Below are 72089 nucleotides of genomic sequence, written 5' to 3' on the forward strand. Positions count from 1 at the left end.
CAAGGAAAGGTGGTGTAACTTGGTCAGTGCCCTATGAGCTTAAGATGCAATGTATCCATGAGCACTTGCTATTGACTTTGGGTGGTGATCAAGAGGCGCCCCCACTATTCTTTCTATTCCACATATGGAGGTGCCATTTGGACCAAAGATTTTAGGTGAATACCAACTTAGTGGTATGTCTAAGGATTACCAGGCTAAGCACAATGTCCTTACTTTTTTTTTTTTGGAGGACCTTTATTTGAAGGCAAATACCTTCAATGTGTCTGTTGAGATTGGGTAAAGTGGTGGTGTTGCATTAAGAGAACATAGCCTTACTGTAATAAGTTTGCTTATCAGCAAACCGAGTAGTAGGAACAACATCAATAGCTTTTTGCCTCCCAAGCTATGTATTTATATTTTGTGGATTCCATCCGATAATAGCTACATTGATGGCTATTGCTCTACACTTGCAGTTGGTTGGAGTGGAGGATGACAATGATTTGGTGTCTATCTCTCCAAACTCTTCGGAGAATCTATAATAGCAGTCCTTCCAATAGAAAATTTGGGATGATTAGGATGAGGCAATGTGGCAATCTTGTGTTGGTTATAGGATCCTTGTTTTGCACTCCCTCTTATATCCCTTGGATGATGACCAAGTTGTTGACGTGCAATCTTAGCACTAAAATCTTGTTTAGACAAGTCTCTTGGCTTCACAAGTACCTACTTGACTGCAACACCCTTGACCTTGACTCCTACCAATGTTCCTTCTATCAGGTCCATAGCATAGGTCTCAGACAACTTTGGGCTTTGGATCCCATTCCAACACTATTCTAATCTAGCCCATTTTGGCAATTCTGACCCTTGCTCTAATTTCTCGAGCCACTCCTAGGGCCATTATGGTTAATTGTAAAATGCCAATACTAAAGGCACCCATGCCCATCAACAATGGTGACTAATTGCTTTTGGTAAATTTTTTTGGATATCTTTGATTCTCCTACAAGTGGTCACTCGGATAATCCAAAAATGGAGCTCTTGATGGAGCATTGCAAACTTTTGAAAGGCTAGAATGCCAACCTCAATAGTGGGTTGCAGTTCTAGAGGTATTGGCTGATATGGATGCTAAAGTGGAGTACCTTTTCAAGAACATTCTACCAAAGAAGTGAAAGACAATGGCAACTCATATGCAAAATGCTATTGTGCCTCTTCCCTCTACTAATTCTTTTGACCTAGTTCCATAGTCTTTTGTAGTTAAGGGTTTGAGTACTTGGCAAGGTAAGTCATCCAATCAAGGATCCATGCTAGCTAAGCAAGTGCTCTCTGGTGGACAACGACAACTGCCTGAGTACTAACAAGAGAGGCAGATAAAGGATATTGATTCCAAGCCAACTCCAAACATCAAGAAGTGATTTCAACCAATTTTGTTGTTGTAGGGGCGCCTCACTATAGTTGAGGCATTGGCTTTCAAATGCCTAATGCAGAATTACACTCTAGAGGACAACCATACTTACCAAATGCAAGGTGTTGAATGTTTGGAGAAACACCTATCATTGGCTCATATTGAGTGGGATCACTTCCAATAGGAGGTGTGGCAAGTGGCCCAATTCATTAAGGTGCTAGCTTTGAAACTTATCTTCTACAATGTTCCTCAACCCCCTCTGTGGAATCAAATTGACCAATAGTTGCAACGTCATCATTTGAGTTATTAGTTGTTGCCATCGTTACCTTGTTGGCCTATTGGTCAATATGCCAACCATTTGGCCATTGGCCTCTTCCCCCACCTCCTCCTATTCCAATGGCTCTTGGATGAGGTGGTGGGTCATGTCCAGTTCCTTTTCCTACTCCATAGTCTCCTCCAACTCCATTCCAAGCTCCTTCTCCAGTGGTTCTAGTTCCAATTCAAACTACAGTTCCCATTCAGCATGTTTTTGTTCATGCTCCCTTGGTCATTACTCAAGATGAGTCAACTACAAATGACCATGGTGACATCAAGGATTAGCTACAATAGTGGACTCGAGTCCACCGATGTGTGCCATGTGTTGGGCACTATTCAATAGGACTATTACTAGTGGCCAAATGCTGAAAAGGTAGGAGTCAAGAGTCATGTATTTAGTTGTGTATGGAGAAATTTGCCATTTGAGTAGGATGTAACTAAATTTTGTAATGAAATCCAATGTAATCAATGTAATGTGCAATGCAATGAAATATAATTGAAAATAGTTCTATGTTATGGGCTTCTATGCGTATTTTGAATAGTATTTTTGTGCCTATTCTGTTCTTGAATTATGCAATGAAGTGATGATGCCTAAGTATGATTTCTCTATATCAAGTTCAGATATGTCAAATCTCTATATTTCATGAGTATATCTTTTTTGGATTACATGCATACCATTGAGGACCATAGCAGCTGACCAACTACTTCTTGCCATGGACCACTTCATCTCCACATACAACCACTTTCTTGGATAAAAGTGTGCTCCCCATGGTCTAGCACCTCATCCTTCTAAAGCATCTACTTCTCATACCTCCTAATCCCATTGAATGACATGCCCCCCCCCCCCCCCCTCAACATCCAACTAGGCCCCCACTTTTACACCACACTTTGATTTCACTTGTGTGCCATGCCACTCCCTTCATAATTCATTAGTATGTTAGAAGACATGGTCACCTTAGGCTTAAAAATTTGCAGTCATCCCCTATTTGACCCACATTGAGCCACCTATTAGTATGACACATAATTGCACAACTTCCTTCTGTACTCTTTTGACTTCTTTCAAATTTTGCATGTCTTCCCCCACCTCCAAGCCCAATCATATAGTATCTCAAAAAGAAAAGAAGAAATAAATAAATGAAAGAAGCACCTACCTGCATGTAGGGTCCTCAAGCTCGATGATGCCTACTTCCTATTGAGTGTTAGCTCCATCATTAACCCCTAGTCCCCTCCTTTATTCTCCACCTACTTACTTACCTCAACCTCCATTACCTTTCCACTTTCCCCTTTCAATCATGCCATGCTTCCATTCATTAAAAGCATGTGGACCCGCACCTCCCAAGTTATCATTTCTCATTTCCTCACCAGTTTCCTCCTTAATTACTCCACTCCTCCTCCATGCCTAACAAATGGAACTCCAAAATATTATAAGTAGGATATGCACAATGAAAAAGACTCCTGTCCATCCCAACCAACCGACCCTTATGTCAAACTATAGGTAGAGACTAAGAAAGAAATTTGTGCTAAACATGAAGAGGACCAATGTGTTGCATCCCTTGGTATGGATGTTTCATCAGAGAACCTATGTATGACACTTTTCTCACATCTTTCATCACTGACATATGATGTGTTACAAGTCTTCTCACTTCTTGTAGTTGGGAGACTCTCACGGGGTAGTCCCTTTGGTGCTTGAGCAAGATGCACGTCATATTGAGCCAAATTCTTGTGAAGCCCATGCACATGGCCGTGCTTATGCGGCTTTATCTACATGTACAAGATACACCAAATAGAAAAAAGGAAAGAGGAAGAAGTCAAAGTCATCTTTTGACTCCAATACATATTTTGTAGGAAAGCATAGGTTTATCAATTGGTTCCATGAATACTATTACCAACTCTGAAGCCCACTCCAACCTAACTCTAGTGATAATCATGGTCCAACCAACTTATTAACATGATAACATACTCACCACTCTCCTTCCCCACCTTACTAATGCCTTCATCTCTATCTCAAGCTTGATGAAGGTTGGATCTACAGCCAATCTACATCCATTATCTGAAATGTATTTCCCTTCCACCAACTTCCCTACCCTTAGTACCTTGTATGACAAGTAGTCTCTTCCTCGAGTGCCAAGTTATTGCCACTCCAATAACAAGGGGGGAATGTTAACCACAACCAAGCATGATTATAGTAAGAAGAGTTTCATCCCTGTATATTAATAATCCATTGAAATAGCCCTATAATCTACCAAACTTAGTCTCAAAGGGCTTATACATACACTCACAATAATGGATGTGAACCACCCTAAGCATGGAAAATCTTACCTATTATAAAAGCCATTAACTATCTTTGTAACTCAAGCTATACCCCAATAAACATTCCATCCTAACTAGAGAGAGAGAGAGAGAGAGAGAGAGAGAGAGAGAGAGAGAGAGAGAGAGAGAGAGAGAGAGAGAGAGAGAGAGAGAGAGAGAGAGGACCATTGAGCCAAAGAGACTCATCACCCTCCTCCCCCAACCTACTTAGTATCCTCATATCTATCTCAAGTTTGATGAAGGTTGGATCTCTGGCCATTATGAAGAATCCATTACTCTTCCACCAGCCTCCCTACCCTTGATACCTTGCACAACAAGTAGCCTCTTAAGGACACACACACACATGTATATACATGTGTGTGTGTGTGTGTGTAGAGAGAGAGAGAGAGAGAGAGAGAGAGAGAGAGAGTTGCAAACAATATATGTCCCAAAAGGTCCACAAATAAGAGATTCAAGAAAAATAACATACTTAGTAAGGGCTTCCAAATCATCATCACATTTAACCTTTGAATGAAATTATGCTAGCTTTTCTTGAGGGATTGTTTACTAGAAGGGACATCATTCTTGCCTCCATTAGAGCCCCCAACACTACGATCTAAAGTGGGCACATCAACAAGCCATTAAAGAGTATGCACATTTTCATGCTTACTACGATTAGCCCCTTTTTTCTTAGTTCAACTTTCTCAACATTATGGATTTCCTTGTATTGATTCGGCTCACTTTGGCCATCCTTTTGAGCCATGTCGTTGTGAGAATGTTCCTCTTTCAAACGATTCAGTTTATGGTCCTCCTTCTCCTTGCATTGAAACAATCTAGAAGTAAAGTGTGTTATTTTTCTCTCAAAACATAACAAGCATCTAGAAAGTTAGAAAACTACATAGCAACACACCTCCTCAATCTTGTTGCTATTAATGAGTTCCCAAGACTTTAGATAGCTCAACTCTTTGGTCCAATAAAATGCGTGCATGACATTCTCCTCTAGGTAATCAGTAAGAGGGGTGACACATTTGACATAATACTTTCCCAAGAGAAGCAAATGTAGGTTTTACCTCCATTTTTGAAACTATATGGAGGCTAGGCAAGGTGACGCAAAGGGGACATTGTTGAAAGATAAGCATGGGAACTCTCCCTACACTAGAGAGTATAAGGGTAGCTAGGAGTAAAAGGTCTGGAGGACAAGGGAAACCCTAACCCTAACTCCTCCAATGGCTATATAAACAGCTTAAAGTACACACTCAAAGTAGAGGAGAGTGTACTAGTTGTACTTTGAGCAACTGACTAAACAAGAACTTGTTCTTGTACTTGAGCTCTCTCTCTCCCTCTTGTGCACACTCTCTCATGCCTTTAACTCTAATTTTAAACATGGTATCAAAGCTATCTCTGATCCTTCAGCTTCCCTCAGCCTCTTTACACATCTAAGTGCACAAGAAGTACTCCTGCCATCTCAGTTACCTTCCTCTCCATCATAGCTAGCCAAACCCCTGACCTTGGAGGAGTTGGTGTGGGCAATAGAAGCAATTTCAACTTCTGATTTCTTCTGGAGATCTTCTCCTTAGCTTAGGGCGACTCAGCTTGGAACATCAAAGGCTGGAATCAGGCGACGTGGTGGACGACATTGCATAAAACGTAGATCTAGCATAGTTTTCACAAGCGACCTGATTTGAACTGAAGCACAACTAGTACAGGGTGCAATCATGGCGGCTACCTTAGGGATATTGTAGCCCCTATACTGGACCATCCTCACCTAAGAGGGTTTGTCCTAATTCATCTTTTACAGCCTGCTGTGATCAAAACCCTAGATGTGGGTCTCCTGGCAGCCATGGCCAAGAAGCTTCAAGCTTCTTCCATCTTCAAAATTTTCAATGTTTGGTCATTAACAATGATTTTAATCACTGATTCAACTCCTCCAGAGTCAGTTACTAATTGATGGGACCTCAAATGGGCCAGCACTAGCTATGGCACTAGCTGGACCTCATACTCATAACAAACAAACACACCCTCACGGCCTCGCGGGCCAGGAGCGTCTATCTACTGCTAAAGGACAAATTGTCCTAAAGCCTAATCTATGAGTTTATAGTTTTGTAGTCCAATGTTTCCCTTTCTATAAACTCCACAGAGGGAGAACCCATACACACTGGCAATAAATGCCACGATAATCACATACATGGGAGGCAACCTCTCGGTGGAATCACCGTGGCCTCACTGCAGCTCTCCTACATCGCAGGGATTAGCCCCTTGATGCGCTGCTCAACATATAGAACAAATGAATAAACTCCACTCTTTCATTTTGAAAGTATTCCAAGAGATACCATGTGTCCTTACCAAATAATTCCCCAAGAAACGAACGTCTATCCTACGACTTAGGTTGCCTTTCCACACTCAAGCGTGGGTCATCGTAATCGAAAACAGGTGTTATGCATCCAATCTTTTGTATTCTGATACCATGGTTGACATGCACATGCAAAAGTGGATGATCCTAAAGTGCTCAAACATAATTTCCAATCAGAAACGTGTTGTGCACAACCAAGCTTTCCAATGCACCAAACTCTATTTCATGATATGCATCAGAAAATCAGTAATAATCAGCACGCAAATCACACCATTCAAACATCCCAACCCCCTACGTTTAGGTATTGCTTTCGTTGCATAGGTGTAGAGGTTCATTTTGTCATATTTTGATGTATGAAAAGCAATAAATCACCAACTTTGACAAGCAGATAGGGCAAACTGAGGCTAAACCTCATGCTTTGCCACTACCATGCATCCACAAACAATCATTATATTTTTTCTTATTTTTGTGAGCCGTATTTCTATTTTTTTCCTTATTTTCCCTATTTTCTTGATTTATTTGGCAATAAAATATGCTATTTTTTATTTTTCTTATTCTAATCACTTCAGCGTACTAACATTCAATTTATCTTTCATTTTTTCCCCATAGGAACACATTTCACCCACCCGAAACGACAAAACTACAATTTTACCGCTTAAAAACCGCATTTTGGGTTTACGGGAATTAAATAGAGCTTGTAAATCATTGCAAAATCAAAATTTTCTGATAAAAAGCAATTAATCATAATGCAACCAGCACCCAAACAAATTTTCATCCAATAAGAACATCATTACCATCATAAAATACCAAAAAACCTTCATTTTCTTCATAAAAATGGTCATACCGTGTTTTTACGAAACTCAAGATGCATTAAATGACTGCATGACCAGCGGACGGAGCCTCCATTTCTCTCAATCCAATGCTGCACATCAACCTTCAGCATCTCCATCAATCTCCATCACCGTTTGCTTCAATCTCCTTCCCGATTCCTCCTTCAAGATAATGCGTATGAACAACCCATAGAGAGGAGAGAGAGGGAGGTGAAAGAAAGACTAGATTTTGATCTCTTCATCCAAACAGCCATATCTCGCGCGAGGACCGGCAATAGAATCAGGAAAGAATGAGAAGTTGCCAGGCAATGTATGTTCCATGGGTTCTTTGCAGCCTCCATTCATGATTTGTGAGGGGGGAAGTGAAATTTTCGACGCCATTGCTATCCACGACATACTGCCATATCCCACGAAAAAAATTGAGAGGGGGGGGGGGGGGGGGGGGGGGGATAGCCAAGGTTCCAAAGGGCATCCCCCTTTGGCCTAAGTTTTGGTCCACCTTTTCAAATCTTGGCCAATTTTTGGCCTCTTTCGCGTCCGGGCTCCGTTTTAGCCTCTGAAAAATCCTGCGTGTCCGTCTTGGCATCCTGCACTGACTGGCAGCTCTCGGCATCCCGTATGGCAATCAAAAAAATTATCAAAAATCCACAAGTGTCGCTCGGGCACCTTTTAAAAGCCATCTTTCACTTGGTGCTTAAAATCGTCCTAGCTGCCGCCTTCGCCGCCGCCGCCGCCGCTGCCTTCGCCTTTGATGTCGAATATTTTTTCCCTAAATTTTGGATTTTTAGGCAAATTTTAGGCACATCCCGGGCTCAAAAATCCGCTCTCACTAATCTGGGAACTTCATTTTAGAGGTTCGTCTACTCGAAGGATCATCATCAGGCTCATCAAGACCGACATCTACCATCTCTAGCAACATAAGCTACAGATGAGTGCTTGTAAGCACTAAGGCACATTGCTTAATTATCGTTGCTACTAGTACTTACATAATCTGAATGTTTTCATCAAAAAATTAAAACAATTGAGTGCTTTACTTCATGTTGTAAGGCTATGTGTACAATTATAAACACATAGACCATCCTACCCTAAACTAGTATTGCATATCATGTGTGATTTTTTTCAAGTACACTGGTCAATGAAATCAGAGGGATGAGTGTCATTGTACTCTTCTCGAAATCATAAGCAACAACAAGCATTGAAATTATAGACCATCCTTGTCCAATACAAGGTTCATCCACTAAGCCATACCACAAGGAGGAGCTCGAAGTCCAGTCTAGGTTCACATCACTAAAGCCTAAAAAGACCTTTAAACCTCGGAAGAAGATAGCACATAAGAAAGGACCACCAAAGTCATATTTTGAAATATTACATATGTATGATTTTTAGCCTTTCTCCTCATTACAACTTTGCTATCAATTGTTTGATTTGCTTCCGCATTTAGTAGCAAGGTTGTAAGGAACTAGACACTGCCCTTGTTCTGACAAGTGGTAAGACCTTCCCAATGGCCACAACATATGCTGATGTCCGTCCTCAAATTTGGAAATTTAATGGAAAAGATTTCCATCCTTGGCAAGTTTTGATCAAATACAAAATGATGAAAAGAGGATATTGGCCCTTCATAAAAGGGACCAAAAGAATTGACCCATCCAATCCCCTTGATGTAGAAGATGATGAGCGGGCTCAGGCCATCATCATGCTTCATTTAGATGAATCCTTAATTCATCACATTGACTAGCTCTCAACTGTAAAAGAAAAGTGGGATGAGCTCGAAAGGCTCTACAGTGCTTCAAGGAAGAACTCCAAGATATTTCTTAAGATTGAGTTTTTTAGCTTGGAATACAAACATGGAGAAGATCTAAGCAAGTTCATTTCACATATGAAGGGGCTTATGGCACAGCTTGCCTCTGTTCAAGCACCTATTCATGATGAAGATGCCATTGCCATCCTGCTAAAGTCTGTGAAGAAGGTCTTTCCAACCCTTGTGACTACCCTAACTAATATCCCGAACCCAACTCTAGCAAGTACCATTCAATCATGCCTGGAAGAAGAGAAGAGAAACCATACTGAAGGGTCTTTAGCATTTACTTCTTGTGAGCAAGTGTTAGTCCATACAACTTCTGCTAAGTGCTCCTTCTATCACAAAAAGGGGCATATTATGAGCAACTGCTGAAAGAAATATCTTGACAAAATGAAGTGCAATAAATGCAAAAAGACCGGGCATATCACCAATAAGTGTCCCGGTGTTCCAAAAGTACCTAAGGAATTGGAGATCAACTTTTCCTCCCAATCCACAAGTGACTGACTCTTCTGAGTCTTCTAACACTCTCTACCTATAACCTTTTCTTGTAGCCTGATTGATTAAGGCATCTCATTGAGAATTAAGGGGAGGCATCCTATTATGTTTTTATCCAATGCCACTTGGCATTGAGGGGGGGTGTTGAAAAATAAGCATAGGAACTCTCCCTACACTAGAGAGGATAATGGTAGCTAGGTGTAAAAGGGCTGGAGGAAACCCTAACCCTAACTCCTTCAGTAGCTATATAAACAACCTAAAGTGCACACTCAAAGTAGAGGAGAGTGTACTAGTTGTACTTTGAGCAACTGACTAAACAAGATCTTGTTCTTGTACTTGAGCTCTCTCTCTCCCTCTTGTACACACTCTCTCATGCCCTCAACTCTGATTTTCAACAGACATTCAATAGCAAAGCATCCTCTATAGAGAAACCAAGATTCCAAAGTAGCTAGTGCACAAGCTCTCCCTTAGACCCCACATTGAATGAAAGGATCCTACTCTCTCAATTGAGGATCTAATTAATAGATGAAAGGCCCTTGCCAACAATTTGAATTGACTAGATTGTGACTGAAAGGCTATTACAAAACATCAAGGGGATTCATCTTCTATAGTTGAACAGCCCACAAAAGGCATGAGCATGCTAGTTGTAGCATAGTCATTATATCTACTACAAAGACCTCCAATTTATCCATATGTCTTTTGTAGCTCCAAAATAAATTGTAGAATGTCACTCGCATCATAGGTCATCCATTTAAGCTCATTGGTACATGTTTTCATTTCCATTGTCACATCCTCATTTGACTCCATATAAGTTTGAGATGTGTATCAGGATTCCCACCCTAAGAAATATGTCCATATTTTTTAATGTAGACCTAAGAAGGTAGAGCATGCATCACTCTCACATGTCATCATGTGGATAATAGGATTCAAACACCTCATTCATTTTCACTAAAAATTTCTCATGAAAAATTGAATTATAGCTTATCAAGTGAATCTTTTGTGGGTGTCACAAAAAGATAAAATGAGAACTACAACTTTAGTAGCCTTAAGTGAATCTTTTGTAGGTGTCACAGAAAGATGGGGTGATAAGTATAACTTTACTAGTCTCAAGTGCCATACTAGCTTGAAAAGTATCATATGCTAAACATATTAAAAATAGGTTAATGGTAGTATCCTATACTTTTGCCCATCATATTAATCAATGTACAAATCCCCTATCATGTCCTGTTTTCCCTCCAATTTTTTTTGCAAAAATAGCATTTGTGTCCTATGTAAAAGAATGGAATGAATGGTTGGAGGTATCTGCCCAAATTAGTTAGCATGAAGATATACATGGACCATAACATCTATGATTGGTATAAAGTAAGCTGAGCATAATTTTAACTTTTTGTAACACATATCTCCTTGAGTACAAACCATAGTCATTCAACCATGGGGTAGTTCAAAGGACTTTGGCTAGACAAAATTGATACAACAAACTAAAGTAAAGAGGAAAAGTTAAAGAATTGAGTTGAATTGCACCTTTATTAGACACGTTAAGGAGATACCCACAAATGCACAATTAGAATCACAATCCCTACTTCAGAGACTGTATGAACCAAAAAAAAAAGGATACAAAAGAGAGAGAGGATTTTTGAGCTTTTAGATCATGTAAGACTTAACTTTGGTTACTTCTACAAACCCTAACAACTAACTAGGGGTTAATTAGATGAGAACTACAATCAATGAGGAGCCCATAAGATGAGAACAATCGTATTGAGATGGGAAAATCGAGAGATCTTGGAGATACTAAGATTCAAGCTAGTACTTATTTATTGTTGATAACAATTCCGTCTTTTAGAATACAAATCATGGAGAAATCTTGTGGCATACTCATGGCATTAGGGGTGCAAGTAGAGTGGAGTGCCCTAGAGTGTAGTGTCACATGTTGATGAAGTGTTTATTATAGAAATTTTGCCAATACATATAGGAGATTTAAGAAGCCAAGATGAATTTGAATATACACGTATTCTCAACTAAACTTTGTTAAACCATAGTCAAATCACCTAGCATAGTTTAAGTTTGAACACTTTTTGGCTAGAGGAAAAACTCGACGAAAGTATTGCTTTATCACAACTCTTGACTTGAAGACCCATTCAATGGTTAAGAAATGTAGTTCATGAGTCATGACAATTTTGTAAAATATTTGGACATGCCCTTATTTTCATGCTCGTGCTTTTCGAGCATCAATAGACACCTTGTAGCTATTCCTATTTGTTTAATTTCATTTGCTACTCATCATATGAATGCACAACATCATGCTTATCATGCATCGAAAGAAAATTCTTTTATGATTGAATGAACCATTCACACTTCCCATGAGATTGTGGAAGGTTGCCCAATGCCAACTATAATGCCACCTTGTTTGTACTTTATGTGAATTATGTTTTTTTTTCTATAATGTGATTTGTATTAATAGGGATATTTATACCATGAAGAAATATGTGGTGGGTTTACCCCATAAACCCTAGCAAGGCTAGCGATTGTATTTGTTTCTCTCTTTCCCCCTATAGAATATTGGAGGCAATATATTTTCTAGCAACAAAAATGTCAAGCTAAACTAACTACAACTCCATTGTTTGTTTCACACTTTGAGATAATCTTACACATATGCTCGATTTGCACTTTGAGAGAAAATTACACATGTATCCTTTGTACTACTTAAAAAGCTTGCAAAGAAAATGGATCCTTTTTTATAAAGTTTAGCTTGCTTAGTTGTTGGTTTTGCACTTTGAGACAACCTTGCACACATGTTCGATTTGCACTTTGAGACAACTACAAACTTTATTGCTTAAAAAGCTTAAGAAAAGATGGACCCTCTTTTGTAAAGGTCTTTGGGCTCAAGTTCTTGAAAGGTGAAACAAGAGCTTCAAAGAGGTTATCGTGCTTGTTACTATGTTAAACCAAGGGTGAATGGACACTTTTGAGTATCATTCTGTGATGGATCTCTCTATTTTCTTTTTTTATAGAAGTATAAGAATCCCATTTGCACATACCAAAATTATCTCCAACATTAATAAAAGGGAGGCTAAGACATGTAAAACCTTGAGTTGAGGGGTTTATTAGTGTTGAGTTTGGCTTGCAAGCTATCTTATGTGCATATAGGAAGAAAAACGCCCTTCTAGTGCGTGCTCGAGTGTGTGAGTAGATCTAATATGGACATACACAAGAGGGGAATCCCACTTCCTAGGAGTTTGTGCAAGTTGATGGATTCAAAATATCAATGGAAATTAAGTAGAGCTATTGACACGACTGTTAGACTAGGATGAATGCTTAGTTATTTGATATATTGAAGGAGTGCTTATGTTTAATACACCAATAGATTAGGGGTTGATTAGATGATAACACTTGGGTTGAGGGTTATCAAATTAAAAGATTTAATTCCTTTTCCAGGAAAGATTTACTTAAACATACATAATGAGATTTACTTAAATAATAAGAGACTAGCATTCTGCGTGCATGAAACGCTAGGCCACTTCCCGGCAACTTCATTGCCTCGAAGTGGCGAGCGAAGTTGTCGTACTATTGCACAACAACTTCACTCAACAATCCATTTCTCATCTTTCTCTCTCCTCTTTTTCCTCTCTCTCCCCCTCCAAATTTCCTATGTTTAATTTTCTCTCTCTTTCTCTTTCTCTGCCTTCTATTTTAGTTTATTTTTTCTCCTCTCTTGGTTTTCTCTCTCTCTCTCTCTCTCCTCTCCCTGCGTTTCTTCTCTCTCTCTCTCTCCTTTTATTCTCCCCCCTCTCTCCTCTCTTTTCCTTCTCTCTCCCTCTCCTCTTTTTTCCTTCTCTCTCCCTTTCCTCTTTTTTCCTTTTTTTTCTTATTCGCTCTCTCTCTCTCTCTCTCGTTTTCTTCTCTTTGCGCTTTTCTTCTCTCTCTCTCTCTCTCCTCTCTTTTCCTTCTCTTTCTCCTCTATTTTTTATTCTCTCTCTTTTTAAATTTTATCTTTCCTCTCTTTATAATTCTCTCTGCATGTTCTCTCTCTCTCTCTCCCCTTCTTCTTTCACTTTCTTTCCCTCCCCCCTCAGTCTCTCTTAAAGTATGTAAATTTGATCTTTTCTCTATATATAAATCTCTCTTTATGTTTATATTCTCTCTCTTCTTCTCCTCTCTCTCTCTCTCTCTCTCTCCCCCTTTTCTTCTCCTCCCCTTTCTCCTAATTTTCTTTTTTTTCTTCTCTCCCTCTCTCTCTTTTAAATTTTATATTCTCTCTCTCTCTCTCTTTCCCTCTCTCTCCTTCTCTCTCCCTTCCTCTCTCTCTCCAAAAATATTTAAATTAAAAAAAGACTTTTCTCTTTTCTCTTTTTTCCCATCTCTCTTCCTCTTTTCCTCTTCTTTATTTTTCTTTCTCTCTCTCTCTCTCTCTTTCCCCCCTCTCCTCTCTTTTGCTTCTCTCATCTTTTTTCCTTTTTTTTCTTCTCTTTAAATTTTTTTCTTTTCTCTTTCTTTGAAACTTTATCTTTCCTCTCTTTGTGTTCAAATTCTCTCTCTTATTCTTATTATTATCTCTCTCTCATTTTCTTCTCTTTGTCTTCCTCCCCTCTCCCCCCTTTTTCTTTTTTCTTTTCCTCTCTCTCTCTCTCTCTTAAATTTTATATTTCATCTCTCTATAATTCCTTTCCTCTATGTTCCCTCTCTCTCCCTCCCTCTTTCCCATCTTTTTTCTTTTTTGCTCTTTGTATATTTCTCTCTCTCTCTCTCTTAAATTTTATATTTCATCTCTCTATAATTCCTTTCCTCTATGTTCCCTCTCTCTCCCTCCCTCTTTCCCATCTTTTTTCTTTTTTGCTCTTTGTATATTTCTCTCTCTCTCTCTCTTTATTTTGATTAAACAAAAAGTTTATATTATAAAGTTTAATTTAACTGAGAGCTTTCTCTTTATTTTGATTAAACAAAAAGTTTATATTATAAAGTTTAATTTAACTGTGAGAGAGAGAGAGAGAGAGAGAGAGAGAGAGAGAACCTAGGCCCTACACATGAGAGAGAGAGGGGGGAGAAATTTAATTAAAAAGAGGAGGGGGAAATAAAAGAAAGAGATTATAAGTGAGAGAGTAAATGGGTTTCAATTTAAAAAAGAGAGGTGAGAGGGGAGGAAGCTTTAATGAAAAAAGGAGGGGGAAGAGAAAATGAGATATTACAAGTGAGAAAGAGGGGAAAGGAAGAGGTTTTGATCGAAGAAGGGATGTTTAGAAAAGGGGGTAGGTTCTGGAAGCACTCCCAAGGTTTGGGGCTTTGTGAATCTATAAAGAAAATAATATAGTAATAAGATTAACCAGATTCACTTAATATACAAAAGTATTTTATCACAATCCTTACACAAAGGCTTTAACTAGGTAGAGTGCACACCACAATGTGAGTTCTACGGTAAGACGAAATCGATGAATGGGTTAAATGTGACGACAACAGCCAGTTTACGCAGAACACGTGAAGACAATGTTGCAACGATTGCAATGGTGGCTTTAAGATTTTCGATATTGAGCCAAGAAGAAGGAGAGGAAGAAGGGGGAAGGGAGAAAAGAGAGAGGTTTTGGGATGGCGAGATTATCAACCTGCCTGGCTGCTGCCATTTTTGTGGCATTTGCGCTTGTGTTGCGGGTGCGTCATTATGCTTGCCTGTCGACGACAGCCATTAGTCTTGCCGACCTTCACTCCTGCACGTCCATGATCAGACCCACATTCCCTTTTGCAGCGACAGCATCATCACCATCATCAATAACAAGAACAGCATTAGAAGCCGCCCTGCTCCTCTGCCGTCGCATCGTCGTCAATTGCCTAAAATCCCCACCTCCCTCTCATCGCTTCAACAGGTACAGCGCCCCCCGCCCCCCCCCTCGCCCCCCCCCCCCCCCCCCCCCACACCCCCGCGTCTCTCTTTGGGGGTTTTTCTGATACTTCCCTGTTTGATTTCTTCTATCAGTCTCTCAATCATAATTCACAGGCAGGTTTTAGCTCTGATCTATCTTGCCAAATGGACATCTGTTATTATTCCTTTCGAAGTTCTCTTCTCCTTTGGATGTTTTTCTCGAGAGAGGGCAATGCAGTAGCTGCGCTGCGTTTTCCTTACACAATTGGGGTAGAGAAACCGAATTTTTTGAGGGATGCAAGCTCAATCAGATCCTTTTCTGATCATTCAGTTGCAACAGGGTGATGCGTGCAACGTGGGCGTGTGAGATCCAGCCGGCATGTATTTGAGACTTTTTGCCGGGGAGTCGGGACGATGAGTCTAGTCGATCAATGGTAGGGCCTAAGGAGCGTCTGATGAGACAGAGTTTACATCCTTCTGCTCGAGTGGGGTAGGGCATTCTGTCCGTAATCAGGAAAGGTGTTACAGCTTGCAGAGAGCTGTTAACGCCCCTCTCATTAACTACAGATCAGATGTGCACAAAGTTGGAGACTGCCGTTTCAATCAACCAATCACATGCATTTTGTAATTTACTCATTTCACATCTAATACTCTTCTCTCTTTCTAAATCAGTCAATCACGTGCAATTTGGAAATGACTCTTTACACGCCTATCACTCTTTGCCTTTCTCTCTCTCTCTCTCTCACACTCACACACACATTTGTTTGCAAGGCTCTTGAAATTGGCATTTCATCGTTTGTCCAACAAGTGATTTAATTCTCTACTTCCACTTAGCGTAGTACATTTCCGAAGCAAAGTTTTTTTTGTGCATGCGTTTGTTGTATGGTAGCCGGTCTCATTGGCATGCCATATGGTCTGGGCTTTGGCACACCCTTTGCTCCATGACATCGCATAAGCCTTTGCCCTTTCATCGGTTGAATTTATGGCTTTGGTTTATGATTTTTTAGCGTTTCAATACAGTGACCAATCTGTTTCTCATCAGTCCATCTCTAATGTGCAAAATTGTGGATTTATTTCATTGCACAGATTATTGTTGAAGATGGCTGTTGAATCAAAATGCACATAGTGTGCTTATCTGCAAATGGTTTCACTTCCTTTGCCAGTGGAAATGTTTTAAAAGGTCAGACTGCAGCTTGTGCGGAAATTCATATACAATTATTGGATAAATGCCAAGCTGTCTATGCCTTGCTCTTACTTAGATTTACAAGTGGAAATCATTTTTACACTAAGTTCCTGCCAGAAAGAATTGTATGCTTTGGTACTACATTCTTTTGTAGAGCTTCTCAACTGTCATTCATAACATTGTTGTACTCTTGCTTGGTGTGAAATGCAATGTCCAACAAGCTTTACATTTCCCATCTGAGAGGATTGCTAAATATCGATCGTAAATGGTTACCTTACACAACAAGGACAATGGACCCTACTGATCATAAGTTTGTTTCAGACATGACATAGACAATGTACTATTTTTATGGTAAGAGAGGATTGCTAAATATTTATCATAAATATGTACTAGACACGACAAGGATGATGGACTATAGGAACAAAGTCCATGCCTTATACAGGGTGTTTGTTCAGCACATCAAATGACACATCATGAAGTTGGTATTCTTTTATTTTTGCGAATTTTGGTCTGGCAATTTAAACTGTGACCTATTTCAGTCATGGCTGGCTTCGTTCAAGACATCATCGTGGGTCATGAACGGATTGTCTTCATCAAGGATCATGAAGAATGTGAGCACAGAGATCAGTGAAGTGCAAATGCAAGGCAGCAGCAAACTAGATGCCACATTTATCAAAGTGTTAAATAATCAATGTGCTGTTTATGCAGAAGCATTTTTAAGGATCTGTGACTGTGTGTACATTATACAATATACACATATGGGTTTTAGGGGGGCACAACTAACAACACACATAAGTGATACGTGTGACCAAGGGCTTAAGTCATTTAAAAGATGGGCCCAGCCATTTAATCTTATCACTGCTATTAGGCCTAAAGTGAACAAGGATTACGAAAAAATGATCAATTTATGCTCCAATAATGATTGCAGCAAAAGTCAACGACTGCATGAACTGACTGTTTGACTACATTAAATGCCATGTTTGCTTCATTAATTACCATGTGGACATTTACATAAGCCTTAAGATTGCATCTGGTGCAAAATCAACTATTCCAGGCACCTTAAAGAACAGAATCGACTGCATTTATTGCTGAAAATAGGCACGAAACCATAGTAAACTGCCACAACTGTGCAGGAAATTGGCCTAACAGGGATGGATTACAACTGCTGTACTTGCATCCATGACCTGATTGTCATCAGCGTCATTGCATTAAATGCAGATATTTTATAGGTGCTACTGGCAATGACATAAAACAACGCTGGAGCAAATTAGAGAGTGCATGGAACCCGAGGCAAGCCATCAACAAGTAAGAACGGCAAAAAGCCTACTGACATGGTCAAGGAGTGATGCCAATTCAGACAACTTTGAGCTTGGTCAGGCATGTATCAGATTGGACAATTTGCTGAATTCTTACACATCTTATAGCTCGTAGTTCTACCTCAGGGGGATTTCTCCAAGGTGTTATTAATAGAAATTTCTTTTCACAAAAAAAAAAAAAACAAAGGGAAGTAATCCATTAAGTATTTTTTCAGCTTGTGAATTAAGTTTTTCTTTCTTTTCCAGTTCTATTGTAATCATTTGGAAGAAAAGGAAAAATAAAGAAAAAACTTTCACACACTCATGGAGGGTAGGGATGAACCTACACAAAGCACAAATCATTAGGTCCTTAAGGCTAGTTTGTCATTGAGGTCAAAAGCATATGAGTAGTGGCAAATATTTGTAAAGATTAGACTCACATTGAAATCATCTTCTTGAAATAATTTCTTTTAAAAAATGAAATGGAAAATGAAATCACCTTCTTGAAATGGATTCCTTTTATATCCTTTGGACATTTAGATGGGCCCTTGTAGCATTGGTCATAGCAGCCATAAAGTGACCTAATCTGAATGCACTAGGGACACCACTTAAAGGCTAGGGCAGCCAAGTCCTATTTAGGGGCGTTTGTGGCTTAGCGGTGATGATGTGTTTGGCCCTATGTCTGGGAGGTGAGTTTGATGTCTATTTCCTTCATGTTCTTTGCCATGTTATGGCTTGCATCATGTCTTATGCATAGGTTGGGATCTTAGGGGGATGTTTCTGGATGACTTTGAAGGAGAAGATGCACTTTTTTTTTTTTGGGTCTCCAAGTAGAAAGGGCCTTTCATTTAATCCACTTCGCCTCCTACAAGTAGAGGGGCTTCTTGATCAGCTCGATTGATATTTTACCCAATAAGGAAATGCTTCCATTTCTTCAATGAATGCACAATAGTTGACTCGCTACTGGATGGCCCTGCTACTGCAACACTGCTCCGATATGATGACTACTTGCATCACAACCTGGTCTTTGAGACTTGATTGCATACACTTTTCACAACACAGAAATGGTAGATTGCAGAGGTCCTAAACACTTAAGATTTGATCTCTTGTTTACACTCCAAGGCTTAAGTTTTACGGTTTCTCACTTTAGTATGTCATGTGTTTTGATAAACATTTATTATCTTAATGTATCCAGAATTTTGTTGGAGCGTCCTCATGGGAAAGCGACCAAAACTGCTGTATATCATTGTTCAGGATGAGATTGCTAGCATTAAGGAAAAGGTCAGAAAAGGTATTGAAGAATCTAAGGAAAGCACAAACAATGGAAGAATGAAGCCCTTGAGTTTGAACATTGAATGTGCAGTTAAGGGTGAAAATATGCCATGTAGTTCTTTTAGATTTACTCAACCTGTGCTGCAGAGTACTTTGCAGTTAATTGGCTGCAAAGCCCGCCATGCATTCAAGGTGTGGTTTTGAATTTCATGAAGCATATTGAAGCAATGCAGGGACGTTTTTCTTCTCATCATAATTAATTGGCTTTGATTGTTGTGAACAGATCAGCAAAAGAGTTTTTGACATCTTGAGAGATGAAAATCCAGTAAACGATTCAGAGAAAAGTGGTTCGGCGTCCCAAATCTTTTGTAGGCATGACTTACCAAGGCACTTATCAGATTCTGAACTTGACAGCAACAGGGATTATACACTTGAAGATATCAAACGAGCAGCTGAAGAAAATGAAATTCAACTGAAAGAGATCACTAAGAAGCTGTTTACTGCTCAGCAGAGACGCTCCACTGTTGTTCTCACCAGGGCGGATTTCATGGATGTGGTTTGTGATGCTATGTCAGAGTATCGTTATGTTGGGCCAAATCAGAGAAGTGACTTTGCTTTGGCATGCAGGTAAATCAAATATACTTGTCCCAGAATGGAGCATACGTATGGGTTCGAGTTTCTGCTCTCTACTGGCAGTGCACCTTTGACTATTACTTTTCCTTAGGCAATGTGGATCCATTTGAGTTAAAACTTTCTAGGATCAGAGTGTCTTCTAGTATTGCCTCCACTGCCGTATTCTGTGTTGATGCTTTTGACCAAAAAGTCGTATTTTGCCTGTGCTGGAGATCTTGAAAGGAGCATGTATTATCCTGCAAGGTCAATTTTCTGATTTAGACATCAATGCTGGTATGAGACGAGCTTTGAATCTGGGCAGCGTTGTCTTTGCCTGGCATTTCACATTAGTTAATAATAGCTCCAACACTGTCATCACCTCATGCACTAGAATTCAGCTTGTTTGATAGATGTGATGTTCACGTTATAAGGAATATTAAACATTTGGTACTCTTACAGATGTTAAATCTGTGCTAGGGGATGTCGTGTTTGCAAATCGATATTTTCTTTCCTATGCATTGTAAGCTACATAATAGTAATTCTCGTAGGTTTCATTGTTAAAAGTCCACACTGTGAAGAAATGCTCTAAACACAAAAAGCATGAAACCAATCGTATGACAAAGCACAAACTCATGAACTGAGAACGCAGTTAGGGTTAGGGCTAGGGTAACTCAGAGATAGTGAACACGATGAATAATAAAGTGAATGAATAATGAATATATAGTGCTCATGCAGCAAACACACTATGCAGTGAATACTAAACCTCGAACTCTCATATCTCTGGGATCAAGATAGAGGTTATGAGCTGTAGAGCATGGCGTACTACGAACGGATCTTGAATCGCAGTTAAAGCAGCCTCCGAGTGTCTAACACCAGCAAACGCAATGAAGGAAGGCTGGATTTGATGTAGACAACAGTTTTGCCTCATGCCAAATTGATCATAAGCTGGTGTAAAAGTATAGTTCTAGTATCCGGGTGAAACTCAATACTCATTTGCATATATGTCATAGTGACTAGTATACTAAGTAGTGACATTATGGCAAACATACTATCAGCATAGTACCTTGGACGCATGCTTAATACATCCGAGATTCACTATATACGAGAGCTGTTCGTAACTGGAGGAGTGGAAGTGCTATCTCCCCTGTGAGCATCAGACAATACTCCTGTTATGAGGACATGTATTTTTGAAACCTCACTTAATATGTTGATTAATTTTAATCACATGATTAAGTAAATGTTGCACATGTGAGGTGTAACTGGGGTTAAAGTAAATTTATGAGCACGGGACTGGAAGAAATCACGGGATGTCAAAGGCAAAAGTTGCTATAAGTTATGCCGCATAAGTGCTTGGTGGTATTTGGTGCGAGTTGTTGGCCTAGGTCATCCATTTGGCCATAAGTGTCAGTTGGTGACATTAGAGAAGTGGTGTTTAATGGTACCTAACTCCAATCTGATGGTCAAAGATGGCACAGAGACACTTGGGAATGGAAGTTGCCCAGCCAATTTAATTATTGGCTAGTCAGATTATTTTTCAGGACACTGAAATAATTATTAGATTAATTTTCAATATTTAAAGATTAAAAATTAATATTTAATTGTGAAAAGTGTTGAAAAAACCATTTAGGAAGGTTGCCATTGTCAAAAATGCACATGCAAGACTGAAAAACGTCTTTAGAGGTTGGAGAGAAATATTTCTATAAATTCAGCTTGCAAGGGAGAGGGAGGAGAGGTTGTTGGTCTGATTTGCAGCCATTGGAGGACCATTTTGAGACTGCCAAGGGCAGCAGAAGACCAATCAACAGCAAGAGACAGTATCTACAGGCTGTTGAGACAGGGTAACAACTGTAAATGACTGATTTTTTTCAGTTCTTTGCATATACGCTTGTTGTGGCAGGTAGCAGCTGCATTTGATTGATTTTCTCTCTCTACAGCTTTCCCTTATCTCCCAGCCATTTCACAGCCTTGGTCCTAAGATCTTAGCATTTGGACCCTTGGAGGCTGAGAAATTTCAGATTTCTCTGTTGTAAATCCTAATATGCAACAGAAATTAGGGTTTAGCAGCAACCTCGGGAAGCGTGCCAGAAATTGGAAGCTCCAAGGCTTGGATTCAATAGGGCTGAAGGTGAATTTCAACTAAATTCAAGTGGAGGACTAGCCAACCGTTGAATTTTGGGCATTTCCATCGTCTATAAAGTGGGTGAAGGCCAATTAAGTGCTTGAATCAAGGGGCAAAATAGATTGAAGACTTGCTGGTTACTTTGGACAGCAAGGGGAGTTGAAATACCGAAAGGAAATGGGAGAATCCCATTGTAAATCAACTTCTTCTCCAATAAAGCTAAAGAAATACCAAAAGGGGCACCAATTTTAGGGCCAATTAGGTGTGCATTGTCCAAGATCAGTAGGAAAATTTGTATTTTCAGATTTGCATTAATTGTTTGCTGCTGTAATTAAGTTGTAATCAGGGATTTACCACCCATCCATGGAAGGAAGACTGGTTTCAACTCCAGATCCTTACTCTGCTTAACCTGATGAACTAAAATCGGCTCTAACTGAAAGCCATCTAGGTAAAGCTGCAACAAGTGAGGATGGCCTGCCAAGTCATCCTCTTTCATCTATTTGGCCTCCATTGGTGAATAATTTTGAAATTTCATCAAGTGTCTCTTGGAAACTTTACCTTTGACCCCTCTTTTCTTATGTGCCAAAATTTGTAATCTCTGTAAAACCTGTGTATGGCATTTTCACCCAAAACTGCCCGAGCTTAAATTCTTACAGAAAAGAATTCAAATCCTGGGGATGGAACCGTGAAACCATTCTATGACTCACATAAAGTGGTAGTTTCTTCAATTAACACTTCGTCTTTTCACACACACACACACAAACAGAGACCTCACTCTCAACACCAGATTGGCCCCGAAGACTGACGCCCCTCTTGGTATTTCTTTATCAATTAAAAGACGGAAAGTTAAAAATGCAATGTTCCAAAATACGTAACCTGTGAACAGTTGGTTTTCATCTTTTCTGAGTGAGTCACAGCTGTATAAGGACAGTATAGCATGACCAGAACAACATCCCTTTTAGGAAAGCATTTTCTGTTACCATAACTCAATAATTCATATGCAGAATTGCAGTCCGCAGAACTTTGTATTTACTGTTCTTACTGTCCAGTATATCTAGAACAACATCCCTTTTAGGAAAGCATTTTCTGTGACCATAACTCAATGATTCATGTGCAGAATTGCAGTCTGCAGAACTCTGTATTTACTGTTCTTACTGTCCCAACATATTGAGAACAACATCCCTTTTACCCTGACTTCATTCCAACAGTAAAACAGTCCCACAAACAGTACTAAATCAGAGCTAAAAAACCCTGTTCATGTGTGGCATGGTCATCACTTTCTTTAGTTCCTGCATTGTAGAAGCCAACAATTGCTCTTGAACCTGGACAGTGAGGCTCTTGTCTTCGCAGAAGTGCAAAGAAAACATAGAATTGTACCTTCGATGGAATCAGGCCATCATGAAAGCATTTCCTCTGCGAATAGAGAGAGAGTTGACGAGAGGGAGCAAGCTCTACCTCCGTACATGAGTCAGAGACGACGAAGTACTCTCCATAGCTGATGAACTTGCAGCAATCTGCCCTCAGCTCCTCAAAACTGCATTCTTAGATTTGCCTCTCATGCCTATTACATTTTTAAAAAATGCTCTCTCTCTCTCTCTCTTTTGGGAATTTGTGCCACATGGCATACATATAACAATTTTCCCGTTTAAACCTTCTGGTCTAAAATTCTCCATGATCGGTGCAAAATTTGACCTTGGTACAAACCAAAAAATTAATCCTTGTGTAAAAACGAAGATAATGATGCAAACAGATTCTGGGGTCCAAAAATAGCAACTCCCTAAATTTTAGGGATGGTGACCCGTGCATTCCTCAAGTTGTTCTGAGTAACCTTTATCATTGCAACCACATCAAAAAGTGTAATGTGGCTCAGTTACGATGACTTATTCCGTGAGCATTCTCACATGTGTATCTTCTGTTTGAGCCAGCTCATTGTCTTGCACCATCTCTAGTGTCTAAGCACACAGTTCCAAACCAGTGGCATTCTATTCTTTAGTGCCCATTCAATATGAAACCGGTCCCAAGGCTTAGACAAACCATTAGTCCAATTTGTCCCAATGGCTATCTCTTCTGGCCATGCAAAGATCCCAGCTTAATCCAAGAGAACTTTGGGAGTAAAAAGCAACAATAACTAAGGAAAATAAAAATAAAATATTTATATAAGTAAATAAGAAAAGCAACTGCAAAAAGTATTACCACCTGGTGACAAAAGCAGCATGTGACAGCATTGTATGGACCTTGTCTTGAATGGTCCGATTCATACGCTCTACGACACCATTTTGGGGCGGATTAGGAGGAGCAGTAAGCTTTCTCTTAATCCCTTTGCTGTCACAAAAGTCTTGAAAGGATTTGGATACATATTCCCTACCATTGTCATAGTGAAAGCATCTCACTGTCTTGCTGGTCTGATTTTTAGCAAGTGCTAGGAATTTTGTAAATTTATCGAAGGCCTCGTCTTTGCAACGGATTGGATAAACCCAAACTTTGCGCGTGGCATCATCAACAAAGGTAATAAAATACTTCTTCCCCCCTAAAGATAACCCCTGGCATTTGACATACATTTGAATGTACTAACTCTAAGGGTGAAGACTTTAGAGAAAGATTTTTTGTGTGACGTTTGGGCATATTTACCATAAATGCAATGATCACACTGTTCAAAATCAACATACCTCAAACATGGTAAATAACCCAAATGAGAGAGCACTTTCATTCCAAATTGACTAATGCGTCCCAACCGGTTATGCCACAAAGAAACACTTGGCTGCTTAGTTATGGCGACAACATGGTCATGCACACTAGATACATGCAAAGATACGGAGTATTACTTTTGGACCTCTTGACAACAATGTGGGAGTCCTTATATATTTTCCATTTGCTATCCCCAAAGGTGGTGTGATAGCCTTCATCATCTAGTTGCCCTGTGCTTATCAAGCTCTTCTTGAGCTGAGGTACATGTCTCACATTATGCAAAACAAACATAGAATCATGCTGAAATTTCAGTTTCACACTGCCAATGCCTGCAATTTTACATGCGTAGTTATCCCCCAAGTGGACAACACCACGTACAACACCATTGTAGTCAGAGAACCACTCATGATGTGGTGTGACATGAAAGGACGCACATGAATCAAGTATCCAAGTGTGAATGTCATCCTCAGAATCTGCAATCAATGCATGTGCATCCGAAGAAGAAGTTAGAAGTACATCACCATCACTGTTATTATCATGAGTGACTACATTAATCTCTTCTATTTTTACATTCTTCTTTTTGACAGGGTGGCTGTCCTTGTTTTCAGCCTTGTTGGCTTCATTGTTTTTGTTTTTACCCTTCTCTTTCTTCAGCTGAAAGCAATCCCTTTTGTAGTGCCCCTTTTTGCCACAATGATGGCACTCCACATTCTTTCCACGAGATTTGCTCCACAAGATTTGCTGCGTGCTCGGTTTTTAGAATTGCTCTTATGTTGAAATTTGCCTCTAGTGTGTAATGCATTTGAAGACTTGTTTGTTGAGTTGTTGTGCCTATTGAGTTTTTCCATCAACAAAGAACTCTCCACATCAGAGTATAATGGCTGAGCATTCAAACTACTCAAAGCTGTCCTGAAAGTATCCCAACTTTCAAGTGGAGTGCATAGCAAGAAGGTAGCTTTGAACTCTTCATCGATATGAAAATCCAAAGCAATCAACTGACTGAAATTGAGTTAAACTCATTTAAATGTACAAACATGGTTGTACCCTCTTTCATGCAAAAGTCCATTAATTTTTTCAGCCAATAAACCTTGTTGGCTGCACTTTTTTGAGCATACAATTCTTCAAGCCTTTGCCACATTGCATATGCTGAATTCAGCTTCTCAATGTTGAAGAGCAAGTTGTCTGACATTGAGAGCTCGATGGTAGAGCAAGCAAGCTCGTTCAAGTCATCCCACTCGTCTTGTTCCATGTCTGTTGGTTTGATTTCCTTTGTTTTGATGGGCTTTACATGTTTCTTCTGCACCAAGACATTATAGCATTGCTTCTGCCAGATCGCAAAATTATGGGCACCCTCAAGCTTCTTAATGTGCAAAAGATTACTGCTGTCATTGTTTCCAGGGATAATTTGCAGCCCCAAATTGACTAACCAGTCACCAAAGGCAAGCCCAAATATGACACAAGTGACCACAATGCCAAGAGTACCAACCAGCAATGAAAATCCCAAGATTGCAGGAATTTTCAGATCTGCAAATGAATTTTCAGAATTAAAAAATGTCGTTTGCTGCACTCCTCCAGTAGTTTTTGACACAATTGGAGATGAGGCCACGAGTTACGTGTGAAATCCCCAAAATTTCACTGCAATTTCTGCTCCAAAAGCATTTCCGAGCACAAAGGTCAAAAGCCCCAAATTTTTAAGGAAAGTCTGTTCAAAATTGCATCAATTCAAGTATCTAAGTGCATATACCGGGCAATTCTTGCTTAAATTGATAAAATTCTGCAAAAGCCCCAATTTTCTCGGGTCCGGCGTGCACAAATTTCACTGAAATTGAAGAAATTTCACTGAAATGTGAAAAAACCCCAAAATTCCACGGGCAAATGTGCACTGGTTTTGCAATTTCTGAGTCAGATTGTCCACTTTTGCATTAAAGTCCCCAAATCCGGGAGAAGCCCCAACTTTTCAGGAGCAAATGTGCACAGATTTGTATTTTGTGCTTGTACCCACGAACATCCGGCAGGGAAAGGAAAGGAAACCCTTTTGAAAAAAATTTAGATAAAGAAAAAGAAACGTTGACTGGTGAATGGGTCTGTGACCCGCCTGGTCACGGTTGAAAGAGAGCGGATGATCACAGAGCTGAATTGATGGAGATGAACGTGGACGAGGCAGCCATATATAGATCAAAAGCAGCAAACTGGCCTGCAGGTTGGACCATCAAAAACTGGCTGACTGGTCAAATAAAAGGGAGAAGAGCTCCATAAATGCCGTGTCACCTTAGCACAATGATGGGTGCCCCAGTGGGTGATCAGATCAGGGTGCTGCTGCAACCTCACATGTTGCGGATGAGGAGAGTAACTGACATGATCATTGCCAGAGCTACAACTCTAGCCTGGGTTGAGTCTCACAACTGGGAGATGGACATGGAAGACATGATTGTCAGTGTGTAAAAACTAGTTGTGCCGAAGTCAATTGTTAGAATAAAAGTCTAGGCTCTGGATTTGGTGAAGATTGAGACAGATAATCAAGCATGATTAATAGCGTCCTAGACCAATATCCAAGCTTGACTTTGGAATCTAGTCATCTGAATAAATTGTCAAGTTGGTGCATATGCTAGATTCACGCTCAATGTTGATCTGAGAACTAGATCCTAGTATCCTACATTCAATGTATGGATTAATACTTGATTTGAGCCGTATGCTTAAATCCATGATCCAGGATTTAGTTCTAGTCCCATGTTGGAACATTGATTCCAAATTGAGGTCAAAGAGTCATATCCATGCTAGAGTCTTAAGATCTAAGTCAAACTTGAAGCTCTAAGCCTAGTTGATCATAGACCCAATGTTGAATGGCAAGCAGTTTGCTGCAACCTTTATTCACAAAGAGACCATCTTTACATAGCAGTGGGTACTTTGTTGGATCCTGTCAAGTAGCAGGCCCTACAATGTTGGACCAATTGCAAGTTTTTTATGCGCGAAGAGGGCCAACAAGACATTCTTGCCTCTTGTCAGATATGGATTCTAGTGGATAGTGGGGCTGGTGGCTCCTATTGTCATGTAGTTCTTGACCTAAGAGTGATAATTGCTAGACCAGTGTTTGCTGTTATTGTTTGGCTTCATGAAAAGAATATCAGCTGCTTTTATGACTTGGGAGCTTGCAGTGCCGCACAGAAGACTTGCAATAACAGCAGGTGACAAGCTGACTGTAACGATGTTGAAGACCATCACATAGTGCTTTGAATCAGCAAGAGGAGTACAGACTAGATAAAATGCTCCTTGGATAATTGTGAGATGCTGAGAGGATCGAAGCTCAGCTGTGAGAGTGCAGTAGACAGTGTGGAGAGTGAAGCACGACACCCAATGCAATAGACTGAAAGAGCGTGTAAGCTGAGAGTACAAAGTACAACCCTTAAACCTCAGGGTTGTAGGGGGTGTTCACACCCGAACACGATAAGTGCTTGTAAGTGTGTAACATAAGCACATACGAAAGAAGACAATAAGTCTAGGGGAAAAAACCTCTTGTACTAAGAGTAAAAAGTGCCCCAGTGTCCTACTGATCATCGACACTCCTTTGTGAGCGTAGGTGTGAGTGAAACCCAACAAACCCCCTTGGAGTGAAGAGTGATCAAAAGTACAAGGATCATTCACCACCAAAGGAGATCAAATTTAAAGCATTGTGAAATGCTTTAAATTTGTCACAAGGAAGAGCTTTGGTGAAGATGTCTGCCACATTACTGGTGGTAGGACAATGCACAAGGCTGATATCACCTGCATGTAGCCTCTCTCTAACAAAGTGATAATGTATCTCAATGTGTTTCGTGTGTGCATGAAACATTGGGTTCCGTGTCATTGCAATGGCACTCTGATTGTCAATGAACAAAGGAGTAGGCTCTGTAACAGATATATCCAGATTAGCTAGTAAGCGTCTAATCCATACACATTCAATTGTGGTAGTGAAAGCTGCTTTGTATTCAGCTTCACATGACGATGTGGCAATAGTGGATTGTTTCTTGCTAAGCCAAGACATGCAAGATGAGCCAAGAAAGAAACAATTGCCACTAGTGGAGTGATGTGAATCATAATCACCAGCCCAATCTGAATCACTGTAAGTATGTAACTACAGTGGTCTCCCTTTGGCATAAAGCAATCCAAGAGATCTAGTACCCTGCAAGTATCGAAAGACACGCTTAACAGCTTGCCAATGTGACATCCGTGGTTGATGCATATATCTGCTCAGGGTTGAAACTGCAAATTGTATGTCTGGCCTAGTGTTGCATAGGTAAATAAGACATCCAACTGTTGGAGCATATGTGTGTATATCAAACAAAACATTGTCATCATGTAATGACAGCTTTAGTCCAAGTTCCATTGGTGTACAGACTGGCTTGCAGTCCTGTAAGCCAAACTTCTCAAGAAGTTTACCAATGTATCTTGACTGTGATAAACCAGTACCTCTAGCATCATGTATGAACTGAATGCCCAAGTAATAATGCAAATACTCGAAGTCTGACATCTCAAAAGTTTACTGCAAATTTTGTTTAAATGTTGAAATCTGATCAGCATGTGTCCCTGTAAGCAAAAGATCATCGACATATAGACAAATGATCAGCATGGATCCCCTCTCTTTACATACGTAAAGAGTAGACTCAGATGAGCTGTTTATAAACCCTTGGCTGAGTAAAAATGCATCAATCTTTGCATACCAAGCTCTAGGAGCTTGTTTCAAGCCATATAAAGCCTTTTTTAGCTTGCAAACCAAGTGTTCAGATCCCTCAACTGCAAAACCTATGGGCTGCTGTACATATACTTCCTCATGAAGTTCCCCATGTAAAAATGCAGTTTAAATCTCTAACTGATGCACGGTCCATCCATAATGGGCAGCCAAAGCAACCATAGACCTGATGGTAGTCATTCGGGAGGTAGGAGCAAATGTCTCCTCATAATCAATGCATTTCTTCTGTGCATAGCCTTTAGTTACAAGCCTTGACTTATATTTGTCAATGGATCATCTGAATTCCGTTTCAGCTTGTAGACCCATTTTTTTCCAATGGCTTTCTTCCCAAAGGGCAAAGACTCTAAATCCCACGTTTGATTCTTAATGATAGAATCAAATTCAGCTTGCATTGCTGTCATCCAATGCACACTTTGTTGTGCATCCTCAAAACCTCATCATCAACTGTATGTGCTGCCATAACAAACTCCATGGTATGTGCAGCATCATGCATACAAGCTTGCCTTCTAGTACGACCAGTCATGGGTGCATCCAAATGACTATCTTTCATAGTCTGTAAATACCATCTTGGCATTTGTCTTGCCTCCTGACTGTGCACAAGCTCTTGCTAAATTTCAGTTTCAGCACTTTGCTGAATATTTAGATCAGCCAATGGCTGATTTTTTGCATTTTCCAATGGAGCAGCTACCTGAACATTAAGTTCACTTGTTGAAACTCCAGCTGAATCACCAAATGAAATGGGCAGTAGCCCTTGAAATATATCACGGGCAGCTTGATATGTGTCAAAACCAGCAAGGGACAATTCTGATTTTTCATCAAAGAGTACATCCCTATTGACAAACACCTTTTTAGAGACAGGATCATAGAGCTTGTAGCCTTTGCTCTTACTACTATATCCCACAAAAATGCATTTGACAGCCTTGTTATCCAACTTTTTTTTGGGTACCTGGGGAATGTGTGCATATGCAAGACACCCAAAGGTAGGAAAGTGCCCAACAGAAGGTTTTCGGCTGTTCCAAGCCTCAAAAGGTGTAACATTCTTTAATGCTTTGGTGGGGCATCTGTTTAAAACATGGCAAACACACATTACGGCTTCCATCCAAAAACCATGTGGCAAGCTCTTTGCTTTCAGTATACATTTGGCCATCTCCATGAGTGACCAATTCTTCCTCTTTGCAACCTCATTTTGTTGTGGAGTATAAGTAGTAGTGAATTGATGAACAATGCCCTTCTGCTTTAAAAAAGAATTCAATATAGAGGACATATATTCCCCCCCTCAGTCCGAACAGAGAGTCTTTATTTTACAGCGAGATTGGTTCTCAACAAGTGCTACAAAAGCCAAGAATGCATCATACACTTTTGACTTTTTCACCAAAGAATAGACCTAGCAGAAGCGAGTAAAGTCATCAATAAAAGTCACAAAATAGTAACATCCACCCAATGACTTTATTTACATAGGGCCACATACATCTAAATGCACTAATTGTACATGGTTGTGGCTCTAAAAGCAACATCACAGGGAAACAAAAACCAAGGCATTTTTCCCAAAATATATCTTTCGCACAAGTACTCAAGAGGTCTCTCCAAAAGAGGTAATCCATCTAGCATCTGTGTATGCTGTAAGAGCATCAAGCTACCATAATTCACATGCCCCATGCAAGTATGCCATAACTTTGTCTATAACATAGTAGGAGTAAAAGTGGATGCCAAGTACGTTGACTGATCAACTAAAAGAGCATTCAACTCATATAACCCATGACATAAAGTGCCAGTCAAGACCAAAGTCATGTGTTCCTTATCTCTCACCGTGCATCTGTCATTATCAAAGGTGACCAATAATCCACAACGTGCCAAAGAAGAAATAGAGGGCAAATTCTTCTTTATACCTGGCACAAACAAAGCATCTTGTAGGCGGAGAATAGAGCCATCAATGGCTGTGAGCACAATCTCTCCAATACCTTGAACAAGGTATGATGCATTGTTGGCACACTGGATAGACTTACCAACTGGAGCTGCACCAACAGAAGCAAATAAATCTCTGCGAGATGTGATGTGCCTAGAAGCACCACTGTCAAAAAACCAAGTACCTGCATTCTTAGTAGAGCTAAATGCTCTATCAGCCAAGAAGAGCCATAACTGCATGTGTAAAAGTAATAGTCATTGTCTGCAACAAAGGACGCTGACTTAGTAGCAGTGGAAGGAGCATAAAAAACAGACATCCATGACTCCTTTTTCTTTTCCTTAGCAATGCGCTTTCTAATCTCAGTGATGTAGTGGCTTGGCTTCTTGCCATAATGGCATTTGCTCTTCTTGGCTTGTGTGCCCCCTTGTTTTTTATTACCTTGTGAAGTGCTTGAAGTACAGAGCTTTGCGGAGTATTCTTTACTTGGCTACCTTTGCCCTTTTGTCTTGCCATAAAAGCGTGCTCAGAGGCCATGACATCCACACCACTATTTCCTCTTTTTTGCTCCTCCTCTAGAAACAAACTGACTAACTGAAGAAAAGTAATTGGCTGTGAGGCAATCCTCACGGTGAGGTTTAGGGCTATATGAAAAGCCAAGTACGAAGGAGGTAATGAGTTCAATGCAGTAGATATCAGCTGTGCATCTGAGTAGTACTCATCGACGTTCATAAGTTGCTCACATAAGTTCTGAATTTTGTTCAAGTGATCCTGCATAGAATCACCCTCATTCATCTTCAATTTCTCAAGCTCTTTCTTTAAGAAAGAGATGCGGGTCTCTTTCTTACCAGCAAACATCTACGTGAAAGTTAGCCAAGCTTCTCGTGAAGAATGTGAGGGATGATGGACCGCTAAACGGCCAATGCAATCAGCGACAAAGCCTGTGCATCTCGTGTATCCCATGCTTTTTAAGCTGCTGATCTTTGGGGAAGTGGCTGAAGTGGAGGCTGAACAGGCTGAGGTGCTCGTTGTCCACGTCCTCCTGTAGGAGGAGTAGTAGGAGCCACAACTCCGGGCCTAACTTCTTCTCCGCTGACACATTCCCAAATATTTTTCGCAACCAGCACATTCTTCATCATGAAGGACCAAAGTGAGTAGTTGTTACCATCCAATCTGTCCTCCTTGGATACATAGGTAAATACATCCCCTCCTTGATTTGCCATGATAATCAATATCAAAAGAAGGCAAAAGAGCAATGTTTAAGTTGGACCAACCTGAAAATCTCCAAAATTTCTAGAAATTACAGCAAATAGCTTGCTGTAGTTAGTACACTGTCAAAACTTTCTAAATGCATGCAGTCCAAGGTGCATTCAATGCTCAGCAATACTGTATGAGCAAAAACCCTAAAATTTCTTGCCCCGAATTGTCAAAAACAATAGATTGCAGTACATGTGCCAACGTCTTCAAAAACCCCAAAAGCCCCAAAATTCTTGACTTATTTGCCAAGAAATTTGTATCAATTGTGTTCCAGACACGTATCCAGACCGTTGTACCTGTTGGGCAAAAGCCCCTTTTCCAGATATGAATCTGGAGTAACAAGTAAAATTTTTCTAAAAGAAAAAAATGTATCTTGTTGAGCTGAGCTGGTGGTGGACTGGCGGACTGAAAAAGAAATGGCAGACATGTTGTGCTGGACACAGGAGCTTAGGTGGGCGGCCGTTGAAGACAGGGTGGCACAGGTTGGCGGCACTGGTCAGGACAGATGCGGGTGATAGAGGGCAGCGCTGGCGGTGCAGTGACCAGGGGCGTTGCAGGAAGGGGCGGTGCTGGACAGGCCAGGGGCATCGCAGGCAGGCCAGGGTTAGGTGGCGTGGTCGGTGGCAGGTGGCGTCCCCAGGCAAACTGTGTTAAGATTGTGGGAGAGAAGGAAGGAGTCTCACTTGTAGCTTTCTCGCTTGCACAATGGGGGAATATACACAAAGGTGGAGGCTGAAAACAGTTTTCCTCTTCTTAGTTGTGTAAGCCAAAAAGAACTCAAGTACATAGAAATAGAAGAACCCTATATATGGGTCTCAAACCAAACTCAACTGACTAAGGTGGCATATTAACTGAGCCACGAACTAGAGTAGATAAGGATAGTTGTCATCTAGCTATTATTCATGGGCGGTGTACCAACCGCATCTACAGCTAACAAGTCGGTGACATAAATGCACAACGGTCACTCTGGCATATCACGAGTGGAGCTCGATATCTCAACACTCCCCCTCGAGCTCAATCCCAATTCCTGCACACCAAGCAGGTCTCTGAACTTGCACAGCTTCTCTGCGCCCAATGCCTTCGTGAATATGTCAGCTACCCGATCCTCTGTGTTGACATAAACTAGATCAATAAGACCTAGTAAAACCCTCTCCCGCACATAGTGATAATGCACCTCAATGTGCTTTGTTTTAGCAAGATAGACTGGGTTATTTGCTAAGTGTATACTGCTCATGTTGTCACAATAAATGACAACTGGCCCATCTGTAGGCTGATGCATATCATAAAGTAGCTTATGTAACTAAGCTACCTCACATGCAGCCATTACTGCACCCCTGTACTCAGCCTCTGTGCTCGGCAAGGCAACTGTAGGCTGTTTCTTGCTGCTCCAAGTGACTGCAGCACTCCCAAAAGAGAACACATATCCACTGGTAGATCGTCTATCAGAAATACTACCAGCCCAATCAGCATTAGTGTATCCATGCAACTGTATCTGAACCCCAATATCATAAAATAGTCCATACTGCAATGTGGACTTCACATACCTGAGTATGCGTGTAGCCGCATCCAAATGCGGTTTTCTTGGAGCTTGCATAAACTGACTTACCAATCCAACAGCATAGCTAAAATCTGGCCTAGTAATAGTCATATAAATCAAACTTCCTACTATGCATGTGTACATAGTAGGGTCTTCGAGAAGCTCACCTGCATCTGCACTTAGCTTCACATTCTGCTCCAAAGGAATTGAAATAGGCTTACAGCCTGTCATCCCATATTTGGACAGCATGTCCAATCCATATTGCCTCTGCAAGAGCCGTATCCCACTTGGTGATCTAATCACCTCAATGCCCAAGAAATAACACAGCTCTCCCAAATCCTTCATCTCAAACTTCTGCTTCAATAGCATTTTCACATGAAGGATATCTTCATCACTATCATCTGTGATAATCAAATCATCAACATAAATGACAAGCAGCATAATACATTTCTCTATTTTTCTCACATAAAGTGAGAAATCTGCCTTGGAAATCTGAAAGCCAATAGTGACAAGATACTGTCCTATCTTGTCAGACCATGCTCTAGGTGCTTGCTTCAAGCCATACAAGGCTTTCTTCAACCTACAAATAAACTCAGGATGAACAACATGCACATAACCTGGTAGCTGCTCCATATAGACCTCTTCTTGTAAATCACCATGCAAGAAGGCATTCTTTACATCCATCTGATGTAAAGACCATCCCTTTGATGCAGCCATAGCAATGACTGCTCTTACGGTTGCCATCCTTGCAACCGGACTGAATGTTTCTTCATAATCAATGCCATATGTTTGTGCATATCCCTTGACTACTAATCTTGCCTTGTATCTATTCACAGAACCATCTGCATTGTGTTTCACCTTATAAACCCACTTACAACCAATTGCATTCTTATCTTTAGGCAAAGGTACCAATTCCCATGTAGCATTTGCTTCCAAGGCATCCATTTCTTCATCCATGGCTTTCTCCCATTTTTCTTTTCCCATGGCTTGCTCAAAAGAAGTAAGTTCTGGTTTCTGTATTACTTTGACCATATAGGCATAGTGAATGGCTGTAAATCCATCATATTTCAGCCTATCCACAGGATACCTAGCTCTGGTAGACCTGCACAAAGTAGGTTCACTTCCACGTGCTCTCAGAACATCCCTGGTCTTCCTTACTTCAGGTATAACAATAGAAGGAATACCTAACTTATCATCAATGCGCTGTTCTGAGCCACTGGATTCACCATCCACATAAGAGTAACCTGCATTCACATCAAACATGGGCCTCTCCAATATGCTTGTTTTTTCTTTCTGCAATTCCATTTTACTGTGGGTTATGACTATATGAATATTGCTGCTTTATGCCATGCTCCTGTAAGAACCTTGCAAACTCATTTGAGAGGTACTTTCCCCCTCCATTTGACCTTAGGCATTTTATTTGCAGGCCTGTTTCTTTTTCAACCATAGCTTTAAGAGTTTTGAAATGCCCAAAAACTTCACTTTTCTTTTTCATAAAATACACCCAAACTTTTCTGCTATAGTCATCAATAAAAGTGACAAAATAATGACAGCCTCCAAGAGATGCAGCTTTAGTAGTCCACACATCAGAGTGGATTAATTCCAATGGCTTCTTACTCTCTTAAACATGTCTAGGAAATGGTTTCCTTGCCTGTTTTCCAAACTGATAGGCTTCACATATCTTATGTATTTTTACAACCTTGAATTTAGACAATCCTGCAACAATATTTTGGGCTTGCATTGATTTAAGTCACTATACATTAACATGACTAATGCTTTTATGCCAGATATCAATATCTGCAACTACATCGGTCCCATGTGCAAACATTGCTGCACTCAATTCAGGCATGCCTGCATCCAACGTAAACATTCTGCCCTTCTTATTTCCTTTTGCTATCAAGCGACCTTTATTTTTCATATCCTCAACAAAGCATCCATGAGAACTAAATCTGATCTGTAAGCCCTGCTCAACTATTTGACCAACAAAAACTAGGTTCTTGGTGATATTCGGGACATGAAATACATCCGACAGGTATTTTTTTTTTTCATCCTGCATAGACAAAGAAAATTTTCAATCTGCACAATAGGATGTGCAGTATCATCACCAGTCTCCACAAATCCTAGTTTTTCCATTTTCCTTGCATCCTGCATCCATTTTGCATGACCTGTCATGTGGTTTGATGCACTTGAGTCAACATACCACACATCGTTGCTTTCTTCTACACTTGTCACAGAATTGGTCATGTGCTGTACCATAAACAAATGCTCATTTTTGTCATCACCCTGTCTACTAGAAGATGCATAATTCCCTTGTCGCAATTTTCCATTCATGATGTCATTCTGCTTTTTATAGCAGTCTTTAGCTATATGATCCATTTTACCACAGTAGTAGCATTCAACATTGCTGTTTGCATTTTAGCCTCTTTGCCATTCACCACGACCTCTTTGGCTCCCCCTGCCTCTAGAGTTACCACGTTCTCCTCCATAGGACTGGTTTTCTTGAGTTTGCTGCATATTCTGATTTCTACCACGGCCTCCAGATCGGCCTCCTCTACCTCTGCCTCTACCTCTTCCAGCATTTGAGTAGAAGATAGCTTCTTTTGAAGTTCCTCCTGAAGAAGATGCACCACCATTTCTCTGCTCCTCAGAAATTAGAAGAGCAATCAACTCCTTAAAATCAGGAAATCTTTCACGGACGGAAATGGATGTTTGGAACTGTGCATAATCCTTTCTTAGACCATTCAAGGTCACGGAAACTAAATCATCATCTTCCACTGGCGACTCAATGGAAGCAAGTGCATCTGCAATCTTCTATGCCTCCTTTGGCGCACTTGCATCCTGAATATGCACAATTATAGAGTCTGAAATACTGATAGACAGCCAGCACATAACTTTTCTGGCTCTCTCATGCCATCCTTTAAATGCCTGCATTTGCTGTTGATTGGGAACATCAGGAAGAACTGGTTCTTCTTCATTTCCTGCAACGAATTCCCAATATCCTTTTCCCATAAGGAAATTCGTCATTCTAACTTCCATGCTTGGAAGTTGTTCTTGTCAAGCTTTTCAGTGACAATCTGTGAAAGAGAATCGGACGCCATTACAGAACACTGCAAAAAATTCTGTCACTGTAAAAAACACAGCTTTAGTCTCACAAGGGCAAATCTGCAAAACTGACGAAAGTGGTATTTGACCACACAGTCACTTCCTAGTGACGATTTTGCATCAACAGGCAGCAAGGATAATTCTGTAACTCCCAATGTCTCTGCGCACAGGTATATGATGCAATTTCTATAGTAACTTTTCACCGACTTGTAGAACAGTGGTTGCACAGCATAAAACAGGGCCTTTTCTTGAGTGCATGCGAAAAACTTCTGCCTCCAAAACAGGCCCCGAAATGGCCTTGAATAAAAAAAACAAGGCAACCAAGGGCTAAAGCCCTTTCCCGCAGCATATACTGTCCTCTTGCTACACCGCGAAGGGTGTCTCAATCTGAGACAGTGCACTCTTGCACTTTCCGGTTGTGCTACCTGCAGAGACTTGCTCCCAAAACAGAAAAATGAAAGCAACACTGGTTCTCTTACCAGAATACTGCGAACTCGGTTTGCTTTCTTGAGCTCCTTACCACGAACAAGGCTCTGATACCGTGTCAAGATTGTGGGAGAGAAGGAAGGAGTCTTACTTGTAGCTTTCTCGCTTGCACAATGGGGGAATACACATAAAGGTGGAGGCTGAAAACAGTTCTCCTCTTCTTAGTTGTGTAAGCCAAAAAGAACTCAAGTACATAGAAATAGAAGAACCCTATATATGGGTCTCAAACCAAACTCAACTAACTAAGGTGGCATACTAACTGAGCCACGAACTAGAGTAGATAAGGATAGTTATCATCTAGCTATTATTCATGGGCGGTGTACCAACCGCATCTACAGCTAACAAGTCGGTGACATAAATGCACAACGGTCACCCTGGCATATCACGAGTGGAGCTCGATATCTCAACAAACTGGTGTGCTCCCAAGTAGACAGGCGGCGTTAGAGGCGGACACTGGCTCACAGGCGGCGCTGGGCATAGTGTTTCTACTGCAGAGGAGCTGGAGGAGGCACTGCTGTGGTGGACTTGGCAATGCAGGTGGCGGACCTGCTGGGCAGTGGCGACAGGGGGCAGAGCTGGACTGAGTGAGAACTCCCGGAGGCTGAGCTGAGCTGAACTCAGCTCTGATATACCAAATGTGAGATGCTGAGAGGATTGAAGCTCAGCTGAGAGGGCAGTAGACAATGTGGAGAGTGAAGCACGACACCCAATGCAATAGACTGAAATAGTGTGTAAGCTGAAAGTACAAAGTACAACCCTTAAAACCTTAGGGTTGTAGGGGTGTTCACACCTGAACATGATAAGTACCCGAAGTGTGTAACATAAGCACATACGAAAGAAGACAATAAGTATGGGGGAAAAAACCTCTTGTATAGAGAGTAAAAAGTGCCCCAGTGTCCTACTGATCACCGACACTCCTCTGTGAGCGTAGGTGTGAGTGAAACCCAACAATAATTTGAGCATAAGTTGCCCTGGTACTCAGGTTGCTATCTCTTGATTACGCCAATGATTTGTAGTTAACAAAACTTTTGATCTCTAAGTTTGGACAACTTATCGGTTGCATTCTAATGTTTTCAGATTGTTCTTTAAAATCATGTAAGGGTTGTGTTCTGATGTTTCAGTCCATTTTCCTTGTGTTGACATATGTTCAAATCTGGACTTCTGTCTAGAACCCAAATAAACATGTTTTGAAGTTGTCTGTCTATCTCAGGATTCGAGAAAAGAAGGCTTCAATGACTGTGTTCTTGTGTGGGACAAGTGGCTGTGGCAAGTCAACATTGTCAACTTTGTTGGTGAGAATTCCAATTTCTGAATCGCTGTAATTGGTGTTTGATTCTTCATTCTTTCGTGCCTTTTTTGATTAGCAATGTGGAACATGCTATATAGGCAAGCAGGCTGGGCATCACTACAGTGGTCTCAACAGACTCAATAAGGCACATGATGAGAAGCTTTGCTCATGAAAAGCAGAACCCACTTTTGTGGGCCTCAACATATTCTGCTGGAGAGCATCTGGATCCAATGGCTGTTGCAGAGGCAAAAGCCAAAAAGAAAGCAAAGAAGATGGCAAGAGCCTCAGTTGATTCTCAGCTTGATGCCTTACAGTCCTCTGTAGCTTCAACAAAAGAGAGTGTACCGTCACATTCTGAATTGGATCTCAATAGGTTAGAAAAGGAGAACAAGGGGAAGGCTCCTTTGCTGAATGAACTGTTAGAGGGGAGTGTAAGTGCCAAGACAATGGCAGTGCAAGGGTACAAGGCTCAGAGTGAGATGGTCATTGACAGTCTGGACAGGTTGATCACTTCATGGGAGCAGAAATGTGAGTCGGTAATCATTGAAGGTGTGCATTTGAGCTTGAATTTTGTGGTATGTAGTCTTTTTATGTTGCAGCTTTCAACAGAAAGAACCTTGGTCTTCTCTAGTAACATTTAAAACATGTTCTTATTCTCCTTATTATACAATTGTACAGATGGGACTCATGAAAAAACATCCATCCATAATTCCTTTCATGGTGTATATAGCAAATGAAGAGAAACATGTAGAAAGATTTGCTGTTCGTGCCAAATATATGACTTTGGATCCTGCAAAAAATAAATATGTGAAGTACATTCGCAATATCAGAGCCATACAAGATTATCAATGCAAAAGAGCTGATAAGCATTTGGTTCCTAAAGTGAATAACACAAATATGGATAAAAGCGTAGCATGCATCCATGCAACCATTTTTGCTTGCTTACGTAGAAGAGAGGCAGGCGAGCCCTTTTATGATCAGGCTACTAACACCGTCAAAGTCATTGATGAGGAGTACAGAAATCAGTGTGCTGCAAATTCATTGAGCTCCAAGGGAATGCTTCAAGTTCTACGGCGGAAAGGTTCTTGTGGTCAATTCATGGCATTGGTGAATACGGATGGTTCAGTTGCAAAAACTTGGGCCTTTCCTGCTACTGATGCTGCGAGGGCACCTTCAAATAGGGACACTGACAAGGAACATTCAAGCTCTCTGCTCAGATATGGGTTGGAAGTGAGCCCTGTAAATCTGCAGTTTGGTAACTTTGGGCTTAGTGCTTGGCCAAATGATATTGGAGAACCCAGCCATAATGGTAGCACAGATGGTTTAAGCTCCAGAGGTGATGGAACTGGCAACCAGAGCAGTCAACAAAGTAGTCGATACAGCTCATCATGCTCCAGCTCACCTCGATTAGGTGAAGGAACTCAAAAAGAGGTATTACTTGTTTCCAATGGGCTTCACTTGTCAAGTCATTGTATTTGTAGCATATTTTAATGTATATATCATGTCTTCTATCTGGCTTTTAAGCACGTTGTTTTATGCTCATACTCCGCTGTCTTCATTCATCTTATGGAAAAAGCTTCAATTTATTCTTAAATAGTTTGGGGCTAAAGGTTCTAACTTGGTTTTCTTCCAGTAAAGTGGCCTCAACATCCAGTTTTACTTGTTCAGAGCTTTGAGATAACTTGCAGTTTTTCTTGTTCCCAGCTTGTCAACAAAGATGCAGTTTCAGGAAGTGATGAGGAGCAAGAGGAGGAAGCATTGGATGTTGACAGTGAAGAGGAGCTCACTGATGGGAGGAGACAACAGCTTGAAGAGGAGGTATGGACCTAGGATGTAGGCAGTCTTTTTGTTTGCTTGATATCTGCTTTGGGCATGTAAATATAATCATCTATGTTTAGTGTGATCTTTATTGAGTTTTATGCCTATGAATGGAAATCCACAGTTTGAAGGCTCCGTGGATGATCAGAGTATTGGTTCAGAAGACGATTCTGCAGATGAATGTGCTGAAGCTGATCAGGATGGGCAATCATCTGATGCCAAGGGACTGGATTCCTTAGATGTTACAAAAAGCAATTTATACAAAGCTGTGACTGAGGCTGAAAGGAACTCCAAAAATCCACCTCATAGAGAATCAGGTTTCTCCAAGGGTGGAGTGTTGAATCAAGCCGACAGGCTGAAGGTCCAGAACAATTTTTTGAACTCTAACACTCAATCTGCTTCCAAGGAGGCAAATGCAAAGCATCTGCATGGCCGCTCAAAAAGCCTCCCTCCTCTTTTTGGAAACTAGAGCACAGCTCGGGACAACCCTCTTGGTTTTGAAGTAGTGAAGAGAGTTTAGTCCCTTCATACCCTCCATCTAACTTAGACTTCGCATCCTAATCCCACCAGTAAGTGTGTGTTGTCAGCTAAATGGGATTCCCTTGTGCAAGGGAATGAGTGAAGGTTTGATTTGTCTGCTAATCTACAGTAAAGCATGGCCATGTTGGAGAACTGTACATAGAGCTGGAGAAATTTGTGGTAACTCAACTGCCTATTGAGGTTTGCTGCTTCATCTGCTAATCTACAAGTAGAGCATGGCTGTATTGGAGAACTGTACATAGTTCTGGAGAACTTTGTGATAACTCATCTGCTGACTGAAACAGCATTTCTGTATGAGCTTTTTGTTGTCATATGGTATTATTTCAAAAGTATAATTTTGCAATAGTTAGTCATAAGGATAACACACCTGTTAGCAATTAGCCAGGAATAATTAGGGTTTTCAGCAGAATGTATCCTGTGTCGGGCATCTTGTGACTTCAAAACAGTAGTCATGAGGCATGAAATTTAGTGTGAGCCATGAGAAGTATCGCAAAATAAATAACCTTATGATTCAACATAGCAACATCAAAACGCATCATAAGGTATTCTTTAATCAAATTAGAACAAGGGTCCATGGGTGTGCTTGAGCATTGCATTAAGGAACTCTCTCTCAGGCTTTGATAGACACAAAGTGAGAGAGAAGGCTTACACACACACACACACACACACACACACACACACACACACACACATATATATATATATATATATATATATATATATATATATATATATATATATATATATATATATATATATATATATATATAGAGAGAGAGAGAGAGAGAGAGAGAGAGAGAGAGAGAGAGAGAGAGAGGTTTTAATTACAACCGGCTTTGGGATGCCATTGGCACAAAAAGGAGACTAATTTCTAAAGCTAGAAAAGTTGTTAAATACATGATGACCCAAAAGTAACTTAGTGCTTAGGTTTTTTGAACTCTTCTATTGATGGCTTTGCCGCCTCTCTCCTTTCTAGCTATTTTTACCTCAGTGATTTCACTTAGTCGTTCTATGAGTTGTCGGTGTAAGTTCATTTGTAATCCATGCCGTGGTTCACGATACATTTTGATTGCTTTAATACTTTGACTTTATCTTTGCATACTTCCAAGCTCCAAAGTTGCTTGATTCTTTCATTGCTTGATGTTTTTCCATGCTATCATCTATTTATTGAGAATTTTCCTTGGTTTGGTTTCTAGTATGTCTCCAAATATCTTTAGTGATAATTGCCATTAAGGTTCAATATTCTTCTTCGTGCCATCTTGCAAGGAGGCCATCTTAATGAGCAAGGAATGCAATCTTCTTTGCAATGTTATTTGATTAACCATTGAAAAGATAGTGTTTGCTATATCTTGCTTATCCATCTCCTTATTTCAACTTCCTTTTGCATTTTTATAGTTTTTTCCTTGATTTTATCTTTAATATCCTTATTAGTTATAGCTATCAATGTTGCATGTTTTCTATCTAGCTTCACCAAGTGCATAAGCACTTTGGCAAGTGAGTATGTCAAAACCACATTCTCTACTCTCAAGTTTCAAACTCCTTAATACAAATATTCCTCCCATGGGCTTTGTTCTCAATTGGGTTTAGGTGGTGATGTCAAAAAGTGTTTGAGAAAATCATTGGTTATACTTTATTCTTTAGGTCAAGAGCTAAATTCTAGCCCTCATAGCTAGGTGTTGCCCTTGCACCATAAGGGGAGGTGATTAGGGAGATTAGAACCGCTTGAACTTGACTGAGTGATCAAACTCTTATATAGAAGGGAGAAAAGGGAGGGAAAAAAGGAGAGAAAAATCAAGCAGAGGAGATGAATAAAACATGGAAAAAACAACAAAGAAAGGAGAGAGAGTGTTGATTGTTTGGATGAGTTGCACTTGACTTTGTTTTGAGCTGTGTCCAAAGAGAGCTTGAAGTGTATCTTTCCTTTGTATTAGAATCCTGAGGAAGCACACATTTGGAGGTGTAATAGGGGTCAAACTCTCTTGGAATCTTGCTTTTGTTGGTTGGATGCTAAGTTTTTCATTTATTGCGGTCAAGAACTACCATTTGTGCATGCTAAAGTTTCTTTGTTAGAACTTTTTTCCTATTCAAGGTATGGGATACTAAGGTATTTTATATCTAAGTTAATCATTAGATCCAGTAGAGTATTACAATGGTATAGTAGCAATTGTTGTTATTGCATGAGACTACATATACAAATGTATAATGAATTTAACACTTATATGCATCCATTGCTTTATCTAATATATATAACTTTATTATGAAGAGAATTTGCGGTTTGGATACATGTAAAATAATAGAACCTTGGAAGGAAGAAAGTTATTTTATCTCCATGATGAGGTATACCCTAATTTTTATATGTAAGTCAATGTAAAAAACCATGTAATAGCATACATTACAAAGAAATAGCAAACCATGTATCAATCCTACATGGTAGATACAATGTGGGGACACACACTGTGTGTGTGTGTGTGTGTGTGTGTGTGGTGCATTAGCTCGACAAGCTAGGAGTGAGCTAACCTAACCATGTGGATTAGACTGGTGAATTGATCCTCTACATCCTTTTTCTTCTCCACACTCTTATTTGACCTCAAGGCTCCTATTATGGTGGCATGTTATTCACAGATCCAAGTGGGGAGATTGCGGTTGTGTTTGAGCTATTCTATTGCAAGGGGATTAGTAATCATGGTAATCAATCAAGATCACATTTGCTTTGTTCTCTCCTATTTGGTCTACGTGGATCAAAATGCAACATAGTAGGAGGGCAATGCATTGCAATGGACAACTTAGTGCGATGTGATAACCTTACATTATGCTCATTCATATTGATTTAACTTTGACATACTTGTGTAAGGCTAGCTCAAGAATCCCATCTCTAGCCTGTAAGAGGGCACATCCATCATTTAGTAGGGTATTTGAGACTTTTTCTTAAGACCTAAGGCAATACCTTCCAAACTAGTGAAGTCAAGTTGAGAATGCTTATAGTGGGTACCATAGAAGGGCTAAGGGCTACCTGCTAAGCAAGTGGTAGCTTCCATTATTCATGCTCACAATGTCACCTTCGATTCGTCATTTCTACTTCTTACCCAAGTTACTGCTATTAGCAAGAAGGGTGGCAACACTAGGCTCTCTTTGATCAAGTTCCTATTAACACTACAAGAGCAACAATTAGATAATGAGTATAGTATTACAATTTACAAAGTGTCTTAACTTTTCTTGCTTACATTGGTGGGTGTTTGCATGTCATTTTGTGCAACGTGTAGCTAGTTGGCCTAGTGAGAATGTTCGTTAGGCCAACTGGTTAATATCTATAATAGCATGCACTTCTAAGAAGTACTAATACACTAGTGCCCTATGGGGACGATTGATATTTTAAATTTTAGTTAGTGATTGAAAAAGTTCCTAGTTGAGTGATGAACATTACTACCAAGTATGATAAGTTTATGATCCTTTCGAGTAGCCGGCTATTCAAATCACCTATAAGATATTTAAGTTTTTATATGATACCTTTCAATTAAAATAAAATTGAGTGAGGAATAAGTAGTGTAGTGTATTATTCATGATTCCCTTTTGCTTTGCTAGTGACCTATAGTGCTTGATGGGAATGAACTCTAGTGCTTGATGGGAACAATAGATGACAAGGTTGTTTATACTTCACATTGTGAAAGTAGAAGGGGTTTACCAAATGAGTCTTCTTTGGTTAAAAGATTGCTCGTTGGGATACGAATCTTCTCATAGTGTAACCCTCACAACAAAATCATGATAAGGTGGCCAATTATGTCGACATACGACATAAATAATTGCAACATATAACAAGTGTTATTAACTGCAAGATCCAAAATTCTATGGCATCTAAGCTAATTTTATTGATATTACATGTTGCCATCAAACATTGTTTTTTCGGGCTTGTGATACATTATTTTCAATTATGTCTTGAAGTGTCATACGATTGTAGTAGCATATTAGCAATGCTTGTTTTTAGAACTACTATATTGGGCACCTCCACATGGTCATCTAATTGAAAGCCATATAATTGGGATCAATCTATCTAGTAGATATAAGAGAATGAAATCTAAACAAAAAAGAAAACGACTTGTCTATCTAGTGTGCATATAGTTTGTAATAACTAAATTGCAAAAGTGGCCAAAAAGCCATAATAATGTCATTGTATGTGGAAAGAAAATCAAACATATTTCCAAAAGTGCATTAATAAAATTTTGATTAAACAATTGATTTGATAAGACATATTTCCAAAAGTGCATTAATAAATTTTGGATTAGACGATTGATTTGATAAGACATTCAAACATATACTCTACTTGACTAGTGTAAACTTGGATCACTAACAAGTGCTTTAGCATCATCTTGTGCATTCTACACACTATGTGTTTTAATAGATATAATCCCAAACTCCTCATCTAAGCTTTGCTCAGAGCCATTTGAATCAATATCAATATGAGAGAAACCTGATGATATATCTGTCATAATAGGTGAGTCCCTAAGTTTCTCTTTACCTTTTCTTAACATCTGTGATGTACTTGGTGGAGCAACTTGTGATCTCAATTTACCATTTCAAGATTATCAATAGAACCATGACTAGGAGACCCTTGTGGTCCACTCAATGCCTATGACTGTTAATTTATTTTCTACATACCACACTCATGCTCGTCATTCCCAATTGCATTCTGTACATTATATACTAGCTACTCATTTAATAAAAAACAACATCCTTGCTAACTCTCGGCTCAAGTCTTATAGGGTTATAACATCTAAATCCCTTTTGCTTAAGAGAATATCCCACAAATACACGTTTTTTGGCAATGGGATCCAATTTACTATACAACTCATCAAGAATATGCACATAAGCAATACATCCAAATACTTTCGGACGTGACAAATTTGTCTTTGTGCTTATAAACTTCTCTTTCGGGTGTCATACCATGTACATCAGCAACAATGGGTGTCATGTTCATAATATATACAACGATAGCAATTGCTTTAGCTCAATAGAAATGAGGTAAGTATCTTTTTGACATCAATGTATGAGCCACCTCTACAATATACCTATTTTTTTGCTCAACAACTTCATTTTGCTGCAGAGTACATCTACATGTATATTGCCTTTGTATACCATTTTTTTTGTAAAAATTTTAGAAAACTCATTGGAGAGATATTCTCCCCCTTCATCCAACCTTTGGCATTTAATATGCAACCATGTCTCTTGCTCATCCAAAGCCTTAAATTTTTTAAGTGAGTGAATACCTCACTTTTCTCACGCATAAAGTAAACCCATACGTATGATCATCAATGAAAGAAACATAATACTTACAACTACTCAAAGTTGCAATCTTTATGGGACTCCACACATCAGAATGTATCAATTCAAGTGGTTTCTTGCATACATGCTTTTCAAGTGAAAACACTCCCTTGCTTGCGTTTCAAATTGACATTCTTCACATAGTTTATGCATCTCATCAACCCTAAACTTGGGCAAGCCATCCATAATCTTTTTTGACTACATGTCTTTTAGCTATTGCACATTTATATGACCGATTCCCTTATGCCAATTTTCAATATTAGCCACAACAACTAAACCTTGTGCAAACATGGTAGCATCCATTTCAAATAGACTTAGATCAAGAGTAAATAATCAGCCAACATGTTTCCCTTCTATAATCAACTACAATCATATTTAGGAACTTCTACATAACAATCATTAGATGTGAGCTGAACTTGCAATCCCTATTCTACCATATGACCAACAGAAACCGATTTTTTTGTAATATTTGGTACATGTACCACATCAACCAAGTACTTAGTTTTACCATCTTGCATACTTTAAGGACCATTTTTCACATGAGTAATGGGGTGAGTTGTATCATCCCTTGTCTCCACATAGCATGGAGACTCTGGATTGCACATCTATCTAAACCACTCCATGTGAGAAGTCATGTGGTTAGAGGCACTTGAGTCTACATGCCATACATCATTCTTTAATGAACCATTAGTAGTCATAGTATTCATAAAGTGCTGCATAACAAACAATTGTTCACTTTTATCATCATTATTTTTGCTACTAGATGCATAATTGCCTTGTTATTTTTTCAATTTCTAATTTTAGCCTTATTATTGAATCAATTTTTAAAAATGTGATCTTTTTTCCCACAATGCTAGTACTTCCTACTATCACCATATCATGTTGCCTATTAGAATCTGCAACTTAGTCTCTTGGACTCCCCCTTCCTTTGGATTGTTCTCTAATTTGCTGTGCATTATAACTTTGACCACAACTACTACCTTGGCAACCCGTTGCTACAACATCTACCTTTGCTAGTAGAGTAAAGCACATGTTCAGATTTGATCTTGCTTTGAGAAGAAGAGGAATCCAAGCCAAGGTTCTGCTCCTCAAGTATCAACATAAAAATTAAGTTTGCAAAATTAGAGATATCATCCCTCATATTCATGGATGACTTGGATCCAAGTCTATCTAAGTATGCATGCACAATATCATCATCTACCACATTGATAAATCTAAGAGCTTCCGCAATACTATTGATTTTCAAGGCATAATCATTAATGAAAATGTCCTCTCTTTTTACTTGGTTTTGATCTATAGCTTCCTAGTCTTTATGTTTACTTTGAATAACCTTGCGAGATTCTTCCATGCAATAGTGGGAGCATTAGATTCTTGCAAATATCCCATTGTGCTATGTGTGACAGTGACATATAGCCAATAGATGACTTTACTCTATGTTTGCTCCAATCTTTCTTAGCCTTTACCTATTTTGCAATAACATTTTGCATAGGAACTTGAGATGCTACTACCATGTCTCCTTCAATGTAATTCTAAACACCTTTGTCCTTCAAGAAATTTGTCATCCTAAACTTCAATGTAGTATAATTTTTCTTAGTAAGCTTATCACTAACAATCTAGTTGAAGTTGTCAGATATTTTGATAAAACAACTTGTAAAAAACTGCAATCTATAAGCAAGCTAATACCAAGCGCACCACAACTAAACACACATCTTTTTTCACCAACTACACAACAATAATTGTAATTTGCAATTTTTATTCAGATGCCTTCTATGTTTATAAACTAGAAAATACTTGATACCTTATAGATTCAAAAATTTTAATGTGTGCATTTGTAAATGACTGACATAGCCAAAGCTCTAGTATATCCAAAAACTACTATCATGACCACTTTCACATCTAGAATGGAGGCCAAAATAACCTTAGATGTCAAAAGTCACAATGGGAAAGCCTTGAAGGGCCAATTTGCAGTATATACACTATTCTTCTTGCTCATCAAGTTTCATTGCAATTGGAGACTATAGCCTTTTTAGCCTCAAGATCCTCTTGTGGCTATAACCCAAGGCAAATCGAACAAGTTGGAAGAGCTTCTTACCCACTGCTTCATTGCTTTCTTTCATGCTCCAACATCTTCACATTAGCTTTCAATCGAGTTCTACGTAGCCATGGGATGGCTCTTATAACATGAAAATAGACAAGAGAGGAGAGAGATGAAAAATGCATGAGCACACACATACAAAATCAATGGAGACTTGAGAACATTGAGAGATATGGCTCAAATATTCTTCTTCTTCTTTGACTCAAAGAACTACGTCTACAACATAATAAAAGACTAATATGAAAATACCACATCATTTGTACACATAGTTACTAAGCACTAAATGTGAACATGCTAAGGAAAGAAGAGGTGGCACAATAAATGTGCTATAACCAAAGGTGGACTACATGGGTGTAGTCTAGCTATAGAATCATTGTTATATCCTCATGTCAGTCACCTAACATACCAACGAGTATATCCTATCACATCACCAAGACACGTAGTGGATGCTTGCTCATGTTGAGCTTGACATCTCAATAGTGGGAAAGTGCTTGACTTGACCCACAACGACTGACATGGGGTTTCTTGTAACTCAACTAAGGTCACATAATTGTAGTCTAGGGTTGAGCTAAGAGATCCACTTTTGTGATCAATTAAAGCTCAAAGTGGTAAGCACTACACTTGGTTCAATGAGTGAGAAATGAGGGGGAGTGAAACATTGACCTCTCTATCCCTAAGGCATGATCTTACCTTGGCTCCCTAAAATGGTGCTATGCTTGTTCTAAGAACAAACCCTAGGATAGTCATCATTATTGGCTCTAACAATTTCATCTATTTGAGAAGCACATGACCAATTCAATCCACCCATCCATAGGATACTCCCATCAAGAGCGGAGTCCATCCACTTTCCATGCACACACTTGTAGTATTATTTAGTTATCTAATTACAAAGCACAATGAGTGGGAAAATTTACAACCAACTTAATTAATTTAGGGTTTGAATGCCACTGTTTATGTGTAGTTTCACTAAGCATCGGTTCCTTCATGCAAGTTATCACATAGATACAAGGACAATTGAATATAATCCTTCATAAAACAATTCTTTATTGCAATTAAGAAGGAACTATATCTTATTCAACCATTATCTATAATCACATCCATCCCAAATAATCAAGAATATAAATATACCCAAACCAGGCCAAAATCACCCAAAATTGAGCATCCACCAAACTATCCCCTAACTAGTATAGGGATCTTGAAGACCACTTCGAGCTCATAGGGCACATGCATTGACTCTTTCATAGACATCCTAGCAGTTCTTTTCATGTAACTCCTCATAGGGAGTGGTTTTGTTCATATGACAACAAAAGGCATGGATTCGTCCATCTTAGGGATGACTTCTCCCTGGAACCCATTGCTAGGTATCATGGTATTCTCCTTGGAGCCCCACTAGTCATTGTAGTGTTGTTTGGACCACTTCAAGCTCATGGGGTATTGATTCCTTCCTCAACATTGAAATATTCTCCCTAGAATCTCGCTAGTCACTATGATTCTCAAGACATTACTTGCACTAGTTGGAAAAGCCTCTCATTCTTAGGAGATTAGCTACACTATAGCTGGAGAGACCTCTTATTGATGGTTTTGGTCCTAGTAATCAAGACATAACAAGTTCTAGGTGGAGGAACTCAACAATATGCTTGGGGATAGCTACCATCAGTTCCCATACCATCTATATGGTTTAATCCCACCACACTTGCATGGGAAACCAAAATCATGGCAACTAGTATTCACTTTTAAAAATCCTTCCTTACAAAGTTGAATACTTTGCAAATAGTCCTTTTTGTAAACATTGTTTCCCTAGTTGCATCTACTGTAGCAACAAAGCAAACCATAATTCCACATGACTATAACAATGGGAGATTTTTGACAAGAGTATTCTATGTTTTCCTTTATAAATCCATGGCTTGCTTGTTATTGAGTCTTCGTTGGTTATGCTATGATCTTAAGTATTATGATTTCATAATTTCAAGGCCTTTCAAAGCTATTGTTTCAGTTCCTAAATTCAAGTGTAACTTCTAGCGTCTGTTTGAATTCACTATTACAACTAGTACTTTCGGTGTACTTTGAAATAATAAGTATGCAATATTAACTTAAATTTCCATATTCATTTCTTTAGATCTTTCCATGGCCTATGTTTTGAAATAGAAAGGTAACTAATACTTTTTGTTATCACTCTTTATTTAGTTTCCTTTTAGGTATGTTAAATCCTATTCACATGGGCAGTTGGTGGATTGGAGGTGGAGGTAGAAGAGGAGTTGATGATCAAAGTTGCAATGATTTTCTTTGTAACTAGGACTTTCTCAGCTACAATCAATCTTCACTTTGAGACCATGGTCATTTAGTGTTTCTTTGCTCTCATTGTAACTAGGACTTTCTTAGCTACAATCAATCTTTCCTTTGAGGCCATGGTGATTTGGAGTTTCTTAGTATGCTCCCCTAAGAAAAATTTACTATGTGGGTCGTAGAGACTTGCTAATCTTGAGTGCAAGCAACTATGACACTTCTACATTTGTACATGAGATAATCTCAGGTTGCCAAACACTCAGGGTCCTCTCTAGTTCCCACTCTCTCCACTCTAAAGCAATGTGCAAATAGAGATCAAACTATAAACAATTCGTAAGAATGAAATAGGAATTTGGAGTATAATGCATGCAAGATGGAGTAGTTGGATTAGGTTGAGAAAAGAGGCAATTTCTAGCCTTCATGCTTGTTAGAAATTGAGGTAAATTAGAGGGTTTAATAGACCCAAGAATTCATAGAATCTAAAGTGTTAATTGAGGTAAATTAGAGGGTTTAATAGACCCAAGAATTCACAGAATCTAAAGTGTTAATTCTCAAATACCCATAAATCCGTTTGCTTGGGCATAAACATTAGCGTTGGGGTATAAGACATTAATATTTACACTCATTTACAATAACATACATCTTATACACATCTTAGAAGAAGAGAATTTTATAGATAGTAGTTATATAAATAACTACTTAACTAAGTATTGTCTACAAGAAATACAATATACATATTATATAACTTACTAAAGAGCTCAACAAAATTAAGAAAAGAGAGAACAAACTCCTATACTAGGAGAAGAGTATGCATTCATAGCAGATAACTTGATTTCTCTCTCCCATTTTCTATCTAATTGGTTAAAATCACTCAATTAAGTTGATCCAAAGCATCTCCTACAAAAGTACACTCCTCAAAGGCAGGAACTTGATGAGATACAATTGATCAAAAGTAATCATAAAGACTATCGTGTACATTAGTACACAATTGTAAATCAAGATTTTGGATCAATCATAACATTCCACCATTGAAAAGAGTGATTGTAAGTAGTCTAACGAGCATTTAGAACTAATGTAGAGGGCTAAAAGAGAGGGTTGGCCATCTCTATATAAGAGGGTAGAGGCTCTCATCATTGGACACAAGCTTTAAGAGAACAACATATATTTTTGTGAACATCTTACACTAGCTTAGCCTCTATTCAGCCCCTACCCTTACCTCATAGCCCTAAACATCCCCCATAGTGCTGGTTTGATATCCATCTCATCCAATTCAATTGGGAAGAAAGCTTGCCTATTTTTGGGCTAAATTAATTGATGTAAAGGAAGGATAACTCATAAAGACTATTGTGTATAGTAGTATATAGCATTAAATGAAGAGTTTGGACCAACCATTGTGCTCCATCATTGAAAAAGAATGGTCATAATTAGTCTAGCCAGCATTAGAATTGATGTAGAGGCAAAAAAATGGGACTAGCCACCTCTATATAAGAGATAGAGGTATGGCCACACATAAGTTGTAAGAGAAGAGTATACATTGTTGTGATTAGCCTACACTTTGTTCTTAGCCTTTATTCAATCTCCCTATCCTACCCCCATATCTTGAAACTCCCCACCACATCCCCCCACTTGCCTCGCCTGTCGATACCTAAAATGGGCTCGACACTAGCTCTATGGCATTGGCTAGGCCTCTACTACACATATCAAACTACCGTACACGGCCTTGCAGCTAGGAGCGTCTAAGTGATATGCTACCCTAACCTTGAATACAAAACTTTGTGTTCGTATGGATTGTAGTCCAACAATGGATAATCCTTCCCCACACTCCCCAAAGGGAGTTGCTACACATATTGGTTTAAAACACCATGTAAGCACACACAAAGGGAGCACCCCTCAGCTGATTACTATGGCTCCACTACTGCTCTCCTACACACTGGGGATTGCCCCCAAGATGCATCGTGAACACGTAAAGCACATTCAATACATAATCTAGTCTTTTAATTGATCGATCCAAGAGATAATGCATAGTTCTCACTAAATATTTCCCAACAGAACAAAACCACTAACCCTACAGCTTAGGGTATCTTACACTCTCAACGTAGGTCATTGCTCATGAAAACAATTGTTATGCATCCAGGATGATACCATATGGTGCGTGTAATGCAATTGTATATGACTACTATGCTCAAACAAGTTTATTTATTAACAACCAACATTGTGAAGGTGCAAGAATAGTTATTTTCATGCCTTCCTTCTAATTGAAATTGCTACATTGCTTAAGGCTAGTACTGAGCATTCTCGTGCTACTAAACCCTTTTAATTTTAGATAACAACATACCCTATATGCCATGCATCATAAAACATCAAAATTTAGTGTACTTTAAGCACTCAGAAACTCTCTTCTCCCTACCATTTACAATTATGCATTCGGTACTTTAAGTGCTCAACAACTCTTTTCTCCCTACCATTACGCATTCGGTAGTAGGTTTAAGGCATATTTTTTCATGTATTTTTATTTCACGAAAGCAATAAAAATCCACTTTAACATAGAGATAGGGTTGAACTGAGGCTAAACCTCATGCTTCAACTCTACCATACATTCACGAATATAAATCTTATTGTTTCTTATTATTCGGATGTAAAAAAATTATTTTTTTCATTTTTTCTTATTTTTACTATTTATTTATAGATAATTATTGATATTTTATAATTTGCTAATTTAGAATGATTGATCTTATCGAGAATGATTTTCCTATCACATTTCAATCTATACGAACGCTATACACATGAGAAGACCCCAAAATTACATAATTTTCCTCAAACTGCAATGTTGCGGGTTTTGTGTGTTTAACATCAATTTACTAGATGACTGATTTTTCTTGATTTCTTTAACATTGCTAATAAATCAGAGCATTGGCAACCAAATACAATATTTTCCAATCATTTTCAACCAAAATTTATCATAAAACAATAAAATTTACAACTTGTAAAATTGCACCTTATGATGTGGACATATCTCATAATTGGAGGCCTATTGACACTTCCCAATAGCCGCTAATGATCCTTCCAACCTTGATCTATGCTCCTTTATGCTCCAACATCATCCCATGATCAAAATATTTGATCTCAGCCCACCCCCTTCTCTCAGATATTAATCCATGGAAACACACAATAAGAGGAGAGAGGAGAGAGAAAGAATAAAATCGGAAAATTTCATTCAGTGCATCAATTTTTGATCAATTTTTTGTAATGGATGGCAAAGAAATCATTCATCTTGTTGCCCTCTTCATTCCTTCTGATTCCACTAGTCAAACAATGATTTGAAAATGTAAATTTGGCGGGGCATACCCCCCCCGTTTCATATCTTCTGTATTTTGGATTCTCAAACCTTAAACAAGGCTTAAGGCTTTAAGCCTTAAAAAAATTGGTTGCAACTCTCTTGTTCACACTTGGCATAAGTGGGTTTTTGCATTTTAGTAGGGCAAACAAGCTCGGATTCGAGATCCGATTGACCGAGTGCCTTCACAATGTCAAATTCTATCAAGCTGGCCTTTGTCACGTGCTTTCTAGCTCCCAGATCACATAGTTGCTTTATAACACCAAACCTTGTGGGGATTAAATGAGGGGTCAAACGGGCTCTGATCGATGAACCGAGACTTGCATGGGATTCTTGGCATCAAACTCCATCTAGGAAAACTCTAGCTAATCGATTTGCAATAGTTTCATTTTGCATGAGAAATTGGTTTTTTATGCCTCTCTTGAGCCACTTTTTTGCTTCAAAGTGGCTCTAAAATCTGCTCTCATTGGCACCATGGGATAAGGTGACTCAGCCTGTTGAATCCCACGAATTGATTTGCACAAATTACAACCATAAAAAGCATCAAACTGCCACAAAAAATAATACTCAACAAAGCACAATAACAACTCTCACCATAACCCTTGACAAAATCGAGGCATGAAACTCCACAAGGGATAGGCCCATCACAATCTGATAGCAATCTAGAGCGAGTTGCTAACCAATTGCTCCAACATAGAAGACTGGTGAAAAGAACCATCAAAGAAGTCATCCTAGTGGGTGGTGTGAACTACCTACCTAGCTTAGGAAAATTGGACCAGGAACTCCTACTAGGCGAGGATCCCTATAGCCTCGTCAACATATATTTTCATTGTATGATATTTGGCCTTCAAGCTTCTATACTCGAGTATGTAAAAAGGAAGGAGCTGAGGATAGTAACCTAAGGAGAATAGGGCATCGGCCCCAGGTCCTGACTCGGAATCCAAGAACCTACCAAGCTCTCACAAGGCGTCACTTAATCCTTTTTGATTCCGCTCACTTTTATTTTCACTCCAACCTTCCTTAATACTTTATTTCTTATTAGCTAGTTGCTACCCCAAGGAAGACAAGGCATCGACTTTGAGGAACCTACCAAGCCCTCACAAAAGGCGATAATCAACTACTTTCTTTTCTATTTTAGGGGTTAAAACCCCTTTTTACACACCTCTGTATTGTTTTATCTTTCAAGAATATTCAGAATTTCCTCTTCTTTGTACTTTGGTAGGCTTCTCTAACTGCCTCACACTAGTAGGGACTCCTAGAACAGCTGCCTAGCAAGCTAGTAGAACACGGTCACTAGGACGGCCTTCTAAAACATGTCTTTCAGTGCCTGACAATGTCTTTACAGGAGGTAGACACCTACTCGAACCTCGCTCAAATATACCTAACCTAACATTAGGACTTCATGCAGTGATTTCTGGTCCCCAACAAAAGAACAATTTCCCAAAAGTATGTAGATACACATAACATAAAAGAAAAGTACTCATAAAGGAAAAACATCACCTAGATGGCCACAAGAAGCTTCTGCATAGCAAGCGGCTCCCTCCAAGTCCCGCTAAATCTGTATAGCACAACACTAAAACAAAACCCATTAACCGCACCCGGCACTAAATAGACACATGGCTCTCTTGGCCTAATGAAATATAGCATTTCACTACAAAATGATTGGCCCGCTTGGCCTTACGACATCAAATATTAAAACCCAATAGAAACAGCCCTCTTGGCCTAATGAGATAATCCACAAAATGAACATTTGATAGCGTACTATTGAAACAAATACTTGATCTTGACATAACTCAACTACAACATAAGACCAACCAAGGGTAAGGGCTCTTCAGGACCCACACTAAATGCATCAGGTTATTGGCTAATCCCCCTACATAAATAGCAAGGGGGGTTCGACGAATATGATGATGAACAATCCTATGCATCTATGACAAAATAGGAAGGTGCTCAATTGCTACTTGACTCATAGCCCAAAATAGCCATTGATGGCCAAAATAGGAAGGTGCTCAATTGCTACTTGACTCATAACCCAAACTATCCATCGGTGGCCAAAATAGGACATATCAGCAAGAATATCCCAAAGTAGTCCTGGGCTAATGTTAGAAGGTAATTGTAAGAGCTCCCCTGGACCACAATTGAAAAAGACATCTTCAACAAAAGCATAATTAGCGAGGGAATCCACAAAGCGATTCCACTATCGAGGAACTAATTGACAAGTCATTGTCTAAAAAATATACAACTTATCCAAGGTTGCACAATGGTACATTTGTAAGATGGGATCCCACACACTATAGGTCCCATTCAAGTGATTGATCACTAACTACGAGTCACCTTTCACCAATAATTGGTGGATATCACCACATTGGGCTACATTCAACCCCATAATCAATGCCTTGCCTTCTGCCATATTATTAGTAAAAGAGGGTCCTAAATATACTCCCATTTTCATAACAACCCTACGTCGGGGATCTTTAATGATTACACCAACACTCACATGTTTAGTGGGCCCTCTAGAAGCTTCATCAAAATACAAGGTATAGACCCAGTGTTTAGTGATAGGCTATGTCATATTGATCAGCCCACTCATACTTATGATAATCAAAGTCAAGCCAAGAGAGAGGATGTATGACATGTACAATCCCTCCTTTCTTGCCGAACTTGATAGGAATGCTCATAAGAATCCTTTGATAGTGGTGGCAGTAGACCTTAATATCCCATGTGAAAGATTCATCTTTCCACTCAATAACCTAATAACCTTTACTCCACCAGATCACTCAACCTTGGTGGTAATATTGCTCTAAATATGGATGCTCAAGATAATGAATGATTCTTCCCATCCGATCATCTTGGTACCTACTGCAAGTTAAAGTTGAATCATGAAGGACTTGCTCAAGCACCAAGTTGGCATCAACCCTTACATGTAGTAAGACTTTAGCTTATTAAAGTTAACTTTATTTTTAAACTCCACCCCTTGCAAGTCTGCTAAAAGGGCCTGAGAGCCATTCTTTTCTAAACCTACAATTTTGTATGGCCCATCCCATTTTGGTTCCAATTTACTAGGAAATAGCTCACGACAAGAATCATAGTATAACACTAGGCTGACCCTCATGAATTTATATATATTAGCTCAAAGATCGTGAAGTGTTTTCATTCTCTTCTTCCCTACCTCTTGATGTAATAAAGCTTGTAATCAAATTTCATCAAGATGCGCAAGAGAGAGAAACAAATCTTTCCTGCAATGCTTTTGCCTCCACCCAATGAATGATTGAGAGCAAATCACACAGTAGGCAACTCTATTTCCAATGGTAAAATACACTTTTTCCCATATACAAGCTTGAATGGGGTGTGGCTCTCTTGAATATCGTGTTGTAAGCCCAAGCCACCACATACATGTATCCCAATCTTGCTTTCTTTCCAACACAATCTTGGATAAGATCCCTACAAGCTGTTTATTCGTGCTCTCAACTTGATCATTTTCTTGTAGATTATATGGGGTAGTTTTATTGTGCTTAATCTTTAAAGCTTCCATCAAGGCTGCTATAACCTTGTTCAAGAAGTGTGTCCCTCGATCAGACACTATCTCCTTAGGTGGACAAAAACTGCAAACAATTTTCTCTATAATGAAATTGGCCTTCTCCTTAGCTTTATCCTTCATTGTTGCTCGAGCTTCAGACCACTTTGTAAAGTAGTATGTTGCTACAATAATATAATACTTTTGCATAGTCGATGAAGGCTATATTGGTCCAACAAAATTGATACCCTATTTTTCAAAGGGTAACGTAACTAAAACAGGGTTTAGAGGTCACTTAACGATTCTCCCTAGCATCATGTATTTGGTAGAAATCATAGTGCTTAACATAATTAAAAGCATCTTGGAATATCGATGGCCACCAATATCCAGCACACGGAGAGCTTTCTGGGCGGTAAGCCATCTAGCAAAATGTCCCCCACATGCTAAATCATGGCATTCCTTAAGAATTAATGGTACCTCATCATGCACTACTCATCAATGATAAATCTCATCCACACTACTCTGACATTGAAAAGCATAGGCTTGCTACTTAATCTCTCTCTTCTCAAACTTTGATAGAGCAGCCCCAAATCCCCATGTAGATAGATATTGCGTTTTGACTGCATACTAGGAAGAAATGGATACTGTATTGATTTTAAATAGAGAATATAGTGCCCTAAACTTATTTGTTGCAAAAACCATTACAAGGCACAATTTCTCCATGTAAGTATAGTTGACTTCAGATATCCCAAATTTCTGGCTAGCAAAGGCTATTGGATGATACAAATTTTCTCTTTCCAGATTTGGGCTAAGCAACAACACCTAATACTATGCATTGTTGTTGCTGAGAATATATTAAAAACCTCATCTCTTGTGGGTGCTTTTAGAATTAGCGCTTTCGCTAGTTGTTACTTCACATCCTCAAGAGATACTTTTTGACAGGCTTCATTTCAATTAAATAGAAAATCAAAAGATAGGAGGTTCGTCGATGGCAATGCTCTTTCTGCAAATGCATTGATAAATCTTTGATAATATCCTAGTGATGATAGAAAGCTATGTAACTCTTTTGGAGTACGTGGCGGGCTCATAGCAACTATAATCTTTATCTTTTCAGGGTCAACAGTCGCAATACCAGCAGAACTAACCACATGGACCAATAATAATCCATAGGGCACCCCAAAGATGCACTTCCTAGGATTAAGAGCAAAGTAGAATTTCCTGCAATGCTCAAAACATTTCCTTAAATTAATCAATTGTCTTTCCCTTGTGGTGGTTGCTCCTAGATCATGGATAGAGATTTTTGACTCCTTCTGGGGAGATGTCGCCAAAAGTCTTATCAACAATTTGTTGCAATAACCAGGGACATTGCATAACCCAAATACCATCACATGATACGTAAAGGTATTGAAGACAATGATAAACATAGTTTTCAACTTGTCTTTCTCCGCAATAGCCATTTGGTTGTATCCAACAAAACAATCCATAAACGAATAAATTTCCCTACCCACTAACTGATCCAAAATGTGATCAATGAATGGTAATGGATAGTAATCCTTAACCATTTGCTTATTAAGCTCTCTAAAATCTACACAAAGATGAATTTGATTGCTCTTGTTCTTCCTAATGACAACTGTTAGATATGATCAATGCCCCACCCTCATTAGGTGCTACCAATGATCCATGGTGCTCAAAGTTGTAAGGCCCCCATTATGAGGAGAAGCCAAATGTGAGCTCAGACATTGGTTGAGTCCTGACTTGTATATCAGATGAGGTCTATGTGACCGGATGACAAAAAGGTGACTGTTGTGGGTCTAATCTTTGGGTTAGACAGAGTGGTTAAGCTGGTAGCAACTCGAGGCGTATTGCATCGAGTTGCGGTGTAAGGGAGTTAAAAGGAGCCCCTATTGTGGGGTCCGGGGGCCACGGAAGCGGCCCCTGGCTGGGGGGTCCTAGGGGGGCCAGCGGCCCCCCTGGCGGGGGTCCAGGGGCAGCGCCCCCGGCCCGATGGTAAAGGGAATATTCCCTGGCCGACTAGTGGAGGCTCATATGGTAGGTCGGTCAGCACGCCGACCTAACGACCTTCGCGGGCTATAAAAGCTAAACCTCTTCGTAGCCATCTCTCACTCATCTTTCACCCAGTCAGAGTTGTTATTCCAGCTAGCCTTAAGCTCTTCACCTATCTTCTGTCTAGATTGCCATCTAATCTTCACACAATGGAAGTGCACGGGTGGACAGAGCCATCTTTGTATTAGTTGTTTGGAGTTAAAGAATTTACTAATTCTCCTCTTATCTGTTGTGTACTCTCTATCTCTTTCTCAGATTCTGTTCGCTACGCCGTGTAATATTTTACAACAACTAGTGAACACCATGCTATATTGAATTGGAAATATCAAGCTAGCTCTCCATAGTTTTGTCAACTCCTCAAACAGCATGTCCCTTAATTCAAAAGGCATACGCCTTACTTTTTGATGCATAGGGTGGCTACATTCCTTTAGGGGAACAGTATGAACAGACAGGTGGGAGGAATACTTCTCAGCTTGTCATAACTCTAAGCAAAGATGTCATAGAATTCGTGAATCAAGGATACATAGTCCTTCCTTTCTTCCAAACTAAGCATGGATCCTAATTTAATTGGCCATGAATCATTCATCGTACCAAGGTCCAACTCAATTATGTCCACATCTCTTATCCTCTCATGAGCTTTTGTTGGCTCATTCAAAGTTACTTGATAGATATCCTCTATAGTGGACCCCTCATTGGATTCATCACTTGATGATGCCTTACTAGCTGATGGAGCATCTAATATATCTAACTCTGATGAGGATAAAGAAACTCTCTCACTTTGAGGAGATTTAGGGTAGGCATCTACTAGTACACATCTAGCACCTTTGCTAAAGATCAATCGACTAGTGGGTATATATGTTGAGATATCGAGCTCCACTCGTGATACGCCAGGGTGACCGTTGTATATTTATGTCACCGACTTGTCAGTTGCAGACACGGTTGGTACATCGCCCATGAATAATAGCTACATGATAGCTATCCTTATCTACTCTAGTTCGTGGCTCAGTTAGTATGCCACCTTAGTTAGTTGAGTTTGGTTTGAGACCCATATATAGGGTTCTTCTATTTCTTTGTACTTGAGTTCTTTTGGCTTACACAACTAAGAAGAGGAAAATTGTTTTCAGCCTCCACCCTTGTGTGTCTTCCCCCATTGTGCAAGCAAGAAAGCTTCAAGCGAGACTCCTTCCTTCTCTCCCACAATCTTGACATGGTATCAGAGCCTTGTTCGTGGTAAGGAGCTCAAGAAAGCAAGCCAAGCTCGCGGTGGTCTGGTAAGAGGAGCAGTGTTGCTTTCATTTCCTGTTTTGGGAGCAGATCTCTGCAGGTAGCACAGCCGGAAATTGCAGGAGTGCATTGTCTCAGGTTGAGACGCCCTTCGCGGTGAAGCAAGAGGGTAGTATATGCTGCGGGAGAGGGCTTTAGCCCATGGCGACCTTGTTTTTTTGATTTGAGGCCATTTCGGGGCCTGTTTTGCAGACGGAAGTTTTCTGCACGCACTCAAGAAAAGGCTCAGTTCTATGCTGTGCGACCACTGTTCTACAGGTCGGTGAAAAGTTACTGTAGAAATTGCATCGTATGCTTGTGCGCAGAGACATTGGGAGTTTCAGAATCATCCTTGGTTCCTGTTTATGCAAAATCGTCACTAGGAAGTGACTGTGTGGTCAAATACCACTTTCGCCAGTTTTGCAGATTTGCCCTTGTGAGGGTGAAGCTGTGTTTTTTGCAGTGACAGAATTTCTTGCAGTATTCTGTAATGGCGTCTGATTCTCTTTCACAGATTGTCACTGAAAAGCTTGACAAGAACAACTTCCAGGCATGGAAGTTTAGAATGACGAATTTCCTTATGGGAAAAGGATATTGGGAATTTGTTGCAGGAAATGAAGAAGAACCAGTTCTTCCTGATGTTCCCAATCAACAGCAAATGCAGGCATTCAAAGCATGGCATGAGAGAGCCAGGAAAGTTATGTATTGGCTGTCTATCAGTATTTCAGACTCTATGATTGTGCATATTCAGGATGCAAGTACGCCAAAGGAGGCATGGGATACTTTGTCAAAAATGTATAGCACAAATACGCAAGCCAGGAAAATGCAGCTCAAGCAAGAGTTGCATAATGTGCAAAGAGAAAGTATGAGCATCAACGACTACCACATGAAGGTGAAGAAGATTGCAGATGTACTTGCTTCCATTGGGTCGCCAGTGGAAGATGATGATTTAGTTTCCGTGACCTTGAATGGTCTAGGAAAGGATTATGCACAGTTTCAGATATCCATTTCAGTTCGTGAAAGATTTCCTGATTTTGAGGAGTTGATTGCTCTTCTAATTTCTGAGGAACAGAGAAATGGTGGTGCATCTTCTTCAGGAGGAACTTCAAAAGAAGCTGTCTTCTACTCAAATGCTGGAAGAGGTAGAGGCAGAGGTAGAGGAGGCCGATTTGGAGGCCGTGGCAGAAATCAGAATATGCAGCAAACTCAAGAAAACGAGTCCTATGGAGGAGGACGTGGTAACTCTAGAGGCAGGGGGAGCCAAAGAGGTCGTGGTGGATAGCAAAGAGGCCAAAATGCAAACAGTAATGTTGAATGCTACTACTGTGGTAAAATGGGTCATATGGCTAAAGACTGCTATAAAAAGCAGAATGACATCATGAATGGAAAACTGCAACAAGGGAATTATGCATCTTCTAGTAGACAGGGTGATGACAGAAATGAGCATTTGTTCATGGTGCAGCACATGAACAATTCTATGACAAGTGCAGAAGAAAGCAATGATGTATGGTATGTTGACTCAGGTGCATCAAACCACATGACAGGTCATGCAAAATGGATGGAGGATGCAAGGAAAATGGAAAAACCAGGATTTGTGGAGACTGGTGATGATACTGCACATCCTATTGTGCAGATTGGAAAAATTCCCTTGTCTATGCAGGGTGGGAAAAAGAAATACCTGTCCGATGTATTTCATGTCCCGAATATCACCAAGAATCTGGTTTCAGTTGGTCAAATGGTTGAACAGGGCTTGCAGGTCAGATTTAATCCTCATGGATGCTTTGTTGAGGATATGAAAAATAAAGGTCGCTTGATAGCAAAAGGAAAGAAGAAGGGCAGAATGTTTACATTGGATGCAGACATGTCTGAATTGAGTGCAGCAATGTTTGCACATGGGACCGGTGTAGTTGCAGATATTGATATCTGGCATAAACGCATTGGTCATGTTAATGTACAGCGACTTAAATCAATGCAGGCCCAAAATATTGTTGCAGGATTGCCCAAATTCAAGGTTGCAGAAATGCATAAGGTATGTGAAGCCTGTCAGTTTGGAAAACAGGCAAGGAAACCATTTCTTAGACATGTTCAAGAGAGTGAGAAGCCATTGGAATTAATTCACTCTGATGTGTGGACAACTAAAGCTGCATCTCTTGGAGGCTGTCATTATTTTGTCAGTTTTATTGATGACTATAGCAGAAAAGTTTGGGTGTATTTTATGAAAAAGAAAAGTGAAGTTTTTGGGCATTTCAAAACTCTTAAAGCTATGGTTGAAAAAGAAACAGGCTTGCAGATAAAATGCCTAAGGTCAGATGGAGGGGGAGAGTACCTCTCAAATGAGTTTGCAAAGTTCTTGCAGGAGCATGGCATAAAGCAGCAATATTCATGCAGTTATACCCCACAACAAAATGGAATTGCAGAAAGGAAAAACAGGCATATTGGAGAGGTATCTCGTGCGAGGCTCAATGAAAAAGACTTGCCAGATTTTTATTGGGCTGAAGCAGTTGCTACAGCAGTCTACATAATGAACAGGACTCCCACTACAGCAATACATGGAATGACTCCAGAGGAGAGGTATACTGGTAGGAAACCAGATATTTCTCATTTGAAAATTTTTTGTTGCATTGCCTATGTACATGTGCCAGATGAGCTGAGATCCAAGTTGGATCCAAAAGCTGAGAAGTGCATCTTTATTGGTTACTCTCTGCAGCAAACAGGGTATAGATGCTATAACCCTTCTACTCGTAAGTTTACAGTGAGCAGAGATGTTGTTTTTGATGAGATGAGTAGCTGGTATAAACCAGTAAATGTGATTGATGATGAAGATGCACAAAATGGTAATGCTACACAGAATTCACAGCAGCAGTCACAAAATATTAGTGGACCTGGAGCGTCCTCTAGCAGTGGTTCACATTCTTCGCCATGGACAGGCAGATTGAGATCAGGAGAATCTTCTCAAAGCAATGCAGATAGTGGTATGCAGGTATCACGAAAAGGAAAAGAGAAGGTTGATCAGCCCATGTTTGATGTGAATGCAGGTCACTCTTATGTGGATGGTGAATCCAGTGGCTCAGAACAGAGCATTGATGATGAGTTGGGTATTCCTTCTATTGTTACACCTGGAGTAAGGAAGACCAGGGATGTTTTGAGAGCACCTGGGAGTGAACCTACTTTGCACAGGTCTACAAGAGCTAGGTATCCTGTGGATAGGCTGAAATATGATGGATTTACAGCCATTCACTATGCATATATGGTCAAAGTGATACAGGAACTAGAACCCACATCTTTTGAGCAAGCCATGGGAAAAGAAAAATGGGAGAAAGCCATGGATGAAGAAATGGATGCCTTGGAAGCAAATGCTACATGGGAGTTAGTACCTTTGCCTAAAGGTAAGAATGCAATTGGCTGTAAGTGGGTTTATAAGGTGAAGCACAATGCTGATGGTTCTGTGAACAGATACAAGGCAAGATTAGTAGTCAAGGGGTATGCACAAACATATGGCATTGACTATGAAGAAACATTCAGTCCGGTTGCAAGGATGGCAACCGTAAGAGCAGTCATTGCTATGGCTGCATCAAAGGGATGGTCTTTACATCAGATGGATGTAAAGAATGCCTTCTTGCATGGTGATTTGCAAGAAGAGGTCTATATGGAGCAGCCACCAGGTTATGTGCATGCTGTTCATCCTGAGTTTGTTTGCAGGTTGAAGAAAGCCTTGTATGGCTTGAAGCAAGCACCTAGAGCATGGTCTGACAAGATAGGACAGTATCTTGTCACTATTGGCTTTCAGATTTCCAAGGCAGATTTCTCACTTTATGTGAGAAAAACAGAGAAAGGTATTATGCTGCTTGTCATTTATGTTGATGATTTGATTATGACAGGTGACAGTGATGAAGATATCCTTCATGTGAAAATGCTATTGAAGCAGAAGTTTGAGATGAAGGATTTGGGAGAGCTGCGTTATTTCTTGGGCATTGAGGTGATTAGATCACCAAGTGGGATACAGCTCTTGCAGAGGCAGTATGGATTGGACATGCTGTCCAAATATGGGATGACAGGCTGTAAGCCTATTTCAGTTCCTTTGGAGCAAAATGTGAAGCTGAGCACAGATGCAGGTGAGCTTCTAGAAGACCCTACTATGTATAGACGCATAGTAGGAAGTTTGATTTATATGACTATTACCAGGCCAGATTTGAGCTATGTTGTTGGATTGGTAAGTCAGTTTATGCAGGCTCTAAGGAAACCACATTTGGATGCGGCTAGACGCATACTTAGGTATGTGAAGTCCACATTGCAGTATGGACTATTTTATGAGACTGGGGTTCAGATACAGTTGCATGGATACACTGATGCTGATTGGGCTGGTAGTATTTTTGATAGACGATCTACCAGTGGATATGTATTCTCTTTTGGGAGTGCTGCAGTCACTTGGAGCAGCAAGAAACAGCCTACAGTTGCCTTGTCGAGCACAGAGGCTGAGTACAGGGGTGCAGCAATGGCTGCATGTGAGGTAGCTTGGTTGCATAAGCTACTTTATGATATGCATCAGTCTACAGATGGGCCAGTTGTCATTTATTGTGACAACATGAGTAGTATACACTTGGCAAATAACCCAGTCTATCATGCTAGAACAAAGCACATTGAGGTGCATTATCACTATGTGCGAGAGAGGGTTTTACTAGGTCTTATTGATCTAGTTTATGTCAGCACAGAGGATCAGGTAGCTGACATATTCACGAAGGCATTGGGCGCAGAGAAGCTGCGCAAGTTCAGAGACCTGCTTGGTGTGCAGGAATTGGGATTGAGCTCGAGGGGGAGTGTTGAGATATCGAGCTCCACTCGTGATACGCCAGGGTGACCGTTGTATATTTATGTCACTGACTTGTCAGTTGTAGACGCGGTTGGTACACCGCCCATGAATAATAGCTACATGATAGCTATCCTTATCTACTCTAGTTCGTGGCTCAGTTAGTATGCCACCTTAGTTAGTTGAGTTTGGTTTGAGACCCATATATAGGGTTCTTCTATTTCTTTGTACTTGAGTTCTTTTGGCTTACACAACTAAGAAGAGGAAAACTGTTTTCAGCCTCCACCCTTGTGTGTCTTCCCCCATTGTGCAAGCAAGAAAGCTTCAAGCGAGACTCCTTCCTTCTCTCCCACAATCTTGACAATATAAACCTGACAGTCTGGTTGTAAGATCCACGGTCTACCTAGGAATACTTGATAGCTAGGTTTCCCTACAAACCTAATAACCCTAACTTTCCAAAATGCATTCCAATTGGCAATGGTCACATGGAATTTGGTAATGCAACCTTCAGGTTGTCTTAAACTATCATCAGCCATTCGGAGAATTGTGGAGGCATATTCTTTGATTTTTAACCGTAGCCTCTCCATCAATTTTGAACTCATAATGTTGATGGAGGATCCTATGTTCACAATAGCATGATCCAGTAATATTCCATCAATGTATGTGGCTACCCTTGGACAATGCTTTTCAACATGCTCAAACCAATCATCTCCTACTTGTGCTATTCCCAAGGGCTCCATGATATATCTTGTGTGGGTAGAATCTTCTTAAACTCTTTAGGCAATCCTAAAAACAACTTAATTAAGCAGGAGGTTTACATTTGGCTTAACTTCACAAAGAGAACTTGTTAAATCGAATTCATGATAGTTAGCAAGAGCTCTCTTTTCTCACCAGACCATTCTCTCCTTTGGTCTTTGAACTGGCTTTGGTGCCTCTTTCTTCACCTTTGCCTTTTTCTTTGGTAACACCTTATCCTTCTTGGGGTCAAATTTACCATCTACGGATTTTAGAGGTCCACCTTCCATATCACAATTAAGGACTTGCATCCCCTTATCATCTTGCTTAGGGTTCCCCTCATCAGGTTTTGCCTTATCTTTATTAGCTTCTTTACCCTTTTGACCTCTCGTAATGACCCATAAATTAGAAGCTTCAGTGCCATTGACACAAACAACTTCTAGAAGACTAACTCCACTGCCACTAGATAGCTCCTCTACCATAGCTTTCCCTCTTTGCAGTATTTGTTTCGGTTCCTCATCTTGCAGAGATTATTCCCTTGGGCTTGATGGTTGACTAGACCTAGCTGTTTACTTCCTTGCTAAAGAGATCTAATCTTGCTCCAATATGTACTAGCTAGGTGGTCGATGGACTTCTTGTATATGTTACATTTAACATTTGGACAATTCCTAGGGAGATGTTAGCCACCACACCAGTTACAACTGAATCTCGAGGGAGCACCCTCTTTAGGGCGTTGACTCCCTATCAAATTTTATCGTTTCTTCAAAAAATTGACATCAATAGCTATTTGCCTATATTGTTTGGTGATCATGTCAGTATAGTGCTTCATCATATCCTTAACTTTGCCAAGGACATTCGAGACACTTGACTCATAGCTACGATCATCTACATGTCATTCCATTGGCCTAACCTCTTGATTTCCTGAAACAACATTAGGATTTATTTTTTACCTCCAACACTTGGTCTAGTCATTTGACTAGCCATAGGCATGGTCACATTGGGAGGAGTTGGCAACATGGGCACATTTTGAATCATGCTTCCTCTCCCATTGGAAGTACTCAATGATTTGAAAGCATAATGGAAAGTAGATGGGGTGCTTTGTAAGCATCAAGCAATAGTTGCATCAAAAGCTTCATTTCCTAGAATTACAAGAGGTATGTATGCAAACTTTTAAGTAAGAAATCTTCATTTAATTTTTATGATACCCCTTGCATCAAAATGCCAACTATAATCATCTACTAAAAAAAAAAGAGAAAAAGAAAAAAGAAAAAGTGAAAACATTAGACCCCCCAAAAGCATCTTGAGTGCCACAATCACTACACCTAGAGTTTCCATACCTAGCTATGTCCGCCACTACACATGCTTAGGGCATATCAAGGGTAGGAAATTCCCCCATACATGTCTCCCTAAGCAATGCACTGCACATACAATGACGCACAAACTGGATTTGCAAGTGTGGGACACCACCGAGGGCTTGCCCAAGGTTAAGCCCAAGGTTAGCCCAAGGTTATAGACCCATCTCCCAACTAGCTCCACAAGCACAGTCACCATGCACCACATGGCAGAGTAGACACCCCCAAGTAGTGCACCTTCTTTTCTTTCCAAGTACAAACAAAGGCCCCAACCACCGGCTTTGGAGGCCCCATCATCCATGCAATACACCCCCGACCCCATCACCTTAATCACCAAACCTTCACTGGCTCTAAATTACAAATGTCCTGGAACTAGCACCTATTTAGGAGGGAGTCCATCTTGTGCGACAATATCACCATGCAGGCAAAACAGAACAAAGACACACCAAGGCAGTCCCAATCAAAAAGTGAATGAAGAAGCTCATTTGAAATAGTGCAAGAGAAGGCAATCACAGAGGACCAAGAGATGAATCCGTCTAACTATATCTTCAATTTCAAATATGGATTCGCCCATCTGCCTCTCTCCAAGAAGGACCTACCCCAACTACATCTTCAATTTCAAGGGCCAGTCTATCCAACACCATTCCCCACAAAGGCTTGTATACAAACTCAAAAAATCCATCTGGATACACCCATCCCACCTTCCAACTACTACATATCAATGCCATGGGATTGGCACTAAACTAGGAGGGAGGTAATGTTAACCTCGGCACAAGAAGAAAGTGGATAAAAGTGGAAAAAGTGCAATTCGGGACCTAGAAGAGGGGCCCAGGAGAAAATTAGATACAATTGAAAGAGGTAGAAAGGAGAACAACTAAAAGTGCAAGGGCAGCCTCAAAAATCAAGTCAAGGGCAAAAGCGCATTTTAAATACAAGGTGCCCCTAAAACTGTTGTAAAAGAGTGCTAGGCTCTCTCCTGTGCAAATTGTAAAGGTGGATGGAAGGTATGAAGGAAGCTAGGAAGATAGGAGAACAATGGACAACCATGGCTTGCCATGTAAAAAGGGGATGAGCGCCCAAGGGAAAGAGGGCATGCACATAAGCCAAAAAGTTAATGGAAACTCTCATTCTTGTGTGTGGCCAAAAGTGGCACTTCTCTTATTTTTCTTCTTCTTATTCTTACTTTCTTGAGCTTGTGCTTGAGAGAGGGAGTGCGAGAGTGTGAGGAAGTGAGTGTGTGAGGGTGAGCGACTGTGGTGGAGAAGCTCTCCATCTTCTCCTCTCTTCTTCTCTTCTCTTCTCTTCTCTTGCTCGCAGCAATGGAGCTTAGAGCATAGAGATTGAGGATCAAGCTTTCTTGAAGCTTGCACTTGGATCGTGGAGCTACTAGAGTGCTCGGGAGAGGAGGCAACTTGATTGGGCATGGAGGTAAGCTCACTACACTCATAGAGATAGATAACGCATTGGCTATGCGAGAGGTAGCCATTAGTGCTCGTCTTGAAATGCTTGAAACAATAAGTAGTCCATGGGTCTTGGCGGTTGAGCTCACCCCTACAACTCTTTAGAGCAGTGTCTGTTAGAGGAACAAGGTGAAAAATCTGGAAAAGCTAAAGCAAAAGACAAAGGCCAAGGCAAAGTGAAATGGAAGACGAAGGCGTGCCAAGAAAAATCTAGAAACACAAGAAGCGCAGAAAAGTCCTAAATAAGGGAAAAAGGCCCACAAGGAAAAGTGCAAGTCAATACTTTTGTAAAAGAGCGCAAGTGCATCATGATTTAATTTAAGGAGCGTCGGGCTCTCACCCGTGCAATTTGTAAATGTAGATGGGTAGTGGAAAGGAAGTTAGGAAGATAGAAGGACAATGGGAAAAAGGGCCTAGGCGACGGTCGGCCATGTGAAAAAGGGGATAAGGGGATGACCGCCCAAAAGAGATTTAGGGTTTTGTATATAAAGTTGAAAAGTGAATGAGAAGCTCATTCTTGTGTGTGGCCAAAAGTGGGTCTCTTCTTCTTCTTCTTCTTCTTCTTTTTCTTTTTCTTCTTGCTTGCTTGAGCTTGTGCTTGAGAGAGGGAGTGTGAGAGTGTGAGGGAGTGAGTGTGTGAGGGTGAGGGACCGAGGAGGAGAAGCTCTCCATCTTCTCCTCTCTTCTTCTCTTCTCTTCTCTTCTCTTGTCTTGCTTATGGCTATGGAGCTCAGAGCGTGGAGCTTGAGGATGGAGCTTGCTTGAAGCTTGCACTTGGATCGTGGAGCTACCAGAGTGCACAGGAGAGGAGGTAACTTGATTGGCATGGAGGTAAGCTCACTACATCCGTAGATATGGATGGCGCGTCAGCTATGTGAGAGGTAGCCATTAGTGCTCGGCTTGGAATGCTTGAAACAATAAGCGGTCTGTGGGTCTTGGCGATTGAGCGAAAGCTCCCACATTTTGGTCCGGTTGGCGGGACCAATGGATTCAAGCCTTGAGTGCTTGCACGCTTCGAATTGATCATTGAAGTAGGGTTTTCCCTGAACCGGTGCTTGAGGTAGATAGGTAGGAAGCAAGGGAGTTTGAAGAGGTATTCGATCTCCTTAGCAAGTTGGTTTTTGTTGTTTTGGACTTGGAAAAGCATGATGGAGTAGTGTAGGTATTTTCCTTATAATTTTTTTTTGCATTTAGAAAGGATAGGAGAAAAACGTTGGAGCAAATAGTAGGGTTTTCTGTTGCTGTATAACAGGCTAAAACAGGGAAAAGAAGGGCAAGAAATGAAATTTTGTGTTAAATGTTGGTAAGGGAAGCAAGGTTGAGGTGAGTGCAGGCCTGGATAGGATGATAAGGGGCCAAGAGTGGCAAGAAAGGCGACATTGTGCATTGTAGGGTTTCAGGAGAGCAGGAGAGAGGAAAAAAGCTTCGTTGAGTGGATCCGCTTTGATTTGGCTATCCAGGAGTTATTTGCCTAGCCCAGGTAATTCTACACCTTCCTCTACATGAGTAGGTTGAATCTGGAGCTGCTCGACCAGTGGGAATGCCTCTAACGCTTGGCGCGACGAATTTTGTGAAGTCCGACAAAACAAACATGCTGCGCTTGGCGTATTTGAGTGACGACAATTTTGGGCTGCGTCCCAGAATCGGTCCTCGGACCACTCGGCCATTCTGTCCTCGGCCCACCACCACTCGAACCACGTGACTCGGCCCACTCGATTCGGACACCCACTGCTTGGCCCATCCGAATTGAGCATTCAGACCAACTTTGAAATTCGGTCTCGGCCCACTTGACTCGGCCCTCGACCCACTCGGCCCTCGGACAACTAGACTCGGACTAGCAGAAATTGACATTCGGACTAGTTGCATTTGGCCCTTTCTACTCAGCCCTCGAACGGGCCAAATCGGGCATTCAACCCCTGCAATTCGGACCTGTTGGGCTGAATTTAGATTTTTTTCAAATTTTAACCTGTAGACAGTGAAATTGACCAAGAGACCATATAGAGCCGAAACTATATCATAGATCGATCACTGGGATAAAACTTAGAGCAAGTAGTTCAAAATTTGGCTATAAACGGTCCTTCAAATCACATATGGCTCTGTCCCCTTCGCACCTCCCCCAAGTAGGTTGGAGAGAAAACGCGCGTCGTGACAGGTCCTCCAAATTGGACCCTAGTGTAGTAATGGCTCTACATGAGCATGGATTCTCACTTGCAAAAGAGCAACCAAAAGCCCATACCCAAACAGAGACAAATAGAGACCCTAGAACCTCAATGGGCCAATCTAGCAAACAAGGGCAAAAAAGCCACACTACAAAAACACTATGTGTTGCATTTGGACTGCCTTTAGTCAAAGTAGAAAGCAACAACATCAAGCTACAACAACAAGAATGACTAGATATGACAGTCCTGACGATAGATGCTCCTTAAATAGCACTACACTGACAATCAAAGACATCAATGGAGAATCCACATCTGATCGTGTAGTTGGGGACTCAAGGACATTTGTCAAAAGTCTTAAATTTACAAGCCAAGACCCGAAAGATAAAGAGATAGTACCATCTGCTTATCTTAGGGTCAAACTCACTGTGAAAAGAGAGCATACTATCGATGCTCTGATTGATGAAGGAGCAGATTTTAATATCTTGACCTATGAATCATGGACCCTACTAGGCCAACTAGAGCTCACACCGACTAATGCAACTCTTAGCCCTTACAAGGGACACCCACAAGCACTCATAGAAAAGTGCAAAATCCTTGTG

At 40.1% G+C, this 72089-nt stretch overlaps 1 protein-coding gene across 1 annotated transcript; it reads left to right on the forward strand.

Annotated features, from left to right (window-relative positions):
- The first annotated feature begins 14869 nt into the window (after positions 1-14869).
- LOC148036585 (P-loop NTPase domain-containing protein LPA1 homolog 2-like) lies at positions 14870-41442 on the forward strand. Its single transcript, XM_087678572.1, is given in 10 exon segments — positions 14870-15301; positions 16384-16477; positions 18971-19239; positions 19331-19674; positions 38679-38760; positions 38855-39331; positions 39435-40187; positions 40461-40574; positions 40699-41028; positions 41030-41442. Coding segments are annotated over 9 exon segments (2484 nt in total). The 5' UTR covers positions 14870-15301; positions 16384-16413; the 3' UTR covers positions 41081-41442.
- Positions 41443-72089: the final 30647 nt, after the last annotated feature.

This window comes from Lygodium microphyllum, chromosome 5 (genome assembly GCF_053477565.2).
Source record: "Lygodium microphyllum isolate KBCC chromosome 5, Lygodium_microphyllum_v1.1.10, whole genome shotgun sequence".
NCBI lineage: Eukaryota > Viridiplantae > Streptophyta > Polypodiopsida > Schizaeales > Lygodiaceae > Lygodium > Lygodium microphyllum.